The 72,089-nt window shown below is 41.9% G+C and overlaps 2 protein-coding genes across 4 annotated transcripts; both read left to right on the forward strand.

The window, feature by feature from the left end:
* The first annotated feature begins 1,892 nt into the window (after positions 1–1,892).
* Positions 1,893–50,050, forward strand: ACSL4 (acyl-CoA synthetase long chain family member 4). Of its 3 annotated transcripts, XM_077826319.1 has the most exons (16): positions 1,893–1,933; positions 28,088–28,134; positions 31,669–31,908; positions 32,234–32,411; positions 34,238–34,347; positions 34,442–34,580; positions 36,124–36,274; positions 38,106–38,229; positions 39,446–39,517; positions 40,692–40,831; positions 41,382–41,554; positions 41,774–41,848; positions 42,290–42,478; positions 43,652–43,766; positions 45,124–45,281; positions 47,671–50,050. In XM_077826319.1, exons 3-16 carry the CDS (start codon positions 31,681–31,683, stop codon positions 47,826–47,828), a joined length of 2,010 nt encoding a protein of 669 aa, XP_077682445.1. In that variant the 5' UTR covers positions 1,893–1,933; positions 28,088–28,134; positions 31,669–31,680; the 3' UTR covers positions 47,829–50,050. The 3 variants fall into 3 exon arrangements, with proteins under 3 accessions (XP_077682445.1, XP_077682447.1, XP_077682444.1); XM_077826321.1 differs by lacking the exon at positions 1,893–1,933 and having other exon boundaries at positions 31,672–31,908; XM_077826318.1 differs by lacking the exons at positions 1,893–1,933; positions 28,088–28,134 and having other exon boundaries at positions 30,836–31,908.
* A 14,696-nt stretch (positions 50,051–64,746) lies between these two features.
* On the forward strand, positions 64,747–65,309 carry KCNE5 (potassium voltage-gated channel subfamily E regulatory subunit 5). The gene has a single exon (XM_077827178.1). The coding sequence runs from the start codon at positions 64,840–64,842 to the stop codon at positions 65,116–65,118; it is 279 nt and encodes a 92-aa protein (XP_077683304.1). The 5' UTR covers positions 64,747–64,839; the 3' UTR covers positions 65,119–65,309.
* The last annotated feature ends 6,780 nt before the right edge of the window (positions 65,310–72,089 follow it).

The following is a 72,089-nucleotide window of genomic DNA, read 5'->3' on the forward strand; positions in this document are numbered from 1 at the left end:
TAAGTATCTTTGGAGTCCATCATATGAAATGCAAAGTTTATGTATTTTTGTGTGGTGGGATTATATGTAACCTCTCTAGGTGGAAGATGGGATATTAATCTTGTGAAGTATTATGAACTTCAGAGGACTATACTGAACAATGTACCAGGCAAGAATGGACTTTGGGGATAAACAGTGTCAAGTGGTTTGCCTGGGGAATCTCTAGGGGGAAGTGAGGGCAATTGCAGATTCCACATTTCTGCTTATGCAAAAACCCAGTGTTTTGAAGCTTTGTCCAGAGCAGAGGACCATTATCTGCTGATTACCTGCTTAGAGTCTCAAGATCAAAGGTGCAAGCTGTACAAAGGAAAGACTAACTTATTAGTGGGGTTTCTGGTTCCAACAGAACATGTCATGAACTCGTAACCCCAGGGAAAACCCAGTTGTGGATTTTGAAGGACTGACACCTACCAGAGCCCCACACGATGTCTACACTAGCACTTTTGTTGGTAGAACTTTTGAAAAAAACCACTCCCCTAACCGACAAAAGTTTCACCAACAAAAGCGCCAGTGTGGACAGCATGACATAGCTACTGCTGCCCATTGGCTGTGCTGCTGTAAAGTCCACAGTGTAGACATAGCCCACGTCTGGAGTAGGAGTGATCTCTGGTAAGCTTATTAGCATGCATGTAGGTTCATTTATTGTTTTAATACATTTTCTCTATAATGTTTTCACCTTAAGAACAAATGTGCTTGCTTAGAAATAGCTGTTGTGGTAACTTGTAACTGTTGTCAATTACAGCTGTTCATAGCCTTTTGACAGAAAGTAAAGCACAGATGCTGGCCTGTTTAGGCAGTCTGGTTTGTTGGGGATATCACAGTGTAGACAGGGAGCTGTGCTGCCTAGAAAAAACCTGGTCAGGATGGGGGAGATGTAGGTCTCTGGCCCAAGAGAGGTGATGGCTGGGAGCTGAAAGCCTAAAAGTGGGTGCCCTTGGTGGACCACGGAGGGGGAGACAGGTGCAGTTGCTCTGAACTGTAACAGATGGCATTTAACAAATAATTATATATGATGCCCCGAAAGCCTGAAGTTTAATTATAAAAGAAATCATGTATGATTTCAAACAGCCTGTTCAGCTACTCGTGTCATGTGTCCCCCCAATTTGGAGTGGGGTCACGGTCACATTTTGGGGGACTCCTCAGGCAGGCTAGGAAACAATGACAATGAGACCTGCCTTAGTCATTCTCCGATGGGGTCTCTTAAATTCACTGTCTCTTGTTACTCCACACATATCTCTGATCTGATCTGATCACCCCCCCCATGCATTCCTTTGCTCCTTTTTGCCCTCTGTTCACGTCTCATCCCCCCCATTAATGCTTCTTCTTCCTCATTCCCTGCATCTCTTCCTCACCCTGCTCCCACCACCTCATCCCCTGCTTTCCGGACCTCACCCCTCTTCCTTCTTCACCACACCTCATCCCTGCTCCTTCCTCACCCCTGCTCCTCCCACTTCACCCCTCCTCCCCACCTCATCCCTGCTCCTTCCTCCCCCTTTCCCTCAACACCTCATCTCCTTCTTCCTCCCCCTTCTCCCCCACCTCATCCCCCGCTCCCCCCCACTTCACCCCTGCGCCCCCCCATATCCCCTGCCTTCCCAATCTCACCCCGCTTCATCCCCTGCTCCTCCCTCCGCTCGACACCTCATCTCTGGCTGCTCCCTCCCCCCAGCTCTCCCCACAACTCCCCCCCGCTCCGCCGTCATCCCCCGCCGGCTCCCGCACACCCGCCCTGTCCCCGCCGCCCCCTCCCCGCTCTCGATGGCGTCAGCGAGGGGGATTGGCCAGCGGGTCCCCCCCCGCCCCCCCGCGCTCTCAGCCATTTTAAGCAGCGGGAGGAGCCAGCAGCCGGGGTCGCTCGCTGCAGCCTGAGCCTGGGCTCCGCGCCACCAGCCGGGTGAGTGCGCCGCTCCTCCCCGCGCCCACGGCCCTTCCCGCCCGCTTCGCCTGGGGCGGCGGGAGTCGCTGCGCCCCGGCGGGCCTCGGGCGAGACGCGCGGCGGGCGGGGGATTCCCCCTCCGGCCCTGGGGGTGGGGACCCTGCCGGGCGGCGGACAGCTCCTTCCTGAGGGCGGGCGGGCCGGCCGGAGCGGGCGGCGGGGAGATGCTGCTGCGTGGGCCGCAGGCGGGGGGCCCGGGCCGATGTGTCCTTTAAAGCCTCGTGGCGCGCCGGGTAACTCGCTTTTCCAGCTTCTCCTTCCCCCTCACGCTGCCGGCCCGGAGCCGCAGTCCTCGGCCTGCTCCCCAGCCCTTCTCCCCCGTCCGCTTCGCTGTGCCCTGGGGCTGCATCACCCGCGGTCCGGACACGGTGAAATCTCTGGGGCCTGCGTCTGGGTTTGTTGCGTGTGGCGTGGCCGGAACCGTTATCTCCCCATTGACGCGTGCTCTCCAGGGGTGCTGAACGCCGAGCAGGTGTCTGGAGTGTGGCACTTGCCCAGCAGCATCGCCTCCTTCGCCTCCTGTGTCCTGCCTCGCCGCTCGCTGCAGAGCCAGTTGCTCGCTGAAGTTGCCCTGCATCAGCAGCATCCCCCCCCCCCCCCCCCGGCTCATTCACATCGGCCTTCCCAGGGGCTGGATGCAAAGCAGATGGCTCTTTATGACCTCAGCGGTGATATCTTCTCCCGCACACGCCCCTTTCCTGGTTGCAGAGAAGGCTGGGCTCAGGAAGTGGCCTGATGCTGATGTAGTGCTCGCACACGCAGACACACAAAAAAGCAGGAAAATGTGATTCATTGCTTAGCACCATCCAAGATTGCATATTTTCTGTTTCACGTCATGGCAAGAGCATATGCTAAATGCAGAGCAAGAAAGTGGCGTTTTCCTCTTTGAAATACAAACTGAATTTTATAGAATTGTAAAATCTTTGCTGTGTGGTTTTTGGGGGTTGTTTTTCAAGCTGATAAGCATACACGTGTATTTACTGCATAGGAGGTAATGACACTTAAATAAGCCAGTTTGGGGGGCACTGGGGATTAATTTTTCTGGATAATGTAGGAAGTCCAAGTTCTGTTGTAATTCTTTTTACCAGTTGTTGCTTTGAGGAAAATATTGTAGATCATTTTCTGAACCATGATGCATTAGTTATCTTTTTTCGGTTGTCATCTTACTCTTTAAGTCTTCAGACAAGGACCTTTAAGTAAAGCTTAATAGCATGAAAAGATTTAGCCCAAGCTGAGAAACACTATAAATCAAGTTTCAGAGTAGCAGCCATGTTAATCTGTGTTTGCAAAAAGAAAAGGAGTACTTGTGGCACCTTAGAGACTAACTCAAATAAATTGGTTAGTCTCTAAGGTGCCACAAGTACTCCTTTTCTTTTTACTACAAATCAATTGGCTGCCACAATCACTTAAGATTTTTAAAGACCGTTGTCAGGTTACAGTCCTCCCCTACATTGTTGCTACCATCTTAGGTTATTAAAACCTAGATATTAATCCAGTTTACTTTTGACCGATAATATTGTTTCTTACATTTCCATCATTGCCAATCCCAAGTACTCAGAAATCATGAGTCAGGCCACAATGATCATGAGACTGTCATAAAAATCATGAAATTATTAAAAATAATACACTCTAGGTTCTTTTAAATTTGCCTTCTGATTTGGGGACTTTTTAAGGTTCATGTTGTCAAGCTTTTCTCCACAACCATAATGCCTAGAATCTTACTTTTTAAAAAAATCAAAAGCTCAGATTCTCATGGGATCAAAAACAAACAAACCCTACCAACTATCATGAGACTTATAATGAAAATCAGTAGTAGCCAACTCTGCCACCCATCTCAAACAACCGATTTAGACTAATGAGTTTGACTTTCTGTCTTTCATGAAGTAAAATAAAGCTGCAATTGGATTGAAAATAATTTAGGAGAAGGCTTACATTTAGAAAAAGCTTGTTTCATTTGAATTTTGAAGTTGTTTTAGTATTACAGTAGTTCTAAAAAAACATTTTTGCATATTTAAATTAACAGCTTCTCTACACTGATGGATAGTTTGGGCCTAAATTACCCATCAGAAAATAATACAAAAAATGAATGAGACCTGATCTTGCTAAGGGTTTCTTAATGCATCCATTGTTCAAGTACCTTCTAGGCAAGTATCCATGTATAACTAACTACCTACATACATAATGTGTTGACAGATGGTAGAATACTTCATTATTGGACTGTATTTATTGGGAGCTATAATGATTTACACCGGCTAAGGATCTGGATCTGTTCTTGGGATAACCCTCATTCTTCTTGTAAGAGTACTTCACCTCTCCTAAAACTAGAAGTTTCACCTCTAGAAGGCATTATTAAATACAAATATTCACAAGCTTCTGAATGTATTTCTGGTAGGTTAGACATACCCTATCGTGCTATTTTAAAATTGAGTTAACATTTGAATAAAACATTAAACAGGGATATGAGCTTGAGCCAAATAATTGAATATTATGCAAAATGAGTATATTTTGCTGGTTAATTTTAATGGCATTTGGCAGTTTAGAGAAAGTAACTTATCTTTGTCTCGGATGACTATGCAAGATATAAATGTTTTTTTAAAAAAAGCTAATTACTTGAGGGTACAGTAGAGCTGGAATAAATACATGAACAAGTTTCCATTGCATGTTTGGTTGTTTATACAGTCATTTATCTTGAGGACATTTTTTTTTTTTTTAAGGATAGCTTGGAGGAAAGGAAGTTTGAGTGGGGGAGTTTTTTTTCCAGAAGGATGCAGGATGTACAGTGACACTATAGTGTTTTTTTATTTTGGTTAATTCACGTAGTTGGCTGCCATTACACCATCTAACCTCTGGTAATAGGTGGCACGCACATTTTCGTCAGCCATGCTTATCAGTCACCCTGTTTTGTAGAACGGCCAGAAGTAGCTGCTTTAGGGTTTGTCTTCACGGCAAAGTTAACTTGAATTATAACTGAACTGTTGCATGTAACTGGAGTCCCATCCACACACAAACCCCCTTAATTCAAGTGTGGTGGTGCTTCTAACTCAAGTTGGCTGACCTAAGGGGAGGAGGGGAGGGAAATGTAAATTTGAGCGAGTACAGCTCAGCAGCTGCTAATAGACTACTTCGTAGCAAGGTTGCAGGCTAGCAGGGCTTGAGTGCTACTAGTCCTCCAGTGCCTTCCCTCAGTTCCCCCGTGTACCCAAAAAGGACGGACAAATTCTCCCACCATTTATTGGAAAAGAATCATAGAATGGCTCAGCTTACTGCAACACTAAGAACTTTGGGATGTACCCTGAGAAGTGCAACACTACTGTGGATGCAGTGAACGTTGGTGGACACACTGAAAACTCCCTTGAGGTACGCTAACCTGAGAGGAATAATTTGAGCATAGATACTTGTGTAAACTCTGCAATGAAGACCTGCCCTTAAAATGGGGTAATCCAATTAACCTTTCTTCTGCTCATATAACTCAGCATGCTGTTCTTGTTATATTAAGCTTACAAGCCCCTCTCCACTCAGACTGATCTTTGTTTTGTTTGTATTCTGTCACTTCGTAGTTTTGAACTGTATGGTCATCTGGGCAGGGAATCTTATTCATTTGCTTAATTTGCTTTCTGTATGTCATTGTGTACCTCTACAGAGCTAAGTAAACTGTAGATAACATAGAACCTCTTAGGGTATTCCTACACTGCAGCTTGGAGTATGCCTCCCACCCTGGGTACACACTTACACTATCTCAGCGTGAGCTAGTGTGCTAAAAATAGCAGTATGGCTATTGCAGCGCTCAAACCCACCTGACCTTGTGGGTCTGAGCTCTGGTGGCTAACCCTAGCCTTTATCAGTGCCCCACCATCCACACTGCTATTTTTAGCGCACTAGCTCAGCTAGAACTAGTGTGAGTCGGTCCCCCTAGGCTGTGGGTGACACTCCCTGCTATAGTGTAGACAAACCCTTATATGTACTTGTGTTGGGAGTTAGTCTCCTCTCAGAATTGGTTATCCTCAGTGCCTGTGAGAGAACTTTTGCATATGGCTTTTATACACCTAAACTGAAAAGACCTGATGGAATAAGATTATGCATAGATCTCTAAAAAGGGAGGATGGTTCAGGCATCAGTGGGACTTGGGAGACCTGGGATCAATTCACTGCTTTGTCAGAGCCTTATTGTGTGACTGAAGTGACTTAGTCTCTTTGTGCCTTAGTTCCCCATCTGTAAAATGGCGATAATAATACTTCCCAACTTCACGTGGGTGTTGAGGATGAATACATTAAAGATTGTACGGTGCTCACATAATATTGTAATGGGGACCATATAAGTACCTAGAATAAATGGATCTGCTGTGTCTATGTAGTTTGAAGCCATCCCGATGAGTAAAATTTTAAATATTATACAAGCTTAGGGCAGGACAGGAATTGTCTCCATATGTATTTGTACAGTCTCTTGTCCAATGGATCGCCATCGTGATTGAGGCCTCTGGGTCCTACCATTATATAAACAGTTTGATTATAATAAGACCTGTATGTAAAATGTGTAAGGGGAGTTTTACAGTTGCTATTTTCAGTATTACACGTAGTTTTGAGTCCTTCCCTAAAAAAATATGGTGGCCCAACTAATGTTCCAAAGAAATTTGAAGCACAACAAAGTGTCTTTTATAACTAGGCATGTGGACTATAAAGTATGCATTTATGTCACTATTAATTAAAAATATTAGATACTGTAACAATGTATTCAGCAGACTTTTCTTCCCAAGACTTTGGATTGAGTACAAGTCTTATGAATAGAAGATCATTTAACTCTGAATTTGTCACCGCCACATTGGCGGTATTACCGTTTTCATTTATGTTAAGTGATAGTGGTTATTTTGCTGTTCATTTTTGAAGGGATAACAACCTATTCATTTCAAGTATTCTTGCTATAAAATTCTTTTCAGAGAGGATAATAAGAGTCACAGAGAACCCACTATAATATCAAGTAGATCCCACAGGAAGATGGCATTTTATTTCACACTTCTTCCAGGATACATTAATCCAGTACAGTGTGAGGACCTGTCTACGCTGTGCATTAGTCTGCACTAGAGAGGTGTAAGTTCTAGGACACACTAGGGTGTTGCACAGTGACTAGCCTGTGTGGACCCTGTTGGCGCACACACAGAGCTCCCTCGTGCGTATTAATGTAGTACCATTTGAAATTTTCTTTACTGTAGAATCTAATCCATAGAGCTGAGCTCCTTAACTCCCATTGAAGTCAAGGAGAGTTGAAAGTGCGTTGCACTTTTTATACAGTCATGTCTTTAATGGGATGGTGCACCTTAAAGTCAAGGAAATATTTGTATTTAAGCTTTATGTACTGCTGCATTGTGTCTAATATCAACATACCATGTATTGTGCAAATGAGGCATTGCCTTTAAGACAGGGTGATCCGTAGATAAACTTACAGTTCTTTCTGAAGCAGGGTTGAGGGCTAAGGTGTAGTCAACTAATAGTGAGTTCTCTCTTGATTAAACTGATGCAACAGCCAAAACTTATTAGGAATTGCTCTTCTTGATGTATTTTTTTAAAAGCACTTGCATTTTGTTAATTTGGTTATTCTATATGGTAATCCATATAGAAAATATGCATATGAATAAGGGCCATGTTGTATTAACTTGCACAGTGTGACGGGGCAAGGCCAGATGGCTATAGAAAAGTAGTGGGAGATAGATATATTAGCTTCAGGCTAAACAAATCCCTGGTACCAGGATAAGTGAAATGGCAGCTGCTCCAGGTCAGTTAAGACACCTGGGGCCAATTAAGAACTTTCCAGAAGGCAGGGAGAAGGCTAGGTTGATTGGGACACCTGAAGCCAGTCGGGGCTGGCTGAAACTAGTTAAAAGCCTCCCAGCCAGTCAGGTGGGTGTGCATGTCAGGGGCTGTGGGAGGAAGTTGTGCTGTTGGAGAGGCTGAGTAGTACACACCATATCAGGCACAAGGAAGGAGGCCCTGAGGTAAGGGTGAAGTGGAGTCTGAGGAAGTGAGGGCTGCTGTGGGGGAAGTAGCCCAGGGAATTGTACATGTCATGTTTCTAAAAGGTCAGCTACCATAGCTAATACTATTAGGGTCCCGAACCCGGAGTAGAGGGTGGGCCTGGGCTCCCCCCCCTTACCTTTGCCCCCTAATTAATCACTGAGACTGGGAGACAACAGAGACTGCAAGGAAGGATAACTTCTCCTCACCTCCCTCGCTGGTTTATAATGAAAATGGCTCAGTAGACAGTGACCCTTGTCTCTAGAGAGAGAAGGGTTATGTGCAGGGTCACGGTGAGCCTCTGAGGCTAGCGAAATCCACCAGGAAACGTGGGACCCACAGAGGCAAGGACAGAGCTTTGTCACAACAGCTACAGAGAAGGAAAATACCTTTTCTTATTCGATCTCTCCAAAGTTAGATTACATGTAACACAAAGTAAAATAGTACTAACAATGTCTTTTTGTCCTGTTACTATTAACCTGAATGTATTTATCAGATGGTAAATTGTATATGCTTCTAATTCCAGCACCTGGAATCTGTATATATGTATGTTTTTGTTTTAATCCAGAAAGAGCTCTTTAATTTCCATTGTAAATGGGTTAGATGTGTTTATTTCACAAGCATGTAAATAGCTTTTGCATTTTTAAGAGCGGGGTGGGGGGGAAGTTTCGCTTTTAAATAGCTCTGCCAGTAATGCATGTATTGTACAGACCTGTTTACATGGGGAAGAGGAACAGCTGGAAGACAGAACTAAGCTTGCTCAAGTTTGTGTTTGTAGCAGACCTACTCAAAAAAGAGTGGAGGAACAGCCTGCCAGCACAACTGCACCTGGTACCGCAATTTGGTGTATAAGGACAACATCCACACACTCTTAGTACGTTAGGCTTATGTCCAAGTCACAGAAGATAAACTGTATAACTGTTTAAATATCAGACTCTAATACTTCAGAGCTTCCTCATCTGGGCCATAACAGTAGTTCTGCATAGACTCTCTCCTGTTGCTTGACATGCTTTTAGTAATTTTACTGCAGTGTGGCTGACCAGCTTAGTTTCCTTTTATGAAGTGGGACTTACTGGAACATTGTGAAGAAGCTGAAAGTTTTAGTCCAAATAGTTAAGAATTGGAATTTTTTTTGGTGGTGAATGCACCTAGCAGCACAAACAAACCCTGAGCCTACCCAAAAGATAAGTACACCTACAAAGGGGTCACAAACAAATATGGGACTATTTTAAAAACAAAACAAAACCCACCTGTGATTTGTGTTCACTTCTTAATCTGGATACAAACATTGCACTAATGAAATAATTTTTCAGCACCTAGTCCTTCCTGTGCAAACAATCAAAAGCCTTCCCAGATTCCAAGTTTGCAAATAAAATTATAACAAGATCACAAGTCCTCACCGAGGGTTTTGCAGTCTCCCCCCAGATAGAGCCAGCTCTCTAACCTTCATCTCTAACTAGGCTTTAAAGGAGTACCTCTTATGAGTAGAGCCTTTTAAAGGAAATCTGAGGATAATTAACACTTTTTATATAATAAATCCTCTTCTTCCCCAGAGAAAGAACTCTCAGAACAAACATGCCCAACAGTGTCTGCTACCTATCACTCTCCTCAATGCTATATAATTCTAAGGCTGCTTTATCACATAGTGCCATGTTACATAAAAGGTTTATTAAAAAGGGTTAATCTAACTCCTTTTGTATCCTATTAAAGAGGGTCTGGTGCCTTAAGTAGCTACTCAGCCACTGAATTATCTAGTCCTCTAGCAAAAGCATTTGGTTATACCAGTACAAGATCTGCAATAAAAGCCTCCTAGGATTTTTTTTTCTTTTGTCCTGAACAAGCAGGCTCTTTATGCTTTTGGCGTAAATAAACATAAATACTACAGTAAGGCTTCAAACCCTTCCAGACCTTGCTCTCTCAATACTTCAGGTTTTTCCTCAAAATTCTTCCCTTTTTCCAGTAACTATTCTAGTTTCCCACTTAATCTCATGAATGGGGGAAGAGGGGGCAGAAAGGGGTGGAGTGGCTGTGTAGTTACCTCAGAACTTCATGTGCTATTGAAGGAAGTTCTCTTATATTGTTAGGGTATTGTCATGCTGTTTAAGGGGTTTAGCAACCTATATTTTTCCATTAAACAGCTAGTTAATAACAACTTCCCACACATCCCAATATTAGAGGATATATACTACACTTTAGTTAGTAACCTCACTTCCTCTTTTAAAGTGCAATTAAATTTAAAGAACTGTTGCAACATTATTATTGACATTGTCCCCTCTGGTCCATACAAAACACTACCACCAAAATTCTCTCCCTCACCCATTGATCCAACTCATTAAATTCCTTCTCTGGCTGCCCTTATCATACTGCATTTAGTTTAAACTTCTTTGTACAACCCCATTCCCTGGCCTATATCTACAACCTCATCTCCTACAGAATGACTCTGAACAATATGAAAACTTAAGGTGGGCTTTAAAAAAAAAAAAAAAAAAGAAACAAACCCCTTAGAACAATCTAATGATCTCAAGGAAAGCAACATAACATATGGTTACACCTAAATCTTTTCACGGAGTTGTGCAAAAGTCAGAAAATTCTATTAGTCTCTTAAAAGAAACTTTCTGAGCCATATTTTAAGTTGGTTTTGGACATGGAAGATCTGTATTAGTTTGACATAGTTTAGCTTTAAAACAAAGGACTGGGAGGATAAATCCTGATGCATTTTTATGAATAATTACCATTTAGTTAGTATAATTCAGCAAAAAGGTGGTGTTTTGGGCATCTAATTGCCAGATGCCTTTCATTTAAGAAAACTAAATTGAATCCGTATACAAATATATAGGATTCTGTAAACTCATCTCACAATTGATTCCACAAAAGTTTAATTTAAATATTGCATTGCTAAAACTCAGTCTAGTTGTTATAAAAGCATTTCATCTAAGGCCTGGTCTACACTTAAAACTTAGATCAACATAGCTACCATGCTCAGGGATATGAAAACCCCATATCCCTGAGCACTGTAGTTGCACTGACTTAAATCCCTGACAAAGACACAGCTAGGTTGACGAAAACATTCTTCTGTTGACCTATTTACCATCACTTGGGGAGGGGAGATACTACAGCAATAGAATAACCCATTTTGTTCCTGTAGTAACTTCCTCATAGTATCTATACTATAGCCATAACTGTGCTGCTGTAACCCCTTAGTGTAGACAAGCCACAGGAGTATATTTATCAGTTAAGATTCATTTTGCAGGTTTAATACTGGTATTACATGCTATGTGACTTGGATATCTGAGGGTACGCACAGTATATGGTTCAGTTAAAAATCTCCCATCTAAGAACGTCCGTGTAATGTGTTGCAAACTGTTTTGTTTGACTTCCAGTGAAATGGTCAATCTGTTCTATTTTAAAATAGAGCAGAGCATGTTATACAATTGCAGGTACTTTGATTGCCAGTAAGTTGCTGATGGAGCTCACATTATTGCAGTAATCTAAGACAATATTTTGATTGAAAGGTTTGTTTGTGTGCTTGTATTTTAAACAGTGTTTGTCAACCTTTTTTTGTTTTAAAAACAGCCATTTGGCTCGGCTACTGAAAGGTCAATTGCAGTATGGTTATATAAAGAAAAGGAGTACTTGTGGCACCTTAGAGACTAACCAATTTATTTGAGCATGAGCTTTCGTGAGCTACAGCGCTCAAATAAATTGGTTAGTCTCTAAGGTGCCACAAGTACTCCTTTTCTTTTTGCGAATACAGACTAACACGGCTGTTACTCTGAAACCTGTCAGTATGGTTATATGCACTTCATTAAATATCTTTTGGAATAATTGGCTCATTATACTTCAAGGTAAAATAAATACTTTTTTTTCTGACCTCTGCTGCTAATAAGTAACAATACTGGCAATAGCAAGTGGTGCTTCATTATTTATAAACTTTGTTGAAATCCTACGTCCACGTTTAACTTTCTCACCTCAGGAGTAGTTATGGCTTGACTGGAGCTGTAAGGGGAAATATGAGCATTCTTGAAGTTGCTAGAAACATTTTCTAGTTCCACTATAACTTCTTGAGTACCTCTGCATCCTAGTCTTCCTCCTGTCAGGCATTACCTAATTAGCTAGTCAGAGTGGTGACAATGCCCTCCTACATGACGGGGCTGTCACCCAGACATATGATTCACTAGTGACTGACTTGTACTTCAAGACCATAAGGCATAGTTTTTAAAGTAGTTACATTATTCCTTAAATATTACCATACACACCCCACGATTATCATTAGTGATAAGTTACAAGTTTTCAGTAGAGACATTATGTGCTACCCTTGATGGATAAATACCATGGAAGTGGTGTATTCAGTGTAATGGTGTATCAGGTCTGAGGCAGGAGTTGCTTTTAAAGAAGGGTGAACCCTTGCCCATTGGCACCAGTGGGCCTCTGTGTCGCAGTGCTGATCTCACTGAAGGGAAGAAAAAAATACTTTTAACACCCATGGTCCTCTTCTTGACTAACAAAAGAGAGATAAAGAGTTATGGACCCTAGAGAAATATCTCCTCCTTCAGGCAGATGGAAGGCCACTATGATATGAAAGCTCTGAGTGTCGGGAGAAGCGGGTGTTTTGTATTTATCACCAGTTAAGTAGCTTGGATAGTCAAATATCCAATCTGTAGGCCTCAAACAACATTTCAGGCTTCTTTAACCATTGCTTATGAAGGTTTCTGTTTTGGAGAATAAAGACCTAACACATTTAATTTCTGCATAACTCCTCTTGATAGAGTTGTGGCCTCTGGCTACTGTTACTGGAGAACCTTGTGTTTAATTTTAAAAAGTGGCTTGTGTAGGAAATATGAACATTTAAAGACAAGCCTCTAACTCTTCCTTTAAAAAACAAAGGCAAAAAATCAAACAGTCATTTCACTATCATACTGATGATGGCTGATATCTAAGAGGGCAGGAAGTAAAAAATGCAAATGCAAAATTGATGGTTTCCTTGATAGTGTGTGTGTTCATATGTAAAAGGATACATTTATAAAAAATGATGACAAAGCATTTTTTCCCCAGTAATAAATTGAATCCTAGATAGACAAATGGATATTTCAGACAACCAGATGTCTCATTTAATACAATAAACTGAGTCTAACACATTCAACTCTTTCCTCTCTGACTTTAAACTAGTTATTAATAAACTATGCATTAGTCAGTGTGTAGTAGTTGCAAAAAAAAAGGGGGGGGGGACTGGATATCTAAGCAAAAAAAGTTTGCATCATAATTTGTCAGGATACTTGAAGTAAAAAGGAGATGCTGCTGTAGTGCATAGTTTCAAATGAATGCAAATGAATAGCATAGGAAGGATTAATTTTGTCCAGAATCCTTTATTACAGCATAAGGAGGGGATTCTCTGTAATGTTTGCCAGTGTACATTACATATTTAGCTGATCAGACTGGCATATTTTCGCAATTACTTGTATGATCCACCCCCTCAGCCAGAGAGGTGGTTATTGGGCAAAACTGATACATTTAGTTTTCTTCCCTACAGGAAGTCTGTTGTGGCTGACTGTTTGGTGTTAGCTATTTTTCTAAGTCTCCATTATGAGACCATCACTGTGCAGTTGAATCCTGTTGAAAAAGACTAAAATCTTTACCTTCTTCTTCGAGGAGTGTCCCTGTGGGTGTTCCACTTTGGGTGTCTTGGCACCCTGCGCATGTAATTGGAGATTTGTAGTAGCAGTGCCCCGGTTGGCCGTGCATGTGTGGCAGCCATCTTATACCACTTCGAGCAGCTACCTAGCATGCGCAGCCAACCGTCCCTCAGTTCCTTCTCTACTGCCTTTGGTTTGAGTTGGAGCAACAGCAGCGCCCCATCTATTTAGTGAATTGTTTACATTCCCACTTTTCTTTATTCTTTTTGTTGGTTTTCCTCCATTCCCCGTCCTTATTTACCCATTTAAAAAAAAATACTTTGTTTGCTTCCCCCTGCCACCGGCAGGTCTCGGCCAACGGTGACTGAACTATGGCTGTTTTTCTATAGCCCTGAATATCCTCAGGCATGCCTGGCTTCCCCAGCTTTAAACACTGCCTGACCTGTAGGCTATCAGTTCCTGTATCTGAGGGTCCCACTCAGTGCATCTGCTGTCTCGGGGAAAACCCACATACCACAGAAGTGTCCACACAGCAAGAAATTATCTGCCAGGATACTGAAAGCCAGGGAACTCCAACTAAAATTATTAATGATGGAGAAATCTCTCAGGCCAGCCTCCGACCCAGAGTCCAGGACTCCTCCTGGCCAACGGTCTCCAGCAACAGCCTCAGACAATGGCTCTACCCAAACTGTAGCTAAGGACCCTGCACTAGGAAAGCGACCAAATGTCGGTTGCAGTCATTGCCACAGAGAGATCGCCCTAAAAAGGAGCAGTCTCCTGGGAAAAAATCTGCTCCGTAACCGATGGCACTGAGAACCTTGGACCAAGAGGCACTGGGAATGTCCAGTACCGAGACGTGCCAAGGCACCAAAGCAGCCAGGCTCTCACTCAGCTGCATGAGCTAAAACTAAGCTCCTTAGCCCGGCACCAACAGTGCCGAATAACTGCTCTGCACCGGCTAGTGTAATGGTGACACCTGCTGCATATACACAGCTTAATAAGACCTCGGCACCGTCAGTGCATACCACGGTGCCATCCATGGCACCGAGCTTCCCAGGATGCAACCCTTCACCACACAGGCGGACTGGCAATCTTTTCCGTGCCAGGAAACCCTCTGTTCGGCACCGAGGGCACCCCAGTCAGGCCAGGACCGAGCCAGGTAGGCACTCCTGTTAGATCTGCACCCCCACTATCCAGTGATGAGGATGACTCAAGCCTTTACACCCCTCATCATTCCTCCCTGAAACTGGGACCCTCTCACCAACAACAGCCTCTGTAGCAAAGCTGGCAGGCACAACCATGGATGCCACCACCCATTGTCATGCCTCCCAATTGACCATACGGGGACCCACAGGCAATATACAGAGCCCAGAACCTTAACACCCCCCCACCAACCCACCGGCGACAAGGGCCACCCCGTCCCCTTCACCCACGAACCCACCACCATCAGAGGCCCAGGAGGAAGAGGGAGAGGAGCCAGAAGAGGCTCCTGAAGGTGATACACTGCCACCCACCCATATTTCGTCTTCATCCCCAGATGAAACAATTATGCCACCACCTCCCACCACAGGAGAGGACTTCAAGTCCTTCCAGGACTTATTCAAAAGAGTTGCAGAATTCCTGGACATCTCTTTAGCAGAGCTGCCAGAGACCCAGCTCAAACTTACTGACCTCTTGCAGGCATTCCTGTCAAAGATAGCTCTGCCCATTAACTCAGCCATAACGGACCCTTCAAAGATAATATGGCAGACACCTGCCACAGGATGGTGGGACAGTAAACGCTTGGACAAAAAATTCTATACCAGCAACAGGAGCTGAGTTCCTATTCACTCATCCGGCTTCTAATTCACTGGTCGTAGAACTGGTGCATCAAAGGGGAAAACAACCCCAGTCAAAAACTACACCTTATAACAAGGACTGGAAAAGGCTTGACCTCTTTGGACGCAAATTTTACTCCGCCTCGTTGCAATTTCGTATAGCAGATTATTCAGCTCTCTTAGCAAAGTACACCTACAACTTGTTCAACAAATTGAAATCCTTGATTGATAACTGCCAGAGGAAGCAAAGGAACAATACAAAGACAACGTTGCAGAGGGCTCCCTAATCGCCAAAACAGCCCTGCAGGCTGCCCTCGACTCTGCTGACACGGCAGCCCAATGCATGGCCAAGTCGTCGAGCCTCATGACTTCATTCATGACTGAATTCCCTAGGGAAGTACAAGCCACAGTTGAGGACCTGCCCTTTGAGGGCCAAAAACTATTTGCCGAGAGCACAGATGTAGCTCTTTATACCTTAAAGCAGTGGTCTCCAAAGTGGGGTGCGCGCAAGACCGTCCCTGGGGGTGCACGGCAGGAGGAGCGCCGCCAGCACGGCGGCAGCAGCGCTCCTGGACCTTTGATTCTTCAGTGGCACGCCGGTGGCAGCTCTTTTTTGGCTTCCGTTTAGAGCTGGCCCTGGGGGTGCATGATCGAAAAAGTTTGGAGACCACTGCCTTAAAGGACTCGCAAACAACCTTGAAGACCTTGGGTATTTATGTTCCCCTGCACGCATCCTCATGGGGAAAACCATTTGAACCTCTTGCAACTTGCTCTTTGCTACATCTGTCTAAGGTTTCCTTATCAAGATCACCTCAGCAAGAAGAGTAGGGGAGCTAGGGGTACTAATGACACACCTGCCCTTACCACATTCCATAAAGACAAAATTATCCTAAGAGCCCACCCTAAAGTAGCCTCATTTAATTTAAACCAACCCATTTACTTACCCGTTGTATTTTTTCCAAAACCCCATGCCAACTTTAGGGAAGCATCCCTTCCCACTCTCGACATCCATAGAGCTCTGGCCTTCTATCTAGAAAGAACAAAGACATTTAGAAAATTATCATGTCCCTTTCTATCAGTCGCTGAGCAATTGAAGGGTGAGGCCATCTCTAAAACAAAGACTCTCTATTTGAATTTCTGGTTGTATCTATCCGTGCTATCATCAGAGCCACATCCTGGCTCCAGCTGGGGTTCGTATGCACTCCACCAGAGCGCTGTGCTTATCAGTATCATTTTTCAATAATGTATGTATCGTAGACATTTGCAGGGCGGCTACCTGGGCCTCAGCCCACATGTTTACCAAACACTATGCCCTCGAACAACATTCCTCTGCTAACGCTCAGTTCGGACTCTCTGCTATCCACTGTCAAAGATACTCCGAAGCCCCTCCTTCCATCGAGGGGTACTGCTCCATAGTCCCCTAAAGTAGAGCACCCACAGGGACACTCCTCGAAGAAGAAAAGGTTACTCACCTTGTGCAGTAACTGAGGTTCTTCGAGATGGTTGTCCCTGTGGGTGCTCCACTACCCTCCCTCCTCCCCTCTACTTCGGAGCTTCACGCTGATTCTCTGGCGTAGAAAAGGAACGGAGGGATGGTTGGCTGCATGTGCTAAGTAGCCATTTGGAGTGGTCAGCGAGGGCACTGCTATTACAAATCTCCAATTTCAAGGGCAGGATGCCAAAACACCTAAAGTGGAACACCCACAGGGACAACCATCTTGAAGAACCCCAGTTACTGCACAAGATGAGTAACCTTCTTTAAACCCTGAGTGTCTGTGTATAGCTGCATCCTGTTCCAGGAACTCTTGACCCCAGCAGCATGTCAGCAGCACACTAGCCATGCTCTGGCTTCCAGCAGCCTTGGTTACCACTTGCAGGGTGACTCCAACATGTTCCCAATCCTGAATTTTATCTTAAACAGGAGTTCTGCATTGTCCAGTCCTCTCCTGGAGAGTTTAAATATTATAGGTCCATTGCCCCTGTAAGGGTCAGTAGCCAACAGCCTGATACTTTAAATGGAGTTAACAGCTCAGTTTAAACAGAACACTAGAATCGTTTGTATTAAAAAAAATAAAACAAGTTTAACTACAAAGAGCTAGATTAATTGAATACAAGTATAAGGCATTAAAGTCAGAAATGATTACAAAAGAAATAAAGATAAAACATTTTCTTATAGCTAAAACTTAAACTAGACTTCGTTCAAGGTAAAATCCTTATCACATGCTCCCAGCAACACTGCTGACCAAAATCTCAAGGTGGGATTCCCCAACCCCCAACGTCTAATGTCTAGTTCCTTTGTCGTCTTAGGTGAACGAGAGAGTACAATATGGAGAGAGAGAGAATCCACGGGTTCTTTTTGTCCTTCACTTTTATTGTCAGTCACCCTTTGAAATGCATTTTCATGAGGGTTATTCCTAAAGTTCCTTCCCAACATGAGGAGGAAGACATGGAATCTCATGGTGAAAGAGGTTCCATGTTGCTGTTTGCTAAAATGCAGATCAATCTGTTCCTGCCCCCCTTCGTTGCCAAAGAATGGCCACTTTGACTGGTGATTGCCAATCAACTTTAAGCACACCTGACTAGAGGCGTCAGCTTGTTTGTCTTTGAGAAGCAAGTTTTTTCCTCCCCTCCTCTGACTTGTCTAGTAAGCACATTTTGTGGTAATTTTAGCTTATGTTCGTAACTTTACACACAATGTTGCTAAAGGCATTTCACCATGATATTGACCAGTGAGCTGTTAGTTTTCAAATGATACCTCACAAGACATATTTTGTATGAAGATGTTACAGTAGTATGTAGGGTGTAAATACAAGGGGGCATTTGGTCATAATCAGTAATTGAAAAAATATGCCAGACTAGTTGCTGGTTTAGCAGATAAATATGTGCAGTCTACAGTGGGGCTTAGGTTGGCTTAAGTATGTTTCCCAGGAGTATGAAGTTTTCATACCTCTTAAGTCATGTAGCTAGGTTAACCTAATTTTAGATGTAGACCACACCTCACTTAGTAATATATATTCAAATCTCGTTTTAAGAATGTTCTGCCTACTTCAGGCACTTCTGATGCACCTTTCACTATAATATTTAAAACACCTGTAAGGTCATGATGTACAAATGTTTAGTATCAAATCATATTTGAATACAGGCTACAAGAGCTGCAAGACTAGGGTAGGCAATATTTAAACAGTTCATTAATGATCTGCTTAGCTTTTTGAATAAGCCCCTTCTCACTATTTTTCATACAGATGTCCTATAGTCACCCTGATAGCACAAACTACCAAAAGTAAATACTTTATTTCATTAGTCTTGGCCCTGTAGAATATTTAATGAATACTCTAGAATGTAATGAAAACTATCAGACCATGGAAACGTAAATATATATGTCGCTCTTATACACTCATAAATGTTTTCAAAGTTTTCTATATGGAGAGATACAGTTGCTCATTTTCTGTATTTCTTATCCCCTCTTTACTACTAGGGATGTTTACAAAATAAAAAAAAATACAGAATTTGTGAATTAGCTGTCCCTGATTGCCCTAACTAATGTCATAAGGCACTGACATCCCAACTGATTGCTGCTGAGGTTACTGTCACAAACACAGGATTATGACTTTTGAGTTGTGTATGAGCAGATCATAGAAATGTAGGGCTAAAAGGGATCTTGAGAGGTGATCAAGTACAGCCCCCTGAACTGAGGTAGAACCAAGTAAACCTAGACCATTCCTGGCCTGTGTTTTGTCTAATCTGTTCTTAAAAACCTCTAGTGATGGGGATTCTACAACCTCCCTTGGAAACCTATTCCAAAGTTAATTACCCTTATAGTTAGAAAGTTTTTCCTAATATAGATTCATAGATATTCAGGTCAGAAAGGGACCATTATGATCATCTAGTCCGACCTCCTGCACAACACAGGCCACAGAATCTCACCCACCCATTCCTGCGAAAAACCTCTCACCTATGTCTAAGCTATTGAAGTCCTCAAATCGTGGTTTAAAGACTTCAAGGAGCAGAGAATCCTCCAGCAAGTATCTAACCTAAATATTCCTTGCTTGCAAATTAAGCCCATTACACCAACCTCTAGTGGACAAGGAGAACAACTGATCACCATCTTAATCTGGGTAGCTTCATTTCTCCTGCTCAGCAGGAGAATGCAGAACCAGGAGACTGACCAGACCCTGAGCTTTCACACTTTGTAATTTTTATTTTAAATTACTTTTAAACTGAAGTAAATCTATGCTCGGGATAGGGGGTTGGATCTGGGTGGCGCTCATCTTGGGCGGCTCTCCGCAAGTGGCGACCTGTCCCTGCTGCTCCTAGGCAGAGGCACGGCTAGGTTGCTCTGTGCACTGCCCCCGCCCCGAGCACTGGCTCCGCAGCTCCCACTGGCTGGAAACCGCATTCCCTGCTGCACCCCAACCGTTTGTCCTGAGCACCCTCCCACACCCAACCCTCTCCCAGAGCCTGCACCCCATAGCCCTCCTGCACTCCAAACCCCTCATAGCTGTTCCTCCGCTACTTCCAGGGAGCCACATGGAGCCAGGTAGGGAGTCTGCTGCCCCAGTGCCAACCAGACTATATAAACTGGACTTTCAGTGAAGATCAGAAATGCCAGTTTATAAAGGTTTCCGGTTGGTAAAGTGCCGATAACTGCTTTTACTGTACTATGTACTTATTTCCAGGAATGAACATTCTGAAGAAAAGGCACGCATTTCATAGTGGACTCCACTTATCTGGAGAATTATGCTTTTTTTGTTTTTGTTTTAAATAAGTTTACAACTTATTAGAATACTGCTTGAAGAGCTGGTATATCACGATCCCAGTGTGCTACCCCTGCCCTTAGTATCACCAAAATTATCTGTTATGTTTTCCCTTTGAAATGTTAGGTCAAGAGCTACCTTCCTACTGTAGAGAAGTAATGATTTGTATTCATTTACCTTTCCAAGATGTAGTTACATGCCTATATTTGTCATAGAAATATTACACATCTTATTTTTGCATCAACTTGCAGTGTTTTTTCAAAAGAGAAGTTACCTACAATTTGGAACCATGCTAAAATTCTGCACTGGTTTCTTTCTCCATATGCCAGTTGAAATAACCTTCTCTGTATGCCATAAGTATTTTAAATCCAGTTTTTTGGAACTGGTATGAATTTAGAATTCCCTTTTTAAAATTGCCATTTTAAAAATCACGTTGAAAACTTCTGCTTTGAGCTTGTAGTTGCATATTGATCTGAGGCATACTAAAAACAAGTGGTGTGAACTTGCACAGAGTACCTTACACATAATATAGCTTTCATTCTTTTTGCTTTCCTAGAACATGTTAAAAATGGAACATGACTACAGTACATGTGGAAAGTGAGGTCAAATTTGAGGTCAAAGTAATACTGTATGGTTGGAAGTAAAGACCTACTAGCAAAAGGATACCAAGAAAAACACACAGATACACTCAGAAGCATCAAATGAAGAGATGTACATGAGGAAATTGGAATAAGAGGATAAACTAACTTGAGAAATTTCAACTCCTTAAAATTTTAATGCATAATTTTCGTGGTTGAGCATAAAAAGAGGCCTATTATTTTCTCTTCTAAGGAGAAACAATTATTAAACTGTGTTAAGGTATAAATTTCCCTTAGCATATTTTATATACCCCCTTTCTATGTGCAACATTGTTCTTTTTTTGCTTTCCTGTATCTACCTCAAAGTGTTTGCATCTCCTCTTTGCTCAAACGGTCCCCTACTACAGAGTGAATTAGTTTAAGTAAGTGTATGGTTTTCTATAGAAATAACCAGTCCTAGTGGATAATCTGAAGCTTTCATCTGTGATCATCAGAGAACAGTCCAAAAATTATCTGATTCGGGTGCTATACTCTCCAAGTCATATTTATGGTTAACCAGTTAGATTTCAAAAGCAAGAATGGCAAGCACTGTAGCATTTATCAGCACGCGGCATTTCTCTCTGAAGTGAAAAATATGCTAAGGATGGCAATATGATACAGCTGTTGTTTGCCTCTTGAGATCACCATGAGGGATAACACCAGTGACTGAAACCTCTGATCTCATTTTGTAATTCTCTGGTGTCCTCTCTGGTGCATGGTGTCCTGAAATGCGTGTGGATTTGTTTGTTTTGTAAAACTGGTAAACTTGCTTTGATTACTGAGGGCTGGTTTTCACAACAGAGCTAAATTGGCACTGCTGCAATTGATGCAGCGGCATCGATTTAGCAGGTCTAGCAAAGGCACGCTCAATCGATTTCTGTACTCCACCTCAACGAGAGGTGGAAGCAATGACAGCGGGAGAGCATCTCCTGTCAACATAGCGTAGTGTGGACCCTGCAGTAAGTAGATGTAGCCTATGTCAACTTGAATTACGCTTCTCATGTAACTCAAATTGCGTAGCTTAAATCAACCAGCAGCTGTAGTGTAGACTCTTCCTTAGTGAAGAATGTTCCTCTATTAGAACGATCACAGATAAAGGTAGAAGACTACATATGTTTATGGAGAAGTGTAATTCATTCATGTGTTTTGTTTCTTGTGTGGCCAGGGAAGTTAATAAATCCTATGACCAATCTCTCTACGTCTGAGTGTTCAGGTTTTATCTGAATTAATGGAAGATGTACACATCTCATGTAGTTCTTATGCTTGACTTCCCAGACCACGTGGGCTGCCTATGTCCTCCTCTGCACCCTAACTGCAGAGAAGAAATGACCTAGAACTTCCCGCTGCTGAGAAAGGACAACAGTGGAAGAGGCCTTGGGAGACTTTTGGGGGACCTCGCTTCCCCTGCCCCCCACACCTCAACCCTGTTTTTTTTCTGTAAGTGTCTGAAAATGAGGCTGAGGTGTGGTTTTTTTTTGTTTTGTTTTGTTTTTTGTTTTTTTTTTTCTGTAGGGATAGGGAGGGAATGTGGATGCTCAAGCTGTGTGAAGAATTCTGACTGGCAGCCTAATCCAAGGAAAGCATGGAAAGGCTTGAAAGGGAAACAAATGAAAGGGAAACAGAAGTAATTGTACTTTGGCAAATAGCTTTTTTATTTTTGTCTATCAGTTTTTCCTTTTACATTGTAAGCTCTTAAGAGAAGGTACTGTCTTCTATAGGTGTACAATTCCTAGCCCAAATGGGGTCCCAACCCTGGTTTGCAGTCTTTAGGTGCTACTGGAATGCAAAAAATAAATAGTACCGTCATCTGTTGGGAGGAGGGTGTTTATGTTCATTTTGTCCTATTTTATATGAAAGGATGCAAATTTTTCTTGATATCCCAGTTTGAGACTTGTATGAGTAAGTAGAGCTCGAGGAGGTTAAAGAACAGATGAACAGGACGTGCATGGAAGTCTTGAACCATTATTTTAAGAACCCTGGGATCACGTGGTAGTACAGTGTATATGGGTGCTGTGTACCACTCCCTAAAACTGTTTACTTCCTTGGTATTGTTTATAGGTTTTTCTATAACAGTCATCACTGCAGTATCTGGATGCCTCACGAACATTAATGAATTTATCCTTATCACCCATTGTGTGTGTGTGTGTGTGTGTGTATGTATAATATCGATCTTCAACTCAGATACATAATAGTTGAGCTTTACCATAGGAGGCCAAATCCTGTACTAAGCCTATGGAAATGGGCTGGGCAAAAGGAGTTGAGAGGGAGATTTTTCTTTTCCAACTTCAATAGGAGTAAAGGTCCTAGTAGGTAGATCTGTTAGCAAACTGAGACCTTATTAATTGTCTTGAGTTTCTTTCCTTCCTTACCAGAAAAAATATAAATTGTGTAGTGAAGATAGAACAATATTGTCAAGGTCAGAAATAGGAGCTGTAGAAGTCACGGAGGTCCTGGAAAGTCTGGTCCTATTTGCATTTCCTGTGCCTTGTGACATAATGACCTAAAAATATGCAGAAAGCTGTCTGAGAAAGGAACAAACTTGAAAACTGGTTTCGGGATGCTTATTTTCCAGCAAGTTTTTAAGTTGCATAAATATTGGCACGGTCTGTTCTTACAGAACATTGACATCACTTGTAAACATTGAATCATTTCATTTCCCTTGATTTTTCTCTCAATGCTTTCTGGGATATAGAGGTTGAAATAAGACATAAAACTTTCCTAATGTTTTTTACGTAGGCTTGTCTCTTTGCCTTATAAGTGCTCTCTTATTCATGTGCCTAGGGACATCCGTAATAATCTTGGAAAGAAATTTGGTGAGTAGTTGGTGTACTGAACGTATTTTCCTGTCTGCTTAACCCAGTCCTTTCTTTCCAGCAATATCTTTGTTTCAATATCTTTAATTTCTTCCTCTGAATCTTTGTTTCAAAACCAAAAAGTAAAATAGACTTTCAGTTCTAGTATTTGAATAAATCCAGGGGGTCAAGATTAATATTTACTATTGATCATGGTAATAACCTATACATTCATTTGATGTGCTCTGTTATATCTTTGTAATGTGTAAAACTGGATTTTCACTAACCTTTTGAGAATATTTACCATGATCTGTAAAATGCATAGATTTGTCTAGATGATAGACAAATTCCAGAAACTTTCTTGGTTATTCATATTTGGCTTTTTTGTGGGTGGAAGGTTTCAGTATCTTCTTCTGAAAGAATTTAAACTTTGAATGCTCATTCTAAGGGAGTTTTTGCCACTGACTTCATTTGGGCCAGGATTTTACCCTAAGTGTTCATTTAAAACTCTCTTATTTACTCATTTAAGTTCATTTAAACTCTTTCACACATTCCAAATTCTAGTCTTTCTTTACAAAAGTAAATACTTCCTGCTCTTTCAGCCCACACTCCACTTCCTCACTAAAAAGATTTACTATCATGTATTTATTATTCCCATTTATTTCACTATAACTGGACATTTTTGTAAATGCAGCTTCTTTATCTGAAATGTTCATTTTTCTATTTATGCTATTTTACAACCAACGCAAACATAGGCAAGTCTTTTGAAATAACCAAGGAACTAATCCAATTCATATGCTTTTGAATGTTTCATTGTCCCTCTGTATGAGTTTTTGTACTAACAATATCTCTTGCTAGTGGCAATAACTGTTAAATTTATGCTTCCTTGCAGTTAAATTGCACAGGTTAAAATTTCTGGGCAAATACACGTAAAATAAGTTTTAAAATTATACTTTGGAATTCTAATTGCTTATGCAAACAATGAGAGTAAATATTGATGAGTAAATATTACTTCGTCTGGTCTAACTATTGAAATCTAGAGCAGTACATTTCATCCTTGGTGAATAGTTTTTGTCCCAGCTTCTAGAGCTATAACCTATGCCACCTCTTTTTCCATTCTTTAATTGTCAACTTAATTTAAGCTTTGATAATAAAACTAAGAGCAATTATTGGAAAAATTAAATCTCTTGCCTGCCATTTATTCCGTGTGTGCCATTTAAAAATTAGTCATAAATTGATGGCCTCTCTGATGTCCCAGAATTGGTGCCTTATTTTAGGCTTTCTTCGAAGGATTTAGTTGCTAGAGAATAAAGAGATGCATATCAAAAACTGTCTCTGAAGCTTTTAATTGAACATCAAAGCTAGACTATGTTGTAACTATTAGTTACTACCTACCATAGATGGTAATGCTTATGTAAGTAAGCAGTGACATCACTTGTACTATATATTTTTCCAAGCATTTGGACAAATGAACTATAAGTTCTGTAACTAACTTGTAGCTAGTAATATAAAGTGTGCTGTTGGCTTATAAGGGAGGACTTTGATGTTTGTACTGTAGCTCTCATCTAGACAGCTAGCATATTGATGAATAAGCTTTGTTTCAAAAATTGAAAAAATGAACTGACTAACATAGAGGAAAATCCAATGGGAACACTGAAAATGTAGCTATCAGAAGGCAACAGACAATAGCTATGATTATTGTTTGTTGTTTAGATTGTGTTAGTACTGAAAATATGCTAGTTTCTTTTTAAACAGAGGGTAGTACAGTTCCACTGAAAATATAGTTCCTGCCTCAAGAAACGGAAGCTCCACTATACGGTCTCCAAAATAAATAGTGTGTAGGCAAAAGGGTTTTGAAATTAACACTTAATTAGGCTTTGCAGTACAACATTTTTTTCCTAAACTGATGTAATGTAGTATATTACTAGGTTTTTTTTCCTAAGTGTTCTAGGATTACAAAATGTCGTCCTTTTCATAAGACAAGGATTTTTACCCAGAGATACAATGTGAACTTTGGAGTAATCCCTACTTGGCTTGCCTTGAGAATGTCCTTGATGGTTTCACAGATACAAGACATTTGCAGTCCCCCCCCCGTCCCCCCGTCCCCCCGAAAAAAAGACACATGGAAAAATAGACAATGAAAGCATAAGCTTAGATGTCAGCACCAGGGCTCATTTTGTAACCAAATGAAATCAATATCTAGACATTCTGCTGGTCTGAAATGACTGTTTATGATGTGTATTATGTGTAATATATGCTGTGGTATAAAGGTTTAAATGGCATGCGTTTGGGATGGTCACATTACCAATGAGTAGAAAAGTCTTAGTTATACACATCATCCCATAAGTGCCAATAAGACCTTTAAATCACAAAATATTATGGTTTTTGTACTCGTCTCATGTTTCAAGAAAAGCTATTATAGCAACTCTCAGAACATGTTGTGTGTGGCTTTTTAAAGTATTGGGACTTTTCCCATTGTCTACACTTACCAAGGGGATTGACGTGCAGCGATCGATGCTTCGGTGGTCGATTTAGCGGGTCTAGTGAAAACCCGCTAAATTGACCGCAGATCACTCTCCCATCAACTCCTTTACTCTACCGGATTGAGAAGAGATGGGGGAGTCGATAGGAGAGCGTCTCCTGTCGACATCGCGTAGTGTGGACCCTGCGGTAAGTAGGTCTAAGCTACATCAACTTGAGTTATGCTATTCACATAACTCAAATTGCGTAGCTTAGATAGGCCTTGTCTACACTACAGGAAAAGTCTTAGTTACTATAGGGAGGTCTACAGAGAAGTGCTACAACTGTGCTGCTTTAGCGCATCTGGTGACCATGCTCTATGCTCACGGGAGAGTGCTCTCCTATCAGCATAATTACTCTCCCTCTGTGAGAGATTGTCTCCCGCCAACATAGTGCCAGTGTGGACAGCGCATAGGTTGCTGTAACTTGCGTTGCTCAGCGGGTGTCTTTTTTTTTTTTTCACACCCCTGCATGATGTAAGTTAGACCAACTTATAGTGTAGACCTGCCCTATGAATCCAACTATCTAAGGGTCAGAGGGAGAAGAATTTTATAACTAATAATCTGTTAGCAAATTTAGGGCATTTTAAATCTAAAAGTAACTATCCTTGAAGACAGGTTTCAGAGTAGCAGCCGTGTTAGTCTGTATTCGCAAAAAGAAAAGGAGGACTTGTGGCACCTTAGAGACTAATGTTAAGGAAAAGTTAGCACATGTGACTCCATTTTGGTTTGGGGCCCACCATTGTCTAAAAGCAAGCACATTATGCGCCAGGAGGAGTGTCCCTTAGATACTGCATTCCTGTGAAAATCCTTCCCCTTGTCTCCAGCCTGCCTTGACTCCCGGTATCTGTTCTTTGTCTGTCCCTACCTCCCCTAACAAATTTATTTGAGCTGTAGCTCACAAAAGCTTATGCTCAAATAAATTTGTTAGTCTCTAAGGTGCCACAAGTACTCCTTATCCTTGAAGAGAGATAACAAACTTTAAAGTCATAAAGGTTATAGGTATAGAAAAGATACCACTGATGCAGAACTAAATCTTGGCCACACTTGAGGTTGTAAAAACATAATATGATTTTGGGGAGTGGAATGAGTGAGAGACACATACTACATTTGGGGCAGAAGAAGGAAATCTCTTTTACTACACTGTTATGTTAGAGGCAGGAATCCATGGGGTGGTTAGAGGCAATCCAGCCTGGCCTAGCTTCGCTCTCTCTCCTTTAAGATAAGCATATCCTGCCTATGGTTACCATCAGTGCTTAATTTGTGCCAGGGCTGAGGCACAAATAGGCTTGGCAGTTCATAGCCCTGGTAAAACTTCTTGGCTTGCTGTGTCAGTTATGAAAGTAAAAAAAAATCACTTCAGCGCTGGCACAAAATTGGTTGAGCCCTGGCACCTCTTCTGTTACAAATTAAGCACTGGTTACAATACATCCCGGGGGCTGGGGGGGACGGAACCTGCAGGAATAGAAAAGTTGTTTGTATCCTTGAACACTGGCTGATGCGTGTTCTAATGGTTCACAACTTTAACCTCAGTCATACCTGATTGATCATGTGCCAGAGGTGCACAGTCATATGGGTAATTTCAGTAGATTTCCATAGAGTTTAAGGCCAGAAGGTATCATTTCATCATTTAGTCTGACCTCCTGCATTATCACAGGGCACTAACTTTCATCCACATACCCCCTGTATTGACTAAAGCATGACTGCATATGTTCAAAGTACAAGACTAAAATGTGAGTAACTTGTATATATTGTGACTTCGATGAAAACTTACTCTGATTCATTTAAATAGAAGAGTAGTGACACCATCTTCCTTTTCAAAAGGATAGGGGAGAACATGAATTTATCCTCACTGTTTAAGTACATAAATAGCAGGTTACAGTTTTGGTTTCTACATTTAATATTTTTACTTAACTTGGTGCACAATCTTATCAGTCTCTCTCTTCTCTCCCCTGCACTCTTCTCTCCCATTTTACTGTAGAGTGAATCATCACTGAAGAAAACCCAGTCATTACTTTTAGATATCCTGTAAGTATCTTAACATTTATTTGTTAAGGCAAAAAGTTACAAGTGTTTTTCTTTATTTTGAGTTTGGACTTGTTTTTCATCAAATTCTATGGCATTTTTTGGATTTCCAGCTGATCTCGATAGAGCAACAGTGGATATAATAAGCAATGGGAAAGTGTGTTGGAAGGAGAATGAGAGGCAAATGGCAGTAATGTTAATATAGACCATCTGTGTGCATAACTTAGTTTCCGTGTATTTTACAATACAAATCCAACTACAGAAGCCCACTGTACAAGAGTAACTAGTACTTTGATATTACATCAGTGAGTGCCAGACAAAACCCTAATGCAGGTAGAATATGTGTTCATTTTAAATTAGTTAATACAGAAATCATCTTAAAATGTTTGTTTTTGGGCCATATGCTTCAGATAAGTATGAGTTATAGTAAATGTAAGGATTCTTAATAAAGTGCCTAATAGATTTAGCATTTGTTGCTATCCCCTGTAATTCTTCAGTATACTTACACAATGAAAATACCTATACAGTGTAACTTTAATCACTCCTTTCATTGTGTTGGGAGCATTGTACAAGCTGTTTAAATACCCATGTTAAAATTAAAACTATAGCAGCCTATGCTTCTTCTACAATCTTTATTCCAGTTTAGAATTGTACTTCTCTTGGTACTAATACTTAGGTATACCTATCTTCTACGTTTGCTAGTTTGTCTCCAGATCTTCTGTCATACTAAGGGACAGGTGTTGCTCAAAAAAGCAGTGTTTGCATTTGAAAATGGGGAAAGAATGTGTGTTAGATGTCAATCCATTCAATCTCAAATATTTGTCAAGGGACTTGAGTAGATTTGTAAATTCTCAGGTCCCAGTTCGGCCGCCTTTACTCAGGCTGAGTAGTACTTACTCAACAAGTAGTCATGCTGGTTTCAGTGGGACTGCTTGTGGAGTAAGGCAATGAAATTGTGCCTTTAAGTTTTGCATTAGCCTGCTGTAATCTATTCTCTGGTTCACTCGCTATATTATGTTGCATGCTTTTGTCTCTTAAAAATACTGAGAATTCCCTTCTCAGTGCTTACATTGTGTGGTGGTTAACTGCCAAGCACTGGAGCTTTAGCTTTAGTCCTAGCATTTCTGCTTATTTTTATGTACAACCTAAGCTAATTCAGAACACTCCAGCTGAAGTAACTGGAATGAAATTATCAGCACATCATTTAAGACAAATAGTATAATGTCTGCCATTCATTTGAAGAGACTGAAGTTTGGAGTGCAAAACAGATGGTTTAGGGCTTTCTTCAAAAGACTTATTTATGTAAGACCTATTTTAACCTAATGGAGCTAATGTACAGTAACTTAGGTGTAATACACACAAATGGCTGTTTAAATAGTTGTTGGTAATACAGTGAGACTTATTCTGTTATGCTATGTTTGCTGAGCAGCTACTTTGGTGCACTTTTTACAGTATCAGTATAGTGAAACGTATACTTCAGTAACTAGCTCATTATACTTCACTAAGGGGCCATCTAATAAAAGTGAAGCATAACTCTTCTCAAATTTATTGATATTTTGAGGTGAGTTTTAGGATAGGAGGTTTAGTTAAACAACTGATTTAAGTGGATAAGACAGACAGATGTCACTGTACTTAAATCTTGGTAAGAAAACATGTAATTCACTCCGGGGGGGAAAAAATCTGTATTTTGTCAGAATTCAGCTTAGTACTTATGACTCACTCAATTTATTTGCTAAATATGCAATTCTTAAAATTATTCTGTAGAATGAAACCACTACTTATCTCCTACCAGATAACATGGCATGTACCTACAAATCTCTCATGCATTTTATTCAATCAGACTATGCTTATACCTAATGGATACTATATGTGTTGCTGTGTGCTAAAGAAAATGTAATTTTCCATATTAATAATGGGTGTTGCTGGTGCTTGTTGTGCTGTTATTGGCAGTTGTCACTTTAAAAAATTGAAATTTTAGTCACTCTCCCTCACCTGAGGTGATGAATATATATAAACAAAATTCCTTGGTGTGTCTATACATTCTCCATTCTTGATGGTGCCCTGAGAGAATTCGCACATCCTCAAGTCTCCTGTTAATCAGATCTCCATCTTCCAGGTGGGGAGAGGATAGGCCTTGCCCTAAACCAGTCAGCACTGCTCCCTAATGTGTTGGAGCTGTTTTGGTAGGTGCTCCCTTTCCTTTGCTTCCCTGGGGCTGTGTGCATTGCCTCCACAGCACTTGCAACCTTCATCTGACCAGGAAACAAGGGTTAAATACTGTAGTTGAACCCATATCTCCCACATGTCAATGCAGAATACTGGTGTAGGGCCACTGAGTTGGCCCAAACTAAAGTGGGATTTTAATTTTTTTGTGTGTGTGCGTGTGTATTTTTGGTTTTTTTTAATATTTACCCATTAGTCCTCTCACAGACCTAATTTTTACAGTCCCTACTCAGGAGAGATTCCTGTAAAATCAATCAAATACTTCAGGATTTGATTCTAGTTTTATGATGGAAGGTGAGTTGGACTTTTTCTTCCAGAAGTCCTTACATTTGTGTATTAGAGTAATTGCCTTACAAATCAAGTCTGTGTAAGCTGTGCACATTCAAATAGAGCTTCTCAGGCCTGCTTTAAAGTAAAAGCAGTTACCCAGGTGATGTTAGAAGGAGAGTTATATGAATCTTGTGTATTAATTAGGTCTACAGTGTGTGGGTTTTTTATTTTATTTCGAGGAGTCTCAGTAAATATGCTGTATTTTGAACACTGAGTCAATTGATATAACTTTATTTCTGAAAGTCATAAAAAACCAGTACTACCATATTTTCCTACCCCTAGCACAAATATTTAAGAAAAAAGCTACTGGCCTTTGACCATAGTTATGCAACTTCAGGGTTGCTCAACTAGCTTAGAAACACAATATTTTGATGTATATAAGGGACACAGTGCACTTTAAAAGACCAGAATTATTTAAACAGAGACAAAGGGGCGTAGGGGGGACCTTACAAGAGTAAATATTTGTGAAGTAAAAAACAAATAAGGAAAAGATTCCTCTCAGTCTTCAAAACCAATTGCTCATGTGCCTCTCAAACCAGTTACTTCAGCCTCCTTTGTCTTGCTGCATGTTGGGGTGAAATCATAAAGGATTGAAGCTAATGGACTGATTCCTGGTGTCACTAATTTGTTAAATTTTCTTTGTTTTCTTTCCTGCTGTCTGCTTGGCTGTGATCTTCACCCACAGGTGTCTGTTGACTTCCAAAGGTTACTAATGTTTTAGATGTTACTCTAAAACTGAGCTATCTAAGCTTCACTTAGTGTTGTTTCCTTGACTGTACTGCCACTTGTTGCTGCTTCTGCTCTTACCTTCTTCAGAGAACCAAGATTCTCTGAACCCAAAGGACAAAGGAAAACTTTTTTGAACTATCCACTATGAAACTTAGACTAGATGTATGTGCCATTTTCTTGCTCCCTGTGTACTTCTTAATATCTGTGTACAGTGCCCTTGTATTTATTCCATGGTATTTTCTTACCAATGCTAAGAAGAAAAAGGCTATGGCAAAACGCTTAAAAGCGAAACCCATCTCGGACAAGCCTGGAAGTCCGTTCCGTTCTGTTACTCATCTTGAGTCACTAGCAACCATAGACATTCCTGAAGCAGACACTTTGGATAAGTTGTTTGACCATGCTGTAGCAAAGTTTGGGAAGAAGGACTGCCTTGGGACCAGAGAAATACTGAGTGAAGAGAATGAAATGCAGCCTAATGGGAAAGTATTTAAAAAGGTAATCTTTAAAGTTTTTTGAATTCTTTAAGTCTGTAATGTCAAAGCTTTGTGTCTTAACGATAAAGTATCTGTTGCAGGCCCCCTTTACACTCTTTACCATTTACATTTTATGGTGTAAAACTGGATATTTAACTGTAGCTCAAGAAAGGAAGCTATAATACATGCTGTTAATATTTTTCTTCAGCAAAAAAATTGAGATGAGTAACTTTTTAAAAGATTGTATTTGCTAGTATGTTTTCCACACCAGCTTACGGAATAGGTGCAAACATGTACACGAACAGTTTAGTGTCATTATCACAAAACTATTCTACTCTTTTTACCAGTTAATCCTAGGAAACTATAGATGGTTAAACTATGAAGACATTAACCAGAGAGTGAATAATTTTGGGAGAGGACTAGCTGCACAAGGACTAAAGCCAAAAAGTGCCATTGCCATATTCTGTGAGACCCGAGTGGAGTGGATGATTGCAGCACAGACCTGCTTCAAATACAACTTTCCTCGTGAGTGTTAAAGTTGCATTTGCATTAACTATATTTCTAGAAAAATTTCTTCAGTCAATTCAGTTCTTTATGTCTAGTACATCTGCATGTTTCTGGGATAGCATTTGTTTAAAAAAATTCTGGAAGAAAGTGAAAAGTCCTAATTTGTGTTCAGCTTTCTAATAAACTATATGTTATACATTGCTGATTTGTGGGATTGTTGCTAGCAGCTGTAGTCAGACTAATTTGTTCTGCTTATTATACAGTAGAATTTTTTTTTTTAGAATTCAGAACTGACTTTCACTTTTTGGAGGGCAGGAAAGAGCAATTAATATGGACCCTTTGATTTGTTTATCAAATCTGTGTGGCTAACTAATTTTGCTCATAACTGAAACATGCAGCAATGCTATTTCTTTGATTGCTTCTGCCACTTGACATGTTGGGGGAGACTGGATTTTGGGTGGAATGGAGAAATGTTATGGTAGCCGAAATATGCAAAGCAGCTTCTGAGGAGTCTTGTGAACTGTTTAAACCCTCCACCTTACTTTAATCAATGTACAAGACACAGTACTTTTGAAAGAAAAATAGCAGTCTTGAGTATATTAATACACCAAAAGCTTCATTGTGAAGCAGTTAGGGCTGTTACCCCCCCACACACACACACACGCGCGCTCTCTCTTTCGCTCGTTATTGCTTCTATCCAACACAGACCATGCACCACAATTTGAATTCTGCCCCCCTTTCATTTTTCTGCATTCACTGAAACACCTCCCCTCCCCAACTCTATTTGTTGTGAATGTTTGGTGCAACGATTGGTTGTGTAGGGAAAGGGAGATTTGGCAAAGAAGGTTTGCTGGAGGACTATTAAAGGGGATGATGGAATGCTGGCACCCATAGGGAAATATAACTAAGATTGTAGTGCAGGGGTCCCCAACGCGGTGCTCGCAGGCACAATGGCGCCCGCCGGGGCAGTTGTGTGCACCTGCAGGACACCGCACCACTGAAATGCCACAGCCGAGCGTGGCTGCCGGAGAACCACCCGCTGAAATGCCGCTGAGAAGCGTTGCCGTTTTTTGGTGGCAACGCTTCTTTCCACGGCCGCATTTCGGCGGCGGACTGTCTGGCGCCCGCCACAGTCTTCTGGGAATAGGAATGTGCTAATCCCACAGAAAGGTTGCGGACCACTCTTGTATTGTGTAGTCTGTGGATTACAGTAGCTGTAGTAATAGTAAAGTGTGCGCGTGTGGTGGCGGATACTGTTAAGTGGCTTAACTTTTTTCCATTTTCTTGCTTTTTGTGGTTTTGTCAGGTAGATGTATGTGTAGTAATCCTAACTACTTCATAACAAGATTTTTGAGTATTAATTCCCTATTTTAATGCTTTATTGGAGGTGATGCCTTACACTGAACACCTCTTCTCTTGGAGAATTAATTAGTAAATGTGAAACCCAGTCTACCTCTTCTCTGGTATGAAGCTTTAAGAATGGTTTATAGAAGCAGAAAAATAGAGATCCTCAGGACTCAGCTCTCCCAAAGTTTTTTTTCCTCCCTCTGTGTGAAACTGGAAAGAACACAGATTTGTTTTCAGTCGTTTATCATGCGATATTATGACTGAAATTACATTTTCCTCTTTCCATACAACTATTATCGTTACCATAAACTCCTTGCTTCATAAAATTCCATCATGGAAAAACTAAAAGCTGCTTTTATTCCTCAGTGGAAAAGGATTGCAGTTGAAACGTATTCCTCCCCTGTCTCCCCCTCCTCCACGCTGACTAAATTCTATACATAGAAAAGCTTTTGGCTTGTATCATTCTGCTGTTAAACTTATTTTTATTTATAAAACAGTTGTTACTTTATATGCCACTCTTGGTGAAGAGGCAGTAACCTATGGTCTGAATGAATCTGGAGCATCATATCTAATCACTAGTGTAGAACTTCTAGAGAGTAAACTTAAGGTAAGTTGGGAACAACTATTTTGTCAACTGTATTTCACCCGTAATCTTACAATATACGGTACTGTAAGTACTAAATTTCCTCTTTGTTCAACAGACTGCATTGTCAGAGATCCCCAGTCTCAAACATATCATTTATGTGGATAAGAAGACTATCAATAAATCTGAATACCCTGAAGGACTAGAAATTCATAGTATGCAGACAGTAGAAGAACTAGGAGCCAAACCAGAAAATTGTAAGTGAACCAAATCAGGATTACCCAAGCAGTCCAGTAAGTGATTGAACCTGATTTGGAGGGATATGTATGGGAGGAGAAATGTCCATTTAACCTAAAAAGGAACTGGCGTTTACTGTAGAAAAATTACCAGTCCAACTCAATTTTTTAAATAAGTAGGAAACTAGAAGCAAAATATTTTTGAGTCTTTTATCTTAATGTTCCGTTGTCCCAAGTGGATTTTGTTTCAGCTTAAACTAAGTTTAATTTTAGAATGTGACTGGCATGGTTTGGCTGAGCTCACTTTCTAAAATAAGGGAAGGTCATACAGAATTAAGGTCGGGCTTGGTTATTTGTTTTTGGTTTGTTTTAATGAACGTTTTAAAAACTCCATCACTTTTTTTTTTCTTCTTTCCTGATGTCAGGGATGAACATTTGTTTTTAGAAAAGTCTTTCTGACCAATTTTGTAGCTAGAAAACCCCCCAAAGCCAGGGGGATAAGCACTGGACTCCCTCCTCCAGTCACTGTGAACTACAATTGGCTGGCTGGAGAAAGAAACCAGCTTCATTAAGGAGGAAGCGAGCAATCATGAGGATTTGCTTCCTGACACCCAGGTCTACAGTCCCTGCCAGGCAGCTCCTTTGTGTTACTGGAAAAGAGAAGATGTGAGCAGTTAAAGGAGTTGGTTGGCAGGAACCGGAGGCTTATGCAAGAAAGTACGCATTCAGTAGAGCTGCTTACTTTGTGGTAGGTTGCTGATTTCTTGAATTTGTTGCCAGCACCAAAGGGCTAGAGGTAGGTTTGGGTCTTTTTGTGAACTCCCCTAAATGTCCTCCCACTCCTACCTTTGCTCCCCTTTTCTGCTGCAAAGTCATCAGCCTGAGGGTTACGGGTTTTCACAGTAACCAGGACAAAAGAGAATAAATGTCAAGGCAACAAACTGGGTTAAAACAAGTTTAGTTTATTTTCATAAATTTATTAGCTCAATATATACTGGCTTCTGGGTCTGTAAAACTCACCTTCCACCAAGTATGAGATTTTTCAAGGCATCCTGACTTTGATTTAAAAACAAACTATATGTTTTAGCATCTACAGCCCTGGCTTTAGAGCTGTTACTAATAGAAAACTTGATATGAGTTTGTCCCTCATCACTCCAAAGTATGAGCCTCTTCTGCACTTCTCCCAGGCATTATTTTAAAGGGTTTGACTAGAACTTCATTAGGTTTGTCCAGTGAAACTTTGCAATGACATTACACTTCCAGCCAAATCTATCTCCAACTTACCCTATTGCCTTGATTGAATCTGCTGGTGCTTGTTGTCCCTAATGGGATCTGCCACTTTTTTTTTTTTTTTTTTTCTGGACTGTTTACCGTAGAGCATCACTAACTTTGTTTGTTTTGTCAGTGTCTTATGAAGACCAGTTAACTTAGTTTAGTCTTTCTGGAGCTTCGATTTCATCTCTTAGTTTGTCCAAGAAGTAATCATGTCCTGCTAAAGTCCATGTGAATGACTTTTTTCTCTCTCTCTCTCTCTCTTCCCCCACCCCTCTTGTACCTTTTGTAGTAGACATCCCTCCAAGCAAACCTGTTCCCACAGACCTGGCTTTAATAATGTATACTAGTGGGTCTACTGGGAGACCTAAAGGAGTGATAATGATTCATAAGAACTTGATAGCTGGAATGACAGGCCAGTGTGAGAGAATACCTGAATTAGGGTAAGAAATGCTCAGTTGCCCCGTGTATGTATAAAATACCATTTTGTTTTATTCAACTGGAATAAATTTTCCTGGATTCCAGAAAGCCTCTCACTTGTATAATTCTGAGATTCCTGGTGACTGTTTCGTTTAAAAATACGAACTTCAGCAAATCCTGTTTTTTATCCACCAATCTTACATACATCATATGTGAACTGATATTTCTGTAATCGCTTTGAATTTATCATGCTCTTGGACACAACCGTAAGTGTCTCTCTCCAGCTCTTTAGTCCTGTTATGATTTTTCTACAACTAAATGAGATTTAAAAAGATAGACAGTATGGCTTCTTTAGTTACGTCTCCTCCTGAGATGTACTTTCAAGATATCCATCATAACTGATCATTATGGGGAGAGTCTGACCATATATTTTCGCACAGGGTATCTGTCTGTAGATTATTATTGGTTCCCTGTCCTTATCAGCCTGAGTCCTGAGAAAGTGGAAGGCAGAGGCTGGTGGTTTCCAAGCAGAAATTTTTAAGCAGCTAAGATAACTTCAAGGAAAGGCCTGCCTATTCCAGAGGTCTGATGAGACCAGGCCCATATAGATCCTTCTACATGTGCTGTACGTAATCTGCTTAAATACCTTGCTTACTTCAAGCTGGTTTAAAAGACCACTTTCATTTGGCAGCTAATTTGGTATTTCGTTTTTTAATTATTTTTATTAAGCTTATATAATATTGAGATAAAATAGGCAATAAAATGAACCGAGAAATATATTAAGTTTTGGCTATTCAGTAACAAAGTAATGGCAAACTTTCATGAGGGTTCTTCAGTGTGTTGAAGGATAACTTGGTATCCCTGCACCCCTTTCTCAGCAAGTTCATGAGGGGCATGACACCTTTGAAATGACCCATATACAAGAAACCCCCTTCATTGTGGGATATTTATGTGGTTCTGCGCTGAAAGATCTCTTTTGGACCATTTGATAACTCTCAACTCAAGGTCACAGAACGAATGAGCTTCAGGCTCTAGTGGATCCTGATCCACCTTCTACTAAAATATTTTAAAATGAGGAGCTGCCATGAATTTTTTTTGGGGGGGGGGGTAGGAGAGGAGGGATTTGAAGGTGGAAGGGCTTTGATTATCCAGCTTCAAATAGAAGCTAGTTTCAGCCTTAACTCCGTAACTGGGATTAGAGACCTCCCACTTGGAAAAGAAAAGGCAGTTGGAGCACTAAGGACCTCCTGTGTTCCACTGCAAGAAGAATCCCTCTGCTAGAATCAGTGGGTGAAATCCTGACCTTGTTGAAGTTAGTGACAAAATTCCCATCAACTGCAATGGGACTTTCAAATGTTGAGCTTAGAGAATTCCCAGTGTGGTTGCATACAGGCAGTGGCGAGCTGGAGCCACTTCGCACCAGTTCATGTGAACCGGTTGTTAAATTTTGAAGCTGGTTTAGAACCGGTTGTTAAAGAATACAAGGAACCACAGTGTGCTGTGAGGCAACTAGAAAGCTTTTGAATGTTATAACAAGAAAACACTTAAGCACATGGTTAACTTTAGGCAATTTTTACTCACACGGTGGGTCTTCGGTGGCACTTCGGCGGTGGGTCCTTCAGTGCCGCTGAAGACCCGGAGCGAGTGAAGGAACCGGTTCTTCAGCTTTTGGCAGCTCATCACTGCATACAGGAGAATAGACTCCAGTACTGATCTGTTTATGATGTAGATTTTTGGAAAACTAGTAATTCTGTCTTTCTGTTCTTGATAATACAATACTCTATTGCACTAGATGAAGTATTTTCAGCCCACTCTTGGATCCCTACGTTAATTATATAATCCTTGCTTTGCTAGACCCAAGGACACTTACGTTGGCTACTTACCTCTGGCTCATGTATTAGAACTGACAGCAGAAATATCCTGCGTTACCTATGGCTGCAGGATTGGATACTCCTCTCCACTCACTCTATCGGACCAGGTGAGGGGAAACTTTCAGCACAGTGTTTAAGCAAAATCTTGGTGGTTGTACTTTTTTTTATTTTTCTTGATCAGTTACTTATCTTATTGCAAAAATATGATATACAATGCAGTTAATGTCAAAAGCGGTAGTACCTTCTGAAAACGTAACCACAAACAAAAAGCTAAGCTCCTGGTGAAACTGTACAATAGATCTCAAAACATGCATTTCTATCTACATTTTGAGTTTTCATCATCTTTAGGTAAAGTCAGAATTACCCATAAATTAAAAGAAAAACCAAATGACTGCACATAAGTGGTGGTTGTTTTTTTTGTTTTTTTTGTTTTAGTTTCTGCCTCAGTAGATACAGTATTATCCATTGTCACAACAGGATATCAACAGGTATCAAAAGACTAACTGCACTTGATTTTTGCTATAGCTGACTATGAGTGTTAAATGTTCTCCTTTTAGTTCTATGATTTAAAAAAAAGATTTAACCATTGGGTAATATACACAAAAGAAAATTAGTTTTTGTAAAAGCTCTGCTGAGCCTGCCCTACCTGGCCAATAATTGCTTTGTAAATCACTAGTTTGCCACTTTAGTCAGCTTTTGGTTCTCTTGCTTGCCTAATAGTTGTCAATGAGGTGAAACCCATAACAGAAAATCCTCCATTAGCTGACTGAAGGGGCAGAGGCACTTGTTGGAAATGCGTAAATGATCAATAAAAGGCTGCAATGTGTATCTGCAGCCTCCAAATGTAAATAACTGAAAACATCATAAACATACTGAAGAATGTAATAAAGTAGAAGAGAAAATGAACACAAGTTTGTTATGCAAACTAGCCAGCAGATGCACAGCTTGGAAGCACTGAGGCACAAGGAAACAAATCACATGTCGGATGGATTTGTGGGGATCATCATAACTTGGTTCCTATTGAAAATCACCCCTTGAAGTCAGACCATACAACAGAAAATGCTAGAAGGATAACTAAAGAAAGCAAAAACGATGCACACAATGTAGTTTGGTCTAGCAGGCTTTGATTTCAGCCGATATTTGGCATGAGATGAGGCTGACAATACACCTTTCTGCTCCACCCCACTGAGAAAATAGTCATCTGGGGAGGGAGGGGGAGAACTTAGAAACTGCACACTAGGTTATCTCCTGTTTCTTTCTTATTCTCCCCTAACCAGTCACCAGTTTCTCAGTTTAACGTTTTCACATTTGTCTTTATTTCAGTCAAGTAAAATTAAGAAGGGAAGCAAAGGAGACTGTACTGTACTGAAGCCCACACTGATGGCGGCTGTGCCTGTAAGTATGAGAAGGTAGAGGACATGATTAAGGCTACATTTTAGTCACGGGTATTTGTAGTAAAAGTCATGGACAGGTCGCTGGCAGTAAACAAAAATTCACAGCCCATAACCTGTCCATGACTTGTACTATATACCCTTAACTAAAACTTGGGCCGGGGGGGCTGCGGGTGCTCCGAGGCGGGAGGGTGGGCGGCAGAGCATGGCCTGGGACCCCACTGGTGCTGGACGGGAGTTGGAGAGGCTGGAGGGGAACCGCAGCCAATGGGGGCTGCGGGGGTGGTGACTGCAAGCACAGGCAGTGTGTAGACCCCTTGGCCCCTCCACCTAAAATGAAGAGCTGCAGGGACATGCCAGCCCCTTCCGGGGGAATCCCTCTTTTTCCCCCCTGAGGTAAACGCCACCCCGCAACACAACCCCCTGACCCAGCCCTGAGCCCCCCTCCCACACCTAAACTGCTGCTGCTGTTCAGGCAGCCCCTGAGCCAGCTGCACCAGCCCCTGCAAAAGTCACGGAGGTTATGGAAAGTCACAGAATCCATGACCTCCATGACAGACACGCAACCTTAGGCATGATTAGCAAGGACATTCTTATTTTTCCATATATTCACTCCAGCAACATCCCTAGATGGCTAACAACATTGATGTGAAGTGTTTAAAAAAGTCTAAGGTTTAAGATGCAGCTTGTAGAAGTGCGTCAGTGTGTTAACTAGTGGAATAATTCTAAATGGTCTCCGAGGTAATTTGGTTACTTACCTAGGACTGACTATAGAAATTCAAGGCCAGATTGCCAAACTATAAAATGTTTTACTATGTGAGGCTTTTTCTTCCTCCTAGGCAATCAACTTCATAACTTGAAAGGGGTTTATGAGGCAGGATGGATGAGGAAAGGAAAAAATGTGACTTTGTCCTCCAGTTCTGTTACCCATTTCCACACATTATTCTACCACCTTGAATAGTCCCTAGCTGGAATAGAATATAAATTCATTAAATAGATGACATATTAAGGGAAAATGTTAAGTATTACACAACAATTTGGCAGAGACTGCATAGCTAAAGTGAAATCATCCATTTAAACTGAATAGTACTTTTCTTGTTTTGTTTTTTAGTTGGATTTGATGCATGTTTTCAATCAGAAGTAGTAATTCTTTGTCCTCTTTTCAATCTTTGCTGTAGGAAATAATGGACCGAATTTATAAGAATGTCATGAGTAAAGTCCAAGAGATGAACTATATTCAGAGAACTCTGTTCAAGATAGGCTATGACTATAAACTGGAACAGATCAAAAGGGGGTATGATGCACCTCTGTGTAATATGTAAGTACAGTTAAAGGTTCAAATATCTTTCAATGTATATAATTTATCAGAAATTAAGAGGTGATTTGAGCACAGTCTATAAGCAATTCTCCTTGTGTAAGTAATCCAGTACTAGAGGACTCCAGGCTAACAGAAAGGCATAACAAGATCCACTGACTAAGTCTAATTCAGAGAAGTTCAAACTGAAAATAAGATGAAAGTCTAACAGTAAGGCCATTAATCATTGAAACACATTACCAAGGGATGTAAATTTTCCATTTCTTGGATTTTTTTAAAAACCAGACCGGATGTCTTTCTAAAAAATGCTTTATTTCAGCCACAAGATAATGGGCTAGACGCAGGAGTTACTATGTAAAATTCTATGGCTTGGGTAACACTTGACAGACTACATACATCATCATGATGGTCCCTTTGGGCCTTTAAAATCTGTGAATCTTATTACTTGTTAGATGTGTCAGCTGAACAGATAAAGAGGGGTATGAGAGTCTCTAGCCTTTCCTGCAAAGGAGTAGAACAAGTAATATTTATACATGGTTTCTTTTACCTCAAGACTGCTGTTTAAAAAGGTAAAAGCATTGCTAGGAGGAAATGTGCGTATGATGCTTTCTGGAGGAGCACCTCTTTCACCTCAGACACAAAGGTTCATGAACATCTGTTTCTGCTGTCCTGTTGGCCAGGGTTATGGATTAACAGAAACCTGTGGAGCTGGAACAATTACTGAAGGTATGTTAACATACTCATGGGAATCTGCATGTTTAATGTAGATGTGTGAATTTTTTAATTTTCAAGTACAGTTGAAAACATTTGTAGCTCTTAACTTCTAGGGAATAACTTGAGTTAATAGTTACCTTCCTATTCCAGCTCTGTGTTTACATTTCAGTATTGTCAGATTAAAAAAAACTTTTGGCCACCATCTTACTGTTTCTTTCTAACTTCCCATAGTTTCTGACTATAGCACTGGCAGAGTTGGGGCTCCTCTTATTTGCTGTGAGATTAAATTGAGAGACTGGCAAGAAGGTGAGAACTTTTTTTTTTTCAGGACATTCTACTTAATTCTGTCAGTGAATCTGGCTGCAAATTTCAAGCTACAGGTAAAACATGAATATGAACAGTTCTTGTCAAAATGATCAGTTGGCGTTCAAACCTGAAGATACACAGCAAACATAGATAGCGATGACAAACTGCAGAGCTACCAAGCCTTTAAGATTCATGCAAATGCATGATCACTATTGCATAATATGTGTAACAGTATAATATTTTGATCTCCGAGTAACTAGTTTTACTGTTTCTAGCCTGTTTTCCTGCTGTCCACAAAATCAACTGTAGAAGTTGATGTAATGATGTCATTGAGTATTAGTATTTTGTGATCTCTTGATAAATGGATAATCACTTTATTTTGTGTGTGAATTCTTCAGTATCAATCTGACTTGAAAACAATTTTACTTATCTGGCTTTCAGGGGGCTATACTTGTAGAGACAAGCCTAATCCTAGAGGAGAGATTATAATAGGTGGACCTAATGTCTCTATGGGATACTTTAAAAATGAAGAAAAGACAGAGGATTTCTCCGTGGATGAAAATGGCCAGAGATGGTTTTGTACTGGAGATATTGGAGAATTTCATCCTGACGGATGTCTACAGATCATAGGTTGGGGCCTTACACTTTTTGCCAATTTAAATGCCAGTTAAGCAAGAGCATAACCTCACACACGTGAGTAGTCTCATTGAAGCCAGTAGGACTACTCGTGCTTAAAGCTACATACTTCAGTAATTTGCTCAACCATGGTGTTAAAACATATTCTCAAAATTTAGTGATTGTGAAGCCCTGAAATTGATGCGGTTGTCTGTAATCTCATTAACTGTCTCTACTCAGCCTTCACTTTGAAAATTCACACTTCGTTTTTTAGTATTAGTTTAATGGCTAAAATTTAGATTCCCTGTGACATTTAATTTTAGTTGCAAGTCTGAAAAATTACTCCTAAAGGGCATTTTTTAAAATGGACATTTCCTTAAAAGTTAAATGCTAACCGCTTCTAGGTCAGAAGTGGGCAAACTATGGCCTGCAGGCCACATCCGGCCTGCAGGCTGGTCCTGCCCAGCACCTGGCCCGGGAGGCTCGTCCCTGGCCTCTCCCCCAGTCATAGCGCCGTGTGGGCAGCGGAGCTGCGAGCTCCTGCCGCTCTGAGAGGCATGCTAAGGGGGCGGCGGTGAAAGGAGTTTGGTAGAGGGTCCTGGGGGACAGTCAGGGGACAGGGGGCAGTTAGGAAAGGGGGGTCCCAGGCGGCAGACAGGGAGCAGGGGGCAGTTGAATGGGGCAGAGGTTCCTGTCACGGGGTGGGGGTGTGGATAGGGGTTGGGGCAGTCAGGGGACAGGGAGCAGGGGGGATTGAATAGGGGGCAGGATCTGGGGGGGGTGGTTTGGGGCAGGGGGTCCCAGGTGGGGATGAGGAGCGGGGGGGGTTGGATGGGTTGGGGGTTCTGAGGGGGACAGTCAGGGGGCAGGAAGTGGGAGGGGGCGAATAGGGGGCAGGGGTGGGGGCCAGGCTCTTTCGGGGGACACAGCCTTCCCTACCTGCCCTCCATACAGTTTTGCACCCTGATGTGGCCCTTGGGCCAAAAAGTTTGCCCACCCCTGTTCTAGGTGATTTGTTTGGCGTTCCTTTGCTTGTACTTTTTTTTTCTTTTTTAAGTCTTTTGCATGGTATTCCATTAAAATTAAATAAGCATTTTAAATGTGGTACTAAAATTATTTTAACTGAGTATATACAAGTGGAAGAATCTAAACTCCTTTAAAGCAGCATGCCTTTTTAACTGTTCCTAGATCGTAAAAAAGATTTGGTGAAGTTGCAGGCAGGAGAATATGTATCTCTGGGTAAAGTAGAGACAGCACTGAAGAACTGTCCATTTATTGACAATATCTGTGCTTATGCCAAAAGGTAAGTTACGTTAATATTGTCTCTTCCCCTCAAACTCATTTAGGGGCATTCTTTTATTTAATGCTTGATTTATATATGGTATTCAAAAATCCTTTGTCTGAAATGCAGATTGTAGGCCTAATTCTCCAGTATACTAAGGCCCTCTTATAGCACTAGAGGAGTAAAGAGGGTGGAAATACCCCTGAGGCTGCCCCCATCCCCATGCAGAGGGTCCCCAGATTAGTGCAGATCTGACATAAGAGCTCTACCCTGGCCCTGTTCCCAGCAAGCCTTGTAGGGAGTAGGAGTGAGGGGTGTGGTCACTGTGCACTATGCTACAGCTGTCCTCTGCATACACAGGCCCTTAGAACAATGGGAAACAATGTGTAAATTAGAACAGTGCTGAGGCCAAGCAGGCTCCCAGCTGCACCAGAATAAGGGGGAATGCAGGATCAGTTTAAAGCTTCCTTGATGTGTGTATGTGTTTCCCACCACAACTCCCCTCATTACTGCCCACGGGGGGGGCGTGTGAACCACCGTCTGGGGGAGGCTAGCCTCCCAGTCCCACCCATGGCCACAGGCCCAGTCCTGGAGCTAGCTGCCCTAGTCCCAAAGGAGCGCTGGGAGGGTGGGCAGCACGCAGCCCTAGCCCCGGAGCGCTGGGAAGGTGGGTGGTGTGTGGCCCCAGCCCGGGAGGGCGAGCAGCTGCAGTCTCCCCAGCTCCAGAACATGGAAAGGTGGACAGCATGCAGCGTAAGCCTCCCCAGCCGGAACACTAGGGGGGCTGGAGCTGGAGGACTGGAGCCACATGCAGGGAGCAGTCACGGCAGGGGGCAGGACCACGGCTGGCTGTTTAGGGAGGCACAGCCTTCTCCCAGCCTATGCGACCCACTGCCCATGTTCCTGCCCCAATGCAGGGGCAGGGTAACTGAAAATAGCAGCCTTCTTACTAAACATAAGTACAATCTTTTGTTTATAGATGGCTTTGGCCTTCAGTCAAAATGCTGCGGTGTTTATCTTGACACTTACGAGCCTGATCCAAGCATTTTCTGTGGGCTTTGGAAAAGTCCCTACCTTCCCTTAGTAGTAGATGGTGAGACTTTACTTGCACTCACTTGCTGGATACTGGATTTAGTAGAGACTGGACTATTCTATAACTTGTCTCTAGACCAAAGTATGAGACTGATTGAACCCAGTCACTTACTAAAAAAGCTTCATGATAAAGGTTGAATAGTGTGGTGGAGGGGAGGAGAGGAAGAAATTAGCTATATATCTGAAAGAACTGGGGAATATTTACTTAGACTCAAGTAAACTTTGACAGTCTGAAATTCTTCTTACTTCCCTGTTTTTTTTTTCTTGTCCTCTCATCCTGTTTTAGTGATCAGTCTTATGTGATCAGTTTTGTGGTTCCTAATCAGAAGAAGCTGACTGTATTAGCTGAACAGAAGGGTGTCAAGGGAACATGGGTAGAAATCTGTAACAATCCTATCATGGAAGCTGAGATATTGAAAGAGATTAAAGAGGTGGCAGATAAGAGTGAGTATAATTAAATTGTTTTGTATACTGTACTAAGCCAATTTCACATCTGTAGATATAGTCCTCTCACTCATGTTTTCTAACTTGCTGGGAAATCTGTGGAACATGTTACCTCTGGATGTAGTTGATAATTTTGAATAGAGTCAAATCTTATCTGATTCAGTAGAGGAGCACACTTTCAGGCAATATTCTTGTTCCTAAAGTAGGACACTGTGGGAATCCAGTGCAGTAAGTGTTACATGAATGATACAGCTGGTTTTAAAACATTCTGCTAATCCTTGTTGTAGTGCTGGATGAATGGCCAAAAGCTGGTCTGGCTGCTCTCTAACATAGCCTACGAGGCCAAAGAAACGTAGGGTGACTTTTCAAGGAACAAGGAAAATTAATTGAGAGTTTATGGCCGAACAGAAACACTAAAGATGGTATTGGGTTTTATCTCAATTTCACTTATTTTGGCAATAACTGTACTGATAGAGTACACGTTACATACTCTTCCATCACTTATTCCTACAAGATTAAAATAGACTGATTCTCATCAGGACAATATGTTAAATAACATTTACAGTACAATTCTGAGAGGATGGTAGGCAGCTTTTGCATGAGTTGTTTTGTTAAATTTCCATGTGGCCCATTGAACTGGTGGAAAAACTTAACTCTATTATTGTGTTGCATGTAAATCATAAAATGTTTTCCACATAACTTTTTTTATTCTTGTTCCTCTAAGAGCTTGGCTTATAGAGAAAAATCCTTGACAGCACTAATGTTTTAGATAGAACTAAGGCCAAGATCTTTCCTTTTGGCCTTCATTCCAAGGGAACATTAAACAAATCTGCTAAAAAGTGATTCCAAGATGAACATTCTGTAGTTCAATCACAAAAAGGCATATATCTAAACGAAAACAAAACTATATTGCAACAACAGTCTAAAGTTAAAGCTATAAAGCTAGGTCATACAGCAGGAGCTATTCTTTGTTGCCACTGATTCTAATAATTGTACATTTGCTGCCATCTACTGGTTGTACTTGTGATAGCCTGTTTTGGAAATTCAATTTCTAATTGGGGGTGGTGGCTTTATTTCATTTTCATTTTACTCTGTTTTGCTGAAGTATTAATATTATGAAGCCAATATCCTTGTTTAGTGTTTGTTATTATGGTTAATTACGTTATGATAGTGCCTAAAGGCTACCTGTGATTGGAGCCCTATTATGCTAGGCCCTGTATAAACACAGAATAAGACCGTTCCCTTCCTCCCCCCTCCCCAAGAGTACATAATCTAAAAATGTTAAATACTTTCAGCATTTCCACTGATTCACTTTCAAGGGTTCATAATTGGTCACTGTTGGCTGCAAGCAAGGATTTCTTATTTGAAGGAACTGACTTTTTTTAAGGGCCATGAGGACTTTTAAATGACACTAACAAAAGTAAGGAAATGCTTGCTCACTTTGTATGTTTGCTTATTTGGAACTCTTCTGATTTAACAACTTACTTACCCCATTTAGTCTATGCTGGTAATTTGTGTCTCCTCCCCCCCTGAATATTTTTAAAAGACACACAACCAACAGATGAATTAGCATCTTTGTGCATGGACTGTACATTGGAAACAAGTATGTCCCCTAAACATGTTTAGTCATAACATGCAGAGGGGTCAGATTTTCAAAAGTGTGAACGCAGTGTTGTCTATAATGTGGGAGTGCACATGTGTATATGCACACATCCGTAGCTTATACTCTATTTTGAATTTGTGTGCGCACACACTTTTAAAAGTTGTCAACTGTGTTCTACTAAAATATTCTACAAAACTGCACAGTAAATAAAAATAATTATATAACTTGGGTGGATCATCATATCCTATCACATGGTATGAGTACAATCCGTTTCATCCTTCTTTAATTGCTACTGTGAATAACAGTAATCATGCGCCTGATCATGTAATCCTTGCTCACAGCTACCTTCCTACATGCTACAGCCACATTTTTTTTTATACCCTATTGTGCCTAGATTGCAGTCTCTTTTGAGGTAGGGACTCATTTGTTTTGCACTTTTCATTTAGTGTGCAACTTCGTTACTGCTTTGAGATTTTATTCTGTGATCCTCATTTGTTTGGCACTTTTTTATTTACAGTGCCAATCCACTGGAGCTGTACTAAAGATAAATGCTATGGCATGTGTTACTAGAATAATAGCAAATACTAAGTATTACAGCCATAAGTTTGCATTTTCTTTCTTCAGTGTGTCGCTTCCGTGACTGTATTGATATGAAGTTATTCCACTATAGTACAGCAGACTATTGAATATAAATCCTATTCCTGTTGTATGTATGAAGTTGTATGAATCAGTGTTTTATCTGTGAATGTAATCATAAATGTGTTTTTGTTTTTATTATCCCTGCAGTGAAATTAGAGAGATTTGAAACACCAATCAAAGTACGGTTAAGCCCTGAACCATGGACCCCAGAGACTGGTCTAGTAACTGATGCTTTCAAATTGAAAAGGAAGGAATTAAAGAACCATTACCTCAATGATATCGAGCGAATGTATGGAGGCAAATAAACTTCTGAGCTACATTGACTAGAAAGTTGTGCAGAAAGTTCCTTCTCAGACCCTACAGGACAGAACTCAAGCCTCAGAATATTGGACATGCTTGTGTACTGAAGATACAACAGGTAGTTCAGACAGTACACTAAATCAATGAAGACCTCCCTAACCTGTAAAGCCGGGTCCTATGGGGAAAAAACACTTTGCTTATGGAACCAAACTTTCTAGCTGCTCGCAGAAAACACTTATCCACTTCAAACTGTTTCATTTGATCACTTCCACCTTGGAGCTGGATGTGATCATGTGAAGCAATGTGACTTGATAACCTGATTTCCACTGTTGCTTCTATATTCCAACTGCTTTTCCACCTGTTTTTCTCCAGTTCCCCTTACAAATATGAAAATGAGTTAAAATGGAAATCTGACCATTCCTGCATCAGAGAAAGGTACTTGGTGAGGGGAAAAAATAAACGTATTTAAGGTTTGCACTTTGTAATGCAAAAAGTGAAGATGAAGTAGGAAAACGTTAAATACAAAGCATTGCAGCTTTTGCAAAAGTATTGGTTTAATGTCTTATCTCAGGTCCTGTCCTAGATTAAATGAAAATGAATAGTTTAACTTGACACTGATCTGTTTATCAATGTTACCTAAAAGGCCAGTACAGATGCATAAAGCGCCTTTTATAATTTGAGTTCATGGAAGAGGGAAAGAAATCTGAGGTTGTTGCACTGCATTTAAGCCCAGTTCTAGATTCTACTATGGCCCCTTTGTATTCAGAAGCTGTGAGCCAGAAGGTTAGCTTCAAATACCACCTCTTCACATCCTACCCCAGTTATGTCCTGCATCGAGCTCAGGTCGACAAGATCCAAGAATTGGGCCCATTGATTAACAGTCCATACTACAGAATTTGTTCAAGGCCACAGAATTACATGGCACTGACAGTAGACTGAATCTTCTGCACATCAGTTATACTGTGAATATTTTCAGTGCCTAAAAAGGAATATAAAATACTTACTGAAATAATAAGGGTGAACTGAAAGGCTTTTTAAAGATCAGACTAGTCAGAATTTTATTCTTCATGAGTGTTCTATGAACAACTTATCTCCAGTAGACTTTAAATGTTCTGAGATTTTTTTATACTTGCCAAGATGGCTTGGTTTTTTTTTTTTTTAATTCAAAACAGCATTTTCAACTTTGACACAAAGATTTTAAAAAAAAAGACTCCCACTGCAAGAACTGTTGCTTGTTAATGAGGTCACCAGCTAGCATATAGAACTGAGGTCTTAGACAAGTAAAGGCAGAACTGACATTCAGATCATTTTTGTCTTTAAACAGCCATGAGCCTTTAAAGTCAACATTCTGTTATTGCTTTGAAATATTAGGCCCCGATCCTCCAAATGCTTAGTTACATGTGTAGCACTACTCTTATGAGTAAAGCTAAACACATTTAAGAATTTACAGGATCAGGGCCTAAACCATTTTGTATTAAGTTATTAAAAAGTATTACTGTTCACCTTTTTAAATATGTCAGTCAAAACAAGCCACAGGTGGAAGCCAAGCATTTCCCATATTCTTCTTTTACCTACGCTTGATGAGCTTGGTCTCTGATTAGGGATTTTTGTTCATTAAACTTGTTAAAAGAGGAGAAAATACTTGAGATAGAACTTTGTCTTTCTGTTTGTGAAAATGTTTGTTTTAAAAACTGGAAACCGTAGAGGTGCTGAAGTGGGAAGGAGGCAAAATAATAGAATAATTTGTTTTGCCATTGAGTGTGTAACATCCCGTACTGTTTCTTCAAAATCGTTAGTTATCACTCTGGGCTCATGTATCTCTCCTAGCTGTTCCCACTTGAACCATAAATACTGTAAAAAGTGGAAGCTCTTGCAACTGTTCTACTTTGCACTTCTTTCTTAATCATTTTATATATGTTGCTTACATTTTGTACAGATGTGGCTCTCAACTGTGATATTATAACTTACTTTGATCTAAAGTATTTATAAAATAGATTTTGTCTATTCATAATATTTAAATGTTGTGTATATGATGGTAAAAAGGAAAATTATCTGATATTGTCATTGTAAAGAGTGAAAGGTTTTATATGAAACATCTTCATTATATAGTGATTTTAAAAAAAAATCAGGGCAAGATTTTCCTTCTGTGAGGTGTATGTGTGAATCCTTTTTTCCCAGCTCAACCAACTTTCAAAGTGAAAATAAATCATGGTTATGGATTCGTTAACTATAAGCTCTCGGACTGTCCTTTCTTCTGGGGACCAATTTCTTTTTAAACTTTCAAGGAACTTTTTTTAATTTTTATTTTTTTACATGCATAACTCTAGTCAAACCATAACACTGCCAAGTGATTTTTGCTAAAACCCCTTGGGGATGGGGAGCAAATCAATTTAAAGTCAGCTGCTGCTAGTTGTGCATGAGCTTTCAACAATCATTAAAGGGGATCAGAAAAAGGCCTCTCTTCCTTATCTAAACACATACACTTGTTTATGAATACAGGAAATACAGCCCATGTCAATAGTGGCTTTTCAGATTATCAGTCTTGGAGATATGTTAGTTTTCTTTATGTATTAAAATTATTCATTGTTAAAGAACTAAAATAGCTTTTAGACCACTTAAACATCACAAAAACAAATGCAAAAAAACAGTTATGTGCACTTAGATCTGATGGCAGATCTCATGAACTGCTTTTTTAAGCACATATAATGTATTTATTGGGCCTCAGTAGTTTTCCCTCTATTGTACCCAGATGTTTTCATTGATGGGGATCATTATTTTCAGTTTGTATGAAAGTTAAAATAATCTTTCACAGATGGAATACAGTTGAATTGGCTCTTGTTGTCAAAGTGTTTGAGAGACTGCATTTTTGCACAACACTATCTTAGATCACAGTTTTTAGATCAATATGTAAAAGAGTTTATCTAAACTGAATAGAGAGAGGTGTCCCATGCTCTCATGATGGGCAGAACAGGTATCTTAAATTTCAGAGAATTGCATCTTTACCTACATCCTTTTGATATCAAAGGAAGGGCTTGATCCTGCAAACACCTTTCGTGCTTTCAAGGGGACTACGCACAGTAGTACAAACTCCACAGGTATTAAGTATTTGCAGTGCATATTGTAAGAATTCTAAGAGGTGACTCACTCAGGGGGTTGGGGGATACCCTACAGCATAAAAAACAGATCTGCACTGATCCTTATGTTGCTTTAAGAAAGTAACTCCTATCTGTACGTAGGAAATATGGAAACATTGAGGGGAAAATCTTAGTACTGTACAGTATATATTTCTTACATTTAAGGAAAAAAGACTTCAAACACAGCAAATATTTACAATAAATCTTGACAGTTATAGAAACAAAGACAGTGTTGCATACAATACTGGCCCCTTACCAAGAACTTCATTTCTGTGACTTACTTACTGTTCATTGTACATAACCATGGAACTTAAGTTGCTTCTGGAAAAAATGTTTTAATATGCTGACTGAAAGTAGTACTGCAGATACAGAGAGGAGACAAATTCTTCTGTTGTTGGATGATAGAGTTTTTCAAAAACATTTAGCAGCTAACATTCAATACACCACTAACAAAAAAAAACAAACTATGCAGCTTTCATCAGCACAGATGGTTGTATTAAGGTAGGGGGCTGGCTTCTCGTCCGACAAATATACTGAGCTGCAATGGAAGCTGGTCCATGCCAGCCACTTGCTAGATGTATAAAAAGGTTGGGAATGTTCAAGGTCTGGGAAAGCTGGTTCAAGCCAATCTCTAATAAAAAGCCATCTCTGAATGACTGAGTGATTTGACAAAGACTGGATTAGAGTGGTTAAAATGGTGTTGGTTAACCAAGCTACTCTATGAATTGATTACTTTAAAGCTCCTTTCTGTTAAGCACTATTTATATACTTAAAAAAAAAAAAAGTTCCTTCCTGAGAGGCTTGAAGTGAAAGGTTGTAGAGCTGACTTTTTTTTTTTTTAAAGAAAAATTTCTGTAGAAAACTGCCCATTTTTCATCACTTTCAAATTCCTAGACATTTTTCCAAACACCTCCATACGTGAATGATCATGCAAAGGGCAGACCTATTAAGATGTTGTAGCTGCTTTAGATAGCAGAACCACACTAACTTTGGCTTTATTTTATTTTAGCCATATTTTTCTGTAGGATATTTAAAAATGCATTTAAAATATGACCTGGCTCATCTAGAATCATGTGAAAATGTATCTGGACTAAAAAAAACCTTCCAATTAAATCAGTGCTGCACCAAAACTTTAAAGTGGATTTATATTTAAATTTCTTGAATACCATACAGATTAAACCAACCACATAGTAAAGAGGACTGGCTACATTTAATAGAGTTAAAACATCATTTTTGGTTACTCTGATTTAAAGAAATAAGCTGTGATAGAAATAGGGCCTTTTAGTTTTTTGAACTGTTCCATAAGTCTACCACTGGGAGTGAGATTTGATGCAAGAGTCAGGCCTCTGTTCAAAGACCACTTGGACATGATTAGTTACTGTTTGTTCCTGGTTTGGTGTCTTAAGCACAGAGCTGGTTTTGCAAGTAATTCTTCCTAAAACACCTTCAGTTAAAAGTTTCCAGTCTGGTCACTATATTAAACTAAACTAGCATATTAGACATATCCAGATTAGCTTACTCTTAGAACACAGAGCTCTCTAAACATGAAAAAATTCCTCCCACGGCTAACATGGGCTCTATCTGTGCCTTTAAAGCAAATTTGTTCATTTCTCTGCCTGTTTCCCAATTTGTAAAACAAGTGTAGCCTTAATTTTTTACTAATGAGTATGGTGAAAATATTGGTGCCTGAATCTGAGGGCAGAGAGCCACAGGCATTCCATATACCTACTTGTGTATTTGCACACACTGTCAGTCTTAATGTGACCACAGCACATACAGTCTTCCTGAAAAGCCAGGCATTGGCCAGTATACAGTACATGAAAGATGCAACAGGTTACAGAAGTACTACATTATTTAAAGAGAAATTTTGTGAGATGTTCCTGTCTGATGGGAGCTGGGTATTCATTTAATCTTGAGCTTCATTTTCTTGGTACCTCTGAATTCTCCCCTAGTAGGACTGTCTTCATGCAAGACTGGTCCTGAGGATCCCCATCCTTCTAAGCAGGGACCGGTATATTGCGCTTTAAATTCCCTAACACAGCCCTTCTAGCCAGCTGCAATGAGAAGGAAAGAGTAAATAATCTTCTCCGGTGCTGCCCATAGGGACCATTCTACATAGCAAAGTAAGTTTCTGGATCCTAAGGAGCATCTTTTCCACAATACTAGTGAGCATTTGGTTAAACTGTTAAGGCATATTTCATTTTTGTTGCCCATTTTACAATGTGTTACTGCAATAAACAAAGGTACTAGTTTGGGTTTGAAGTGTATTATGAACAACACACATTGGCAATGCCCACTTCAGTCAATGGAAGTTGCTTGTAGTTTGTGAGAAGGCAAAATTTGATCTGAAATGCCTGCTAGCTCCCAGTGGGTTAAACATCTGTTCAAGCAGAGAATTAAACACTGGCACAATTGAGCAAAAAAGGCTGGGGGAGGGTGTTAGGGGGCTTATTCCTTCACCAACTTACTTTCCTGGTCCTTCTCGCATGAACAAAGAGCAACAGTACCCGAAGTCCAAAGGTGCAAACAATTCAATGTTTATTGGGGTGAACTTCCAGCAAGCATGATTCCAGTTCCCTTCCTTAGTATCCCCCTTCCCAGCTCTGACACCACAGATCCATCCTGTTCCCATTCCCCCCCGCTTAGCAAAACATGATTCCAATTTCCCCACCCCCATTCCCCCCTCACTTCCTGATTCACTGCAGACTATAAAAACTTGAGTTCTGCTTAGCTTAACTGGGGGGGGGGGGGTGAGTTGTATTGGCCAGTAGTGCCCAGGCTCCAGCAATATTCAGGGCCTGGGGGCCCGGCTCCACCAATGTTTGGGGCCGGGTCTCTCCCCCGGCCCCACCTGCTGCCGCCATGCGCTTCCCTCGAGTGTCCCTGGCCCCACTTGCTGGCCCCGCTCGCCTCCCCTGGAGCTTCCAGCTCAGCTCACATTGACTCTGCTCTGCTGGCTCCTGGCATCAACTGCTCCCACAGGGTCCTAGTGCCCCCCAACCACTAGTGGTAGGGCAGGCTGCCCTAACCCTGCCCTACTGCCCTAGCCCTGAGCCTCTCCAACACCCCAAACCCCTCATCCCCAGCCCCAGCCAGAGCACTGATCCCCCCACACTCCTGCCCTAGCCCTGAGCTCCTCCCTCATCTCCAGCCCCAGCCAGAGCCCTCATCCCCCCCACACTCCTATCCTCTGCCCCAGCCCTGAGCCCCCTCCTGCATCATGAGCCCCTCATCCCCAGCCCCACTCCACAGCCCTCACCCCTGCACTCCCTCCTATCCCTAAACTCCCTGCCCCTTCCCACACACCCCTCCCGCCCCCAAACGCCCTCCCACCCACAAACTCCCTCCCAGAGCCTGAATCCCTCACCCCCTCGTACACCTCCACTCCCAGCCCAGAACCCGCACCCCACCCCGGAGCCTGTACTCAGCACCCAAACTCCATCCCAGAGTCTACACCCCAGACCCTCTCCCCCACCCAAATTCCCTCCCAGAGCCGGCACCCCAATCCCCACCCAAACTCCCTCCCAGGACCTGCACCCCAGACCTCCTCCCCACACCCGAACTCCCTCCCAGAGCCTTAGGCAGGTGGGGGGCAGAGTTGGGGAGGATTCTGAGCACCACCAAAATTTCTACAAACCTGCTACCTTAACCAATCATTTTACTGAAATTTAATTAACCAATCCTAACATATTGTAACATGATTATTTAACCAATTATATCCCACCACCTTAATTGGTTTACACCCGCAAAATTAATTATACAGCAGACAGAAACAATCACAGAACCAGACAGATTATTCAGACAAACAACAGGGAAATGGGGACTACAGTGATAGAACAACAAAGAAATGCGGATTTCACAACCTAGCTATTGATAAGTGAGTTCTTGCCAGACAGGATGCTATCAAACTAAGTTTTATTTTACAACTTCTAGGCACTTCCCTTTCTCTGGAGGCGATAGGCATTTTCAGGACAGGATTGTCTTCCTAACATCCCAATAGCATCTTATTTCAATGTAAAAAGAAAAGGAGTACTTGTGGCACCTTAGAGACTAACCAATTTATTTGAGCATAAGCTTTCGTGAACTACAGCTCACTTCATCGGGCAACCGAAAGCTTATGCTCAAATAAATTGGTTAGTCTCTAAGGTGCCACAAGTACTCCTTTTCTTTTTGCGAATACAGACTAACACGGCTGTTACTCTGAAACCTGTTATTTCAATGTGACCAGTTTGGAATGTGAGGATGTGACCATTCACTTCCCAGCTTATGGCTGCCTCTGCTGCTTAGCCAAAGGCCTTAGCCTAAAACCAGGGCCTGAGACTCTCACAGTAATAGAAGGCCCTTACACCAGCAGACAGTGATTTTGACTCTTTTTTTTATAACCTCTATAACTAGCAAAGTGATAAGAATACACCTAAATTCTTAGAGTATAGGCCTTTACAGACAGGCCTGAATATCTATATCCTAACAGGGAGGTAGACTGGCATAAAAATGTCTTTAAAAGGGGGGAGGGGCTTGTTAGCACGCTAGAAAGTGAAGGCACTAATGCAGTAATGCTGGCAGTTTTGATAAAGGAAGAAGAGACCATCACAAACACTAAGCTGCTGTTTCTTTAAAAGTCGCTGATGACAAAAATGAGCCTTCTGGTTAGTTTCACAAGAACATACAGCTCATTCTATAAACATTTACTCTATTTAGATGCCTCAGGACTTTAGGTATGTGCTGGCCGGGAATTGTGTTTGGAAAGGAAAGAAACCAAAAACATGGCTTGATCCAACACAGTCTCACCCCAGAAAAGCAACTTAGATGTCGGACTGTGCTGAAAAAAATAGGGTTGGAAGGGACCTCAGGAGGTCATCTAGTCCAACCCCCTGCTCAAAGCAGAACCAATCCCCAATTTTTGCCCCAGATCCCTAAATGGCCCCCTCAAGGATTGAACTCACAACCCTGACTTTAGCAGGCCAACGCTCAAAGCACTGAGCTATCCTCCTCCCTTTTCCAGGGTCTCAATGTTACACTATCCTGGTCTTTGGCTTACTTTAATTCCAGGTGACCATTGTAATGTGTAGAAAACAAGCTGCACTGATGTTTCGAGCTGGGGTGAGCACCACTGAGCCCTCTGTATGCACTCAGCAGTGTTATTTATAGTTTGAGTATTGTAGCCTGCTGTGGAAAGCCTCATCTATAATACAGAAACATCTTTTTAATAAACCAACTATTTGAGCTAACAATGTTGTGTGGATGGGCATAACTTTATTTAAAAGGTTTCAGAGTAGCAGCCGTGTTAGTCAATTCATCCGATGAAGTGAGCTGTAGCTCACGAAAGCTTATGCTCAAATAAATTTGTTAGTCTCTAAGGTGCCACAAGTATTCCTCTTCTTTATTTAAAAGCTTTTTTAAAAAAAAATTGCAATGTGGGAGAGACAGAAAACTTTGGTCCAATTCACCAAGCCTTGCACCTTGTGTAGTCACATACACTAGTGCTAAGTGGATGTGAAATCACAGCCATTCTGAGATAGTAACATTTCTCACCTTGTGCTGATCCAAGTTACTATACAAGGTGCAGCACAATAGTGAATTGGGCCTCAAACATTTAGGATCAGTATCGTTAGTGGTGAGGACACCTCCGTTGCGCCAGGGTCTCAATTTTAAAAGACCAAATGTAAATGAGTCAACCTCTCTCTTTTGACAGAGAGCACAGACATTAAGGAGCCATTGGGTAGGAATAAGGTTGGCAGAACTGCCAGGAAGATCTTGTAATGAAGTCTGTTCTGCAGGAACGGTCCAGAACTTAAAAACTAGAAGATGGCAGGGCCATGTGGTGCTGCTTACACATAGAGCCTGGAAAAGTTCAATGCCAGTGCCCCCTTTAGCTCCGCACAGACTTCTTTGTAGTTCCAGCTGCCTCACAAGCAGGGAGCGTGTTCTGCCTGCTGCGGGAGGGCAGATCCAGCATCTCCACCATTGCCTCTGAAGGAAACTGGCAAAATGCTCCAGGAGCAGTCCCAGCTGTGTGCTCCAGAGGTGTCAGGAATTGGCAGAGAGTCAGGCCAGCCAAAGAAGCTGCACAAAGGGAGAAGGGGAGGGAAGTGCAATGAAGAAACTTGGCTCTGTAAAGCAACACGCAACTTCCCACCTCCCCGAGGAGAAGGCGACAACTGTTGTATTTAGAAACAGCGGCAGTATTAGTGTCTGATACTTTACTGCACTGTAGTCTCCATTTAGATAAGTAAGGGCTTACACACCTGCTTGGAGAAAGAAAAGGAGTACTTGTGGCACTTGTGGCATAAGCTCACTTCATCGGATGCATACTGTGGAAACTGCAGAAGACATTATATACACAGAGACCATGAAACAATACCTCCTCCCACCCCACTCTCCTGCTGGTAATAGCAAATTGGATACTATTAATTTAGGCTTAAATAGAGACTGGGAGTGGCTAAGTCATTATGCAAGGTAGCCTATTTCCCCTTGTTTTTTCCTATCTCCCCCACCCACCCCCAGACGTTCTGGTTAAACTTGGATTTATGCTGGAAATGGCCCACCTTGATTATCATGCACATTGTAGGGAGAGTGGTCACTTTGGATGAGCTATTACCAGCAGGAGAGTGAATTTGTGTGTGTATGGGGGAGGGGGTTGGGGGGTGAGAAAACCTGGATTTGTGCTAGAAATGGCCCACCTTATTTATCATGCACATTGTAAAGAGAGTGGTCACTTTGGATGGGCTATTACCAGCAGGAGAGTGAGTTTGTGTGTGGGGGGGGGGGGGGGGCGGAGGGTGAGAAAACCTTATGCTCAAATAAATTGATTAGTCTCTAAGGTGCCACAAGTACTCCTTTTCTTTTTGTGAATACAGACTAACACGGCCGTTACTCTGAAACCACACACACAAACTCACTCTCCTGCTGGTAATAGCTTATCCAAAGTGACCACTCTCCTTACAATGTGTATGAAAACCAAGGTGGGCCATTTCCAGCACAAATCCAGGTTTTCTCACAGGCCCCCCCAGCTTGGGTAGGTGCTGAGGCACTAGGGCTGCCTGACTCTTATAAGCCGTTCGCCAAATCGCAGGCACTGGTTCAGGGCCTAATCAGAGGTGATGGGTGTAGGAGCAGAGCCAGAGCAGCGTTGTGCTTGCTGCTAACCTTAACCACTGCAAGGTCCCTTTTGTTCTAGTTGTTGTCTAGGGGAAGGGTGTGAAAATGGAAGGGGAGTTTCATTTGTTGGAGGTGGATCCTAATTTTTAGTTTATTTATTTTTTAAAATAAGTGCCTAGCACACTAGGAGGGCAAGTTTGAAAAAAACAAAACAAAACTCCTTGTTTGCTGTTTATGGGTTCAGGGCCATATTGACCCACTGACCCTTTCCCTAAGGCTATAAAATATCCCTTTCTGCTGGTACAGCACAAAGCATGTTGAGACCAGTACAGAGCTCTAAAATTTCCTGAACTATTCTCTCCAACCTTTTCTTCTCACAGACCAGGCTTTCCTCAGCCAACTTTAGCTCCACTTAACATAAAAATGACTATAATGGGTCAGACCAATGGTCCATCTAGCCCAGTGTCCTGGTGCCAGATGCTTCAGAAGGAATGAACAGAACAGGGTAATTTCAATTGATTCATCCCGTCTAGTCCCAGCTTCTGCCATTCAGAGGTTTAGAGACTGGGATTACGCCTAATAACCAGCGATGGATCTATCCTCCATGAACTTATCTAGTTCTTTTTTGAACCTAGTTATACTTTTGGCCTTTACAACATCCTCTGGCAATGAGTTGTACGTTGTGTCAAGTACTTCCTTATGTTTGTTTTAAATCTGCGGCTTATTCATTTCATTGGGAAAACCCTGGTTTTCATTGGTTTTATGTGACAGAGTAAATAATGCTTCCTTATTCACTTTCTCTGCACCATTCATGACTTTATAACCTCAGTTATAACCTGCCTTAATCTCTTTTCTAAACTGAACTGTCCCAGTCTTTTAAATCTCTCCTCATATGTAAGCTGTTCCATACCCCTAGTCATTTTTGTTGTCCTTCTCTCTACCTTCTCCAATTCTACTGTATCTTTTTTTTTACATTAGGCAACCAGAACTGCACACAGTATTCAAGGCATAGGTGTACCGTTGCCTTTATATAGTGAGATTATGATATTTTCTGTCTTATTATCTATCCCTTTCCTAATGGTTACTAACACTGTTAGCTTTTTTTTTTTTTTTAAACTGCTCCTGCACATCAAGATGTTTTCAGAGAACTATCCAAGATGACTCCAAAATCTTTCTTGAGTGGTAACAGCTAATTTAGACCCCACATTTTGCATGTATCGCTGGGATAATTTTTCAACATTGAATTTCATCTGCTATTTTATTGCCCAGTCACCCAGTTATGTAAGATCCATTTGTAATTCTTTGCAGTCAGTGTTAGACTTAATTATCTTGAGTAATTTTGTATCATCTGCAAATTTTGCCACCTCACCGTGCATCCCCATTTCCAGATCATTTATGAATATATTGAATAACGCATGTCGCAGTAAAGATCCTTGGGGGACTCCCTCATTGACCTTTCTCCATTGTGAAAACGGATTTTTTTTTTAAATAGGTGTTACCTTAGCTATCCTCCAGTCATCCGCTACAAGAAAAGGAGTACTTGTGGCACCCTAGAGACTAACCAATTTATTTGAGCATAAGCTTTCGTGAGCTACAGCTCACTTCATCGGATGCATACTGTGGAAACTGCAGAAGACATTATATACACAGAGACCATGAAACAATACCTCCTCCCACCCCACTCTCCTGCTGGTAATAGCTTATCTAAAGTGATCATCAAGTTGGGCCATTTCCAGCACAAATCCAGGTTTTCTCACCCTCCGCCCCTCCCCCCCCACAAACTCACTCTCCTGCTGGTAATAGCCCATCCAAGTGACCACTCTCTTTAAAATGTGTATGATAATCAAGGTGGGCCATTTCCAGCACAAATCCAGGTTTTCTCACCCCCCCCACCCCCCTCCAAAAACCACACACACAAACTCACTCTCCTGCTGGTAATAGCTTATCCAAAGTGACCACTCTCCTCACAATGTGTATGAAAATCAAGGTGGGCCATTTCCAGCACAAATACAGGTTTTCTCACCCCCCCCCCCCTTTTTTTTTTCCAAAAAAACACACACACAAAAACTCACTCTCCTGCCGGTGATTAAAAAAAAAAGGGGGGGGGGGGTGAGAAAACCTGTATTTGTGCTGGAAATGGCCCACCTTGATGATCACTTTAGATAAGCTATTACCAGCAGGAGAGTGGGGTGGGAGGAGGTATTGTTTCATGGTCTCTGTGTATATAATGTCTTCTGCAGTTTCCACAGTATGCATCCGATGAAGTGAGCTGTAGCTCACAAAAGCTCATGCTCAAATAAATTGGTTAGTCTCTAAGGTGCCACAAGTCCTCCTTTTCTTTTTGCGAATACAGACTAACACGGCTGTTACTCTGAAACCTGTCATCTGCTACAGAGGCTGATTTAAGCGATACGTTACATACCACAGTTGTTAGTTCTTCAATTTCACATTGGAGTTCCTTCAGAACTCTTGAATGAATGCCAACTGGTCCTAGTGACTTATTACTGTTTAATTATCAATTTGTTTCAAAACCTCTTCTACTGACACCTCAATCTGGGACAGTTCCTGAGATTTATCACCTAAAAAGAATGGCTCAGGTGTGGGAATCTCCTTCACGTCCTCTGCAGTGAAAAGCAATGCAAAGAATTCATTTAGCTTCTCCACAATGGCCTTCTCTTCCTTGAGTGCTCCTTTAGCACCTTAATCATCTAGTGGCCCCACTGATTGTTTGGTAGTCTTCCTGCTTCTGATGTATTTTTAAAAAAAATTGTTTTTGTATCTTTTGCTCTTCAAATTCTTTTTTGGCCTGCATTATACTTTTACAATTGACTTGACAGAGTTTATGCTCCTTTCTATTTTCCTCAGTAAGATTTGACTTCCAATTTTTAAACAATGTCCTTTTGCCTCTGCCTCTTTTACTCAGCTGTTTAGCCACTGCTCAGGTTCCCTGTGCCTGCCCAGCTCTTTGCAACTGCTTGCTTGCCCACTTTTCCCTCTTCCTCCGCTGCCCTGCAACCACTGTGCTCTAGGGGCTTGTTTACACAGGGAAATTTACAGGCATAGCTTGTCCAGAATAACTACTCTGCTATAGCCATGTAGATAAGGTCTCATATGCCTACTGCTTAACCAAGATTTGGACTTTGCACAAAAAGAGTTGACTGAGCACACTGATGAGAACTCATGTTTAACAAACATATTGAGAACTACCTAATCAACAGGTTTTAGTGGGTTGGGTTCTGCATTTTTATAGCAACCTGCTTTGCAGTAAAATGATCCTGTCTTGCCACTTAAAGAACCCTCCAGCTTGGATCTACATTTACACTAGACACTAAACAATCTTTGCTAATTAAAATGGAGCTTCCCATAAAAGCAAGTAAAGAAACCAGATGGTGTCAAGTTCATATTTGCCCAAGCAAGGAGTGTAAGAGGAATGGTTATACAATATGGCTCAGCTGTCACACCCTATTGAGGAGTGTGCCCCAGAGTGGCACTAACCTAAATGGTTGATCTGCCCGCTGGATGGATTTTTCTTTCCTATGGAGCAAGGCTGTGTGTTTAAGTGAAGCTTGGATGGGTAGACATTAGAGTTGCGTGACTAAGGAGGAGGGATTTCCCCATTTAAAATACTGGTAGGATGACCATATGTCCCATTTTGGCCAGGACTGTCCCTTTTTTAAGCCCTGTCCCAGCCATCCCAACTTCTTTGGGAAAAGTGGGCATTTGTCCCATTTTCTCTTGCCAACTTCATCAGTTGGCACGAGCAAACAGGACAAATGCCCACTTCTGTCAAAAAAGTGGGGTGCGGTGCAAAGAAATATGGGGGGGGAACGAGCAGCTATGCCAGCCCCCCTCAGGAGGGAGGCAGGCCTCGGGTAGGGGAGGAGACAGGGCTCAATTGAGCAGCGATCCCAGCCGTGCGGGGGGTGGGGGTCGGGAGCAGGCAGGGCTTGGGCAAGCAGCTCAGCCAGCCAGCCCCACACTATGTCCCATTTTTCCTTTTTGGAAATATGGTCACTCTAAATACTGGCCTTTTTTCCCTTTTTCCAAAGAAGAAAACCACAGAACCATTATTACTGAAAGTCTTAACAGCAGTGCCTAGTTTGCCCAATAGGTATCAGAGGCCCACCCATGGTAGAAAAGGAAGTGTGTTAGCATCTGAGCTGCCTAAATTGTTTGGCACCAGGCTTCAGAATGGATGGTTCAGTAAGTCAGTAAAATCGTGGCAATCTGAAATGGAAAAAAAGCCCCAAGGCCATCTAGTCCACTCCCTGCCAGGACAGGATTGCTTCCCCTCCATCCACCACTGTGTTTGGAGGGCTTTTTCAAAAAGACTTGATACAACATTACTGCCCATAGGTTAATCCAAAAGTTCAGGCCTCACCACTATCAAGTCTGGTCTAATAATATTCAGCTTCTGTTCTTCCTTTCTTATATCAATAAAGTTAGTTCCAGATCTAGCCCCTTGAAAAGACACAGCCTGAAAAAGCTCCTTTGTAGTCTCATGAAGAAAAGTAACTTGTTTTTTTAAAAGGCAAAGTTAATGAGACTGGTCAGAGAAAATGCTGAACTTTGCCTTGTGTCTCCTCAAATGAATCTCAGATCTTGTTTTTCAAGTCACGACACAGAATGCATCTACTAGCAGACACCATTAGCCTTTTGCTCTCCAAATTGTTACTCTTCTAAACTGAGCAGTCCCCCACTTTAACAAAATCTTGCTACAGGAGTCTGGCAGAACCATTCGATTGAACATTTTATTCATCCAATATACCTTACAGACATTAATTAATTAATCCTCAGAATTCACTCTGAGGGAGGCAAAGTATTGTTATCCCCATTTTACAATGGGCACACCGAAACACAAAAGAACTTCTACAACAGGGGTGGGCAAACTTTTTGGGCCAAGGACCACATCTGAGTGGGGAAATTGTATACCGGGCCGGGGCAGGGGGTTGGGGTGCTGGAGTGAGTGCAGGATGTGGAAGTGGGTGCGGTGTGCAGGAATGGGCTCAGGGCAAGGGATTGGGGCAGAGGAGGGGTGCAGGGTGCAGCAGGGGGCTCAGGGCAGGGGATTGGGATGCAAGAGGGGTGTGAGGTACAGGCAGGGAGTTGGGGGGCAGGGTACAGGAGGGGTTCGGGATCCAGCCCGGCGCCGCTTACCTAAAGCAGCTCTGGGGTGGTAGCGGTGCACACCAGGGCCAGGGCAGGCTCCCTGCCTGCCTGCGCTGGCCCCACGTCACGCCACTTCGGGAAGCGGTTGCGCAGCCCCTGGGGCAGCACCACAGGGCTCTGCATGCTGCCCTTGCCACACCTCCAGGTACCTTCCCCGAAGCTCCCATTGGCCATGGTTCCCTGTTCCCGGCCAATGGGAGCTGCGGGGGGGGGCGTGGTGGTGGTGCCTGGAGGCAATGGCAATGCATGGAGCCCTCTGCCCCTCCTGGGCCCCAGGGATGTGGTGCCAGCCGCTTCTGAGAGCTGCGCAGGGCCTGCAGCACCATGGGGGGCAATCCTGTGGGCTGGATCCAAAGCCCTGACAAGCCAGATCCAGCCCACGGGCCATAGTTTGCCCACCCCTGTTCTACATTAAGGAAACTTACTCCAGCACAACTACATAAATGTAGTTGCAACAGAGCAGATCCCAAATGTAGGTGGGCTACCCAGGTGCCTCTTAATCCATTTCACTTTAATTTTCACATGGGGACGGTTCGTCTACCTCCCTGATTCCCTGACTGACACATGCCACTGCCTCCCTCATCAACACATGCACTAGATATAAAAAACACGACTAAATTTAAGTAGGATGGGGAAATGCTTCCACTACTGATGACTGGCCCTCTTCCCATAAGGTGCAGAGCAACAACTTCTATCAGTGGTTAACAGTGTCCTAGATGGAAGATGCTAGTTCCCTGGCAGGGGCAGCCCCTTTATTAATACTCTCATAAAAAGCAGCCAACTGTGCTTTTGCTGGAAGTTCAATGGTAGGAATAATCCCAGAGTAAAGCTGCAAATCAGAGTTCAGTTTTTACAGCCAACCGCAGGTAGGAAGGGGTTTCTGACTAAGTCCCTAACTACAGCTTCTTAAACTGGACACCCTGAGAACTCTCAGTCTCTCTAAAACGTGAGAGTCTCTCTCTTTAGGCAGCCAGATGCTCTCATCATTTTAGCTGCGATTTCCGCATTTCACCTTGAAATACGCAACATTTTATCCCTTTGCCTGCCAGATTAAAGGTAAAGGGCCCCTTAATCTAGCCAACAGAAACTAGTGGCTGAAAGATGAAGTCAGCGAAATTCAAACTGGCAATAAAATTCAGCTACTTAACGCTGAGTGAGGGCAATTAACCATGGGAACAGATCAGGGAGGGATGTAGCAAATTCTCCACCGCGGAGAGGCTTTAAATCAAGCTGGGAAGTCTCTCGCTGAGATACGCTTCAACCCCGCAAGAATCCTTGCTCCAATCCCGTGTCTATGTTGCACAGGTCAGACTGGGGAAACAACGCGGTCCCTTTGCGATCTCCCTCTGCTAGGGCGGCTGAAAAGCACAGTTCTGTTTCCGGGACATAAACAAGGCTTAGGGCAGCGGTTCTGCCCGCCCGGCTGCCGGGAACATCTCCACTTATGGAGCAGAAGAGCCCCGCGGTGGGCGGGGGAAGCTGGGTTAAAGCCTCCCCGCAGCACAAAGCGGCCAGGCGCCGCGGCAGGAGGCGAAGCGCCGCGTCCAGCCGGCTGCAGACTCCCTCCAGGGCCGCATTCATTGCGGGGAAGCCGGGCCAGCGGCTGCCCCTCGCCATGAACTGCAGCGAGGCGCTGCGCCTGCGGACCCTGCTCAGCCACCTGCTGCGGCAGCTGCCCGGCGGGGCCAACGCCAGCCGCGGGGCCGCCGCGCCGGCGGGGGACGACGCCTACCTCTACATCCTGCTCATCATGATCTTCTACGGCTGCCTGGCGGGCGGGCTGATCCTGGCCTACACCCGCTCCCGCAAGCGCGAGTCCAAGCACGACCCCTACCACCTCTACATCGAGCGCGACTGGAGCGGGCGGCCCGAGGGCGCCGACCAGCCGCTGTGAGCCCCGGGCCGGGCCGCGGAGCGAGCTCAGGGGCTCGCGCCCAGACCCCAGCAGCCAGCGGCTGGGCAGGGTGATGGCCCGCAGCCGGGCTGCTCGCCAGAGAGCGGCCACGGACCCCCCCGCGTCCCCGGGGAGAAGGCGGGGGCCGCGGGAACAAGAAAATCTACTTGAGCCTGAGGTAACCTGAGACCCTCCCCGCTTCGGCGCCCCAGCGAGCCGGAGTGAGCGCGCGCGCCCGCCCGGAGCGCCTGGGCCAGGCGTGGGGTGAAAACAGCGCCCCCTGCCGGCAGCGCTCGCCGCTAAAGCCGGCCAGCCGGACCCAGCCTGACTCCAAACAAAGGCAACCCCGGAGACTCCTTTTGCGTGAGAGGCAAAAGAGCAAATAACGCGAACAGACGTCGATGAAGAGGGGTTTAGGTTTTAAACATTGTTTTCAGAACTGGTATTTTCTGTAAGGAAGGACGTCTCTAAAGACCTAGACGGTATCTCTGGGAGAGCAAAGCTGAGGGTACACACAGGGATCGCCCTGAGCAGCCATTCATAGAATATCAGGGGTGGAAGGGACCTCAGGAGGTCATCTAGTCCAACCCCCTGCTGAAAGCAGGACCAATCGCCAACTAAATCATCCCAGCCAGGGCTTTGCAAAGCCTGACCTTAAAAACCTCTAAGGAAGGAGATTCCACCACCTCCCTAGGTGTAACCCATTCCAGTGCTTCATCACCCTCCTAGTGAAAAAGTTTTTCCTAACATCCAACCTAAACCTCCCCCAATTCCACATAAATTAGATCAAAAGGCAAGATACAAATAAAAGGACAATTTTCCAAAGCACTAATGGGAGTTAGGTGTCCAATGCCAGTCGACTTTCTGATTTCCCTGGGATCCATTTGTGTAACCTCATTCCAAGAAACTGATTAGCTTTTTTACTGTCACCAATGACAGGTCAGAGATGAGACCCAAACCTGCCATGAGCTCTGTGCAGGCCAGTCCCTGTGTCCACCCAGGGTTCATTACAGGATGGGGGGCTAAGGCAGGAAGCAGAATTTTCTTTTGAACTTCTTTTATTTGAACTTAATCAGTCTAAATCTCAACTATACTTAACTATATTTGAGTTTCAGATGTATTTAGCATTCTTCAATAGAGACATTACTACAAGCTATGTAGCTAGGTGAACAGGAAGAAATCAAAATTGGCAAGTGTTTTGGCTAAACATCAAATCAAATTTGGCCCAAAACAAAGTATCTGAAATTCAGCTCAACTCCAGTAAGAACCTTATAGGTAATGAACTACTCTGTGGGAATTAAGCCTTTGTCAACATTGTATACATCACCAAGTAGCTACTGAGATAAAAAAACAGATTGTGTAATGCAAAAGGTTTATCTTGTAACATGGTTGTCCTTTAACAATTGGGACTGATTTGCATTCATTTTCTACTATATCTCTAGATATTTTTCTTTTTCTCAAATGTTTTCAAGCATTATATAGGATAAGGTATTTCTCTTTAGATGGGCTAGTCCTTTTCAATTTTATCTGAACTAAAAATGCTGTTACTGAAAAATTGCTTTGATCAATTTTTAAATGCAACGGTTTCTAAAGACACTCACAATAACTTAAATTACATGAAAATTATCTGTTTCTTTGTAACATCTAGCCCTATAACACTATGATTAAAAGACTTAAGTGCATTAAGACTGCATACAGTACTTTTTAAAAAAATATAGCAAATGAGGCCTGTCCCTCTGTGACATTGCTCAGGGTACAATCTGGATTGTTGGACAGCTGCATTCCTTTGAAAATCCAACTTGGGGTGCCTTTTATACCATTCTGCTGTAAAAACATCCACTCCTGGACTGTTCACACACAGCCGCTAGCATGCAAAATCACTCCCAGCTATGTTACATAAATGCTCTGCCAGCCGCTCATGAATTATGTCAGGGAAACACCAGCAAATTCCAAATTCCAGCCTTGTCCCCCAGAAATGTGCCTCTTGTATTGCCCAGCATCTGCTGCACAAAGCAAGCTCATAGAAAGTCTGTCATTTTATCAAAGGAAAATGATATGCACAGGTGCTGTTATCTCAAGTGGTGGTTCCTAAACACTTCAGTCCAAACTCACATTGGCTTAGATAAAACAAGTTTATTAACTACAGAAAGATAGATTTTAAGTGACTACAAGTAACAAGGCATAAAAGTCAGAACTGGTTACAAAAGAAATACAAGATAAAATGCAACTGACATCTAATTTAAACTAAAATGGATTCAGAGCAAATGTGTCTCTCTCACTGACATGCTATAAAGAGGCTGGATTTCCTTCCAGCCAGGACTGCTCCAAGCAATTCAGTATGTCCTTCTATTGTTGTTCAGATGTTGATAATGTAGCCATCAGAGATAAACAGAGGAGCAGAATAAAGTGTTTTCACCCCTTTTATAATTCAGTCCTTTGTTCTAGAAAGATCTTCAATTTCCAGCTGAGTCATCTGGTGACAGCCTGTCTCTTGTGGACTTGAGCTTTAGGCCATCCCTGTGATGGAATGTAAATTTCTTGTTCACTTTCTCCCACTGCTGAAGAATGTTCACTTAACTAGATGATAGCCTTGTTGTCTCTGAGGAACTGGTTTTTGGGTGTTCCCCAGAATAACATCATATTTCAGTAACAATCATCCAATGAAGTGAGCTGTAGCACACAAAAGCTTATGCTCAAATAAATTTGTTAGTCTCTAAGGTGCCACAAGTCCTCCTTTTCTTTTTGCGGATACAGACTAACACGGCTGCTACTCTGAAACCAATCATACAGTAGACTGTTATGACTTTACATATAGTGTTGCTACACTTTACCAGGATAATAATAATCAGCAGATTATGACTTTTCAGATGATGCCGCACAAGGTATACTTTGTACAATATATATTGTAACCTTGTAACAGAGATCATAGTGGCCTACCCTGTTACACCCTCCCTATGCTATGACTTCAACAGCTCAAATAAAGTCTACAACACCAAGTCTGCAGCTCCTAGCAAAGCCTGGTGCTTCTGTGATCCAAATCTTTTCCTATAAATCTTACAACAATACATGGATTGGGAGTGAGAGAGAGTACACACAAGAGAACCTAACCTGAGGAGAGGAATTTGGAGTGGACAGAGGAAAATTAGGACCCTGGAACAAAAGTTGTATGTGCTGAAGTCCAAATAGTTGCAGGAGTCTATACCTATGTTAGAATTCAGACAGCAGCCTGACTTATGCTGATAATATACTACTTGTGTTTTTGTAACAAAACCAAGGAAATTCCCCAGTCACTTTGATAACTTACAATAAAGTTAGTTACAAAACTGTAATTCCAAGAATATGTTAATTAATAAAACCTAAGTCTTAAAGTGTGGAAATAAAGGTAGATACAGATTCTAATACAAAACAAGTTCTCTAGCTAACCTACATATGCAAAAATTTACACTGGGCATTCCAACCACATCAACTCTATCCTTTGTTTATTGTTTTTTCTGTAAGACAGTTAAATTGTTTAACTGATAGGCTATTAAGAGCCCTTATTAATTTTATGTTTAGTGTATTATGGGAACTTTGCCATTGACTTCAGTAGAGCCAGGATTTAATCTTCTGTACTTAACATAGCAGATACACTGTAGGAAATTGTGCCTTATGTAACACAGCAGTTTTGATACATAAAACAGTGTTGTGTGTATGATGTCTGCATATTTCAATAATTAAAATGTTAGTATTCTGCAGCAAAATGTGTGTGCAACATATCTTGAAATTACTATTTATATAGGTTTAAAACAAATAAAAGGAAGTTTTTCTTCACACAGTGCACAGTCAGCCTGTGGAACTCCATGCCTGAGGAGGTTGTGAAGGCTAGGACTATAACAAGGTTTAAAAGAGAACTGGATAAATTCATGGAGGTTAAGTCCATTAATGGCTATTAGCCAGGATGGGTAAGGAATGGTGTCCCTAGCCTCTATTTGTCAGAGGGTGGAGATGGATGGCAGGAGAGAGATCACTAGATCATTACCTGTTAGGTTCACTCCCTCTGGGGCACCTGGCATTGGCCACTGTCAGTTGACAGGATATTGGGCTGGACAGACCTTTGGTCTGACCCAGTATGGCCATTCTTATGTTCTAAGACAATTACTGTAGTTATTAGTACTTTGTTATATACTTGTTGAAGTTGAAATTATATATTTGTTGAAATAAGAGTTAAGTCTTTAGCTTTCTTTCTGTAACAAACTAAACAATTCTTGGTAATATGTCTTTGTAGTCTGAGACAGTTATGCAACTGTTTGTGTTGCCAGCGCTGGAGGGGGATATTTACAGCCAACCCAACCAACCCTCAACAACAAAGTTTTCACTGAATTATTTTCAATCAGATGAAAATGTATTTAATAAATCTTAGGCTTGTAAAACAGTGATTTGGAGAGAAAAGAGGGTCCCAAACTACCTGATAATGGCACATTAATATTTGTGAAGAGCTATCAGTGCTATTATTATTCATAGGTTTTAAGGCCAGAAGCAACCATTATTTATCATCTACTCTGTCCTCCTGTGTAAGTCAGCCCACAACTTCAGGGTGAACTAGACTGGTTGTCTTTCTAAAAAGATACGCTGTATCTCAACTGACTTCTACCAAGATTGACACATAGTTTCCTTGGCTGCATTACGGTCTTGTTGGAGGGATGCTTTGAAAACTTGATTACCGAAGAAAAGAAGCTACACAACTGAAAATAAGTTATATTATTTCCCTGGCAGGACTCATAGTGATAATCTCTAAGCAAGACCAGTTTGTATTTCCTATGCCTACAAACTACCTAGCACCTGGTTAATTGGCATGGCCCTGCTGCCACCCCACATTACAGAACAAGTAGCATTAATTCTCAAAGATTGTAACTCACTTTGTGTTATGAATGCTGAGCAGTTTAATATTTAAGGAGATATAGAACCCAACTATGACTAAAGATGGAAATAGGTATTTCGGTTGTCTTTTGCTGTTTTCCTGCTCCATGCATGCACTGTGCTGTATTTCTGGGTGTTGTAGCCCTTACTCAGTTCTTATCAACAATCAAAGCGGAAGACAGATATGTATGCACATTGGGGAAGAAATTCATGGAATGAGTTAGGTTCCATGACTAACAAAAAATACTATCGAAATGCCCCATGGTGCAGTTGGTCAGTGTCAGCTCCTGCATGGTGCTGGGTATCCTCAGTTCCTGAGTTTCAGTAGGGTTGATCTACATCTGATTCAGTGGGAGATGGGAAAGCTTAGCACTCAGGAGGATCAGACTGGAATGCTTGGCCCAACCATGCTTCCTTGAACTGGGGTGCACACAATACTTCACAAAACTTTTTTGAGAAGCCAACATTGACCCCTGTCGCACTGGGTCTCCTAAATCAATTCCATTTTCTTGTGGGTGATGGAGGAAAAAAAGAAGAGTTCATAGTGTAACCACATAGTTAAACATTTCATTTAGATGAATAGAAATGTTCAGAATAGCCTCCCGTAGAGTCACCAAGACTTTAAACTGTTTGTATGACACAGGATCATCCATCCATTCATTCACTTTGGAGTAATAGCAGGGTTTTTTTAAAGATTTAATTATGTGGTTTGCACATTAGAATTTAAACTTGTTTTTTTCTAGCATAGTCTGTTTCAATGAATATACACAGCAAAATATGAAGTATTTAACTATGGAATCTCTATTTAAGACAGGATCTGGTGCCTGGTGGTGATTCAGTAGGCTAGAAGGAGTGATTTGGTGGGTCTCAATCCCATATCAAGCAGCCAAACTTTCACATCACAAAAACCCCTGAGACATTTGACACTGACTGGCAGCCTCAGCAGGATCACATGAATCATAGAGACAAATGCTCTGTAGACCTTGAAATGGTGTTTGCTTGATAGCCCCAGATATTGAAGTTATATACTGCAATCCTACAAGCTTCTCCCTCAGTACTGTGTCAAGGTGTCTAAATTACATCCCAGCAAGACCATCGTTGTGGGGTGAGACAACAGTTCATTCCCTGTTGTTAGGGCTCCATGAATTCTGCAACAGCCAGCGTGGCTAACCCCAGAGCCGCCCAAGCAGCTGCCCCCACAGCCAACTGCACCAGCCATTTCTGAGCTGCCCCAGGTGCCAGATGTACCAGCCACTCCTTGGGCAGCTGGCCCCGGACTGCCTGAACAGCGACCGGTGCAGCCGGTCCCAGGAGCAGAAGGAGCAGCTGCAGCTTGGTGACCCCTGGCATCGGTCCCAGCGGCAGCTAGGTTGCGACCCCCGGCAGCTGGTGCTGCTCCCTCTCCTCCAGAGCAACAGCACCTAGCTGTGCCCCATCCCAGAGCATTGGCTCCCTCCAGGGCCCCCCCCCAGTAGCACCTAGCTAAATATTTTGGGACTCATTCAACTATTAAAGGGTCTGAATTACTGTTTTGGGAGGCATGAGTTCTAGTGGACACCATGTAATCAAGCAAATGTTGTCATACTCTGTAGAGAGTCCAAGGACTGAGTGGATGATGGGTAAGGCTACGATTTAGTCAGGGGTATTTATAGTACAAATCATGGATAGGTCATGGGCAATAAACAAAAATTCCCAGCCCCATGACCTGTCCATGACTTGTACTGTCAATTAATCGCAGTTAACTCAGAAAAATTAATCGTGACTAATTGGTTTTAATCCCCCTGTTAAACAAGAGAATACCAATTTAAATACATTAAATATTTTTGATTTTTCTACATTTCAAACATTTTATTTCAATTTACACAGAATACAGTGTATAGTGCTCACTTTATATTATTTTTATAACAAAGATTTGCACTATATAATAGTATTTTTCAGTTCACCTCTTACAAGTATTGTAGTGCAATCTCTACTGTGAAAGTGCAACTTACAAATGTAGATTTTTCGTTACATAACTGCACTCAAAAACAAAACAATGTAAAACTTTAGATCCTACAAGTCCACTCAGTCCTACT

This window comes from Eretmochelys imbricata, chromosome 9 (genome assembly GCF_965152235.1).
Source record: "Eretmochelys imbricata isolate rEreImb1 chromosome 9, rEreImb1.hap1, whole genome shotgun sequence".
Classification (NCBI taxonomy): domain Eukaryota; kingdom Metazoa; phylum Chordata; order Testudines; family Cheloniidae; genus Eretmochelys; species Eretmochelys imbricata.

Bases quoted from the DNA above. Each gene is read 5' to 3' on its own strand.
- ACSL4 (XM_077826318.1), top strand. From the start codon at position 31,558: ATGAAACTTAGACTAGATGTATGTGCCATTTTCTTGCTCCCTGTGTAC. The intron at 40,832-41,381 runs GTAAGTACAGTT...TTTTACCTCAAG, and splicing joins GATGCACCTCTGTGTAATAT to ACTGCTGTTTAAAAAGGTAA. The intron at 42,479-43,651 runs GTTGGGGCCTTA...AACTGTTCCTAG, and splicing joins CGGATGTCTACAGATCATAG to ATCGTAAAAAAGATTTGGTG.
- KCNE5 (XM_077827178.1), top strand. From the start codon at position 64,840: ATGAACTGCAGCGAGGCGCTGCGCCTGCGGACCCTGCTCAGCCACCTG.